The following is a 69,494-nucleotide window of genomic DNA, read 5'->3' as shown; positions in this document are numbered from 1 at the left end:
GATCCTCTAAAATTTGAATTTCACTTTAGAGAATAAAGTGTGATCTTTCTACCTTTGAATAGTTTCTCTTTCATATTTAATCTTGGTCTCATATATGAAATAAATGGTGAGAGATCACTTTACTCTCTAAAGTGAAATTCAAATTTTAGAAAATTCAAATTCAAAAATTACAATGTTAAAGTATATCACTCATCCTGCTTCTATATCTAAATTTTTTTGGCCTATTTATCAATCTAATTTAATGTTTCAAATTTTATGGTGTATCAAATAAACTCAAAAGATTTGGACTGATTTTACACAGACATTTTTCTTTTTATCTTATCTTTCGATTTTCATATAATAAAATCTAATAGTTTATACAAATAGTATTTTTTTATTAGTACCACTATTTTTTAGAACAATAAATTATATTAGTACTAAATAATTTTTACAAAATCTTAACTGCACCTATAAAAATACCCATATATTTAAAGAATAATACTATACATTTAAATTTTTTTGTTAATCAAATCTAACTAAATTAGTCTAATATCAATAAAAATCAATTATGAATAACATTATTTTAAATATTATTTAACTTAGTTTAATTTAGTTAAATTTATTTCATAAAAAATTTAAATAAATAACATTATTCATATTTAAATATAAAATCTCAACAAATCCAAAACAAAAGAAAAAAATAACTAAATATCTATAAAATAAATTGTCCATATATTTAAATATAGAATCCTAACAAATCCTAAATTAAAAGAAAAAAAAAAAAAGATAACTATCATAAAATAGAAAAGAAGTTACAAAGGTGATTGGCTCCATTCAGGGTTCGAAAATTCTTCACTCCAATTTCTTATTTTTGAGGAAATGGCTGCGGCTTGTAAGCGATTGGCTCAATTTTCGGGCTTTGGGTTCTCAAAATCGTTCACTTTCAACTCAAGCCTCAGATCATTTCCCCGGATGGCGAAATCAAATGGTCGGCGATTCTATGATGCATCCACTATTGTAATTTAAGTTTACCTTCTTACCATTTTTTATTCTCTGTTTTCATGGTTTTTTGTTCACTTGTGTGTTTTCTAACTAATTGCAAATGTGCACTTTTAAGCTCGTTAATGAGTGTTAATGAATGGTTTGTTTTTGTCATTGGTTACGCTTTTGCTTTCTAGACTAGCAGACTTGAAGAGCAAGGAGTGTCCACAAAGCAGGCTCAGGCAATATCTGCCGGTATAACTGAAGTTTTGGAAAAAGTACAAGAATCATTAATGGAGAGGGTGAGGTCTTTTGATGTTTATATTATTCGTTTGTGAACTTTACCACTCTCTTGGAATCTAAAATACTAGTTTCGTGTACTAACATAAGTTTTTTTTTTTTTCTTTTTTCTTTTTATCCCTTAAAAGACTGAAATGCTTCAAGAGTCCAACGAGTCGAAATTCAAAACTGAAGTGCAGAGGTCACAGGTATATTACATACTAATGTAGTTGATTTAAATAGGAATACTAATTGCAAAGCATCTGTTTTTAGCTTTTGTTCTGGACAACAATAGTACATTCTAATACAATGACATGATGTTGAAATTTCAGGCTAACATCTTAGTTTTTTGTATTTTCAAATGTAACTACTTTCTAACGTTACTTTTACCCTGTTTGATATCGGGATAACGGAAGAAAACATTGAGAGGGAATTATGCTAACTGTTTAATATTTAATATATGTCATTCTGTAAATTGCTTTTCTCTAGAATTTAAAATATGGTCTGTTGACTACATATTGGGATGGAATTTTTAAAAACTCCAATAAATCTTGTAATCAAACGAGAGCCAAATATTTTTGATAGAAATTGATGTTTCTGTTTTTTGTTGTGTGGTACTGTGTCTTCTGATACAGTGATACCGATTGTAATCATTCTCAATGTTCATCTCATTTAAATAACGACTGTAATAATCATGGGGCATGTCTCATATTCTCATTTAATCATGAGATGAGAGATTTGATTATATTGATATAGATTTATGTCTTTGCATCTTAAAGTAGATACATGAATTTAGGAAACATGAGTAATTCAAATGGCTACTGTTATTGAAACAACTTTTGTGGTGAAAAATTTGTATGTAAAATTGTATAAAGGGCAGCTCTTAACTATGGAAACTAGTTTGATTCCTCATATTTTTCTTTACACTTAATTTCTTGTCTGCTCTTGTAATTTTTTCCTCAATTTCTAGTTACACTGAGGTTGTTAATTTGCACTTGCTTTGTGCTGTTATATGATGGAAAATTTATAACGTAGATGCAGTTGCAACGTGAGATTGAGAAACTAAGGAATGACATGGAAAAGAATAACAGTGAATTGAGGTCCATTTAAATTTAACTGACAGTTGACCCACTAGTTTCTTTTGTAATTTTATCCTCTTTAAAGTGCAAACTTTCTGCATGTGAATTCTGATGCAGGTTGGCGAGGTTGGCGATACATAGAGCTGAGATTGCTTTCAAAGCTCAGATATTAACAACAGAACGTGTTATTAGAGCATATTGCCTAGGAACTATTTTTACGTGTGCCGTTGCTTTTCTCAGCTTTTCTTAGCCGAAAATAATTAGTCGTTGTAGTATAGTAGTTAGTTGAGGAGCAGGAGGTAGAAGCTCTCATTATACAAAAATGATTTAGATGACAGGTTTTTTTTGCCCTGTTTTTGAAGGGCATGAAGGATTGATGACCTTACTTGCATGTTCATTTGTGGTAGTTGAACCTCGTACGCTATTCAAACTTCAAGCTCTTTTAATTTCATTATCTACTAGTCGAATACCGTGCATTTGCCCGGAATCATATACTCTATTTCAATAAATAAGTTAAAAAAAATCTTTAATATTCACATCTAATAATGTCAAATTGAAATGTATTGGACATTGAACCTTGATAAGTTTTTTTCCTTGTATAATATCGATTGATAATAATATGAACACAATTAGTTTTAATATCACTTAATAGAAAACAGAATAATTACAAACATAAATTATGTTGCTTAAAGTAATTCTATTTTTTTTTTTTATTATCGTTTGCAAATGGAGGTTTGTTTTGATTTATGTTTAGTAATTTGTATTTAAAATAGATTATAGTAAACTAAATATTGTTTGAATTACATTATTCAAAATCACTTTTAGATAAAAAATTATAGAAAATAACATGAATTTAAATAATTATTTTATGTTATCTTATAATTTTATTTTAAATATTTAAATAAATTTTAATATTTTTTTAGTACTTTCAATACTCTTTAGTACAAAATAAAAAAAATATTCCATAAAAAAATAACAATAAAATATTAAAAAACAGAAGTTTTATAAAAAATAATATGCATAAGAGAGTATTAGAAAAAAATATTATAAAAAAAACAATAAATATATAAATAATGGACATAATTGGTACACAGAACATAAATTTCATGAAAACGTGAAAAGCTAAACGAAAAGCTAGAATTTGTAACTTTTGCTAAACGTGGGTTGAAGATAGAAATCACATCTGCGTTTAGAGGATAAAAACGTTGCCAAAAACATGAAGATGAAGCGTTCAAGAAACTCAAACGCGCTTCTCTCTTCTCCAACACAAATCCAAATACACCCATAATTGTTATAATATCATAAATATATAGGTATTTTAAAAATTTTATTTTTGTTAGGTTTGTCCAAACAAAATACCCTTTTACAGAATTTTCAATCAAATAGAAAAAGTCAAGTCAATCTCAATTTTGATAGAATCAAGTAGTTCACAAGTGAGTGTTAATTTTTCATCCTTAGATGCCAGAGAACATAAAAAAACATCAAATCTAAATCAAACACGACAGGCATGAAGCAATAAGAAAAAATAGTAAAAATAGAAAGTAATAATTATGAATTACCCTAGCATTATAGAAAATTGTGCATATAATGTCTTCCAGAATAAAATAATGAAACAACAAAGGTAATAAAAAGTAAAATGCTAAACTGATTTTTTTTGTGAGAACACCCTTACTGGATATTATTATGAACTTTCATAAAGTGTACACAAAAGTATTGACAAAGTTTGATAAATGTAACTAGGGGTGTGCATGGGTCGGGTGAAACCGGATTTAATGTGACTCAGACCCGACCCGAAATATATACTGGGCCTATTTATTAGACCCGAATCCAACCCTAGACCCGATGAAACCTATACACTTTCGGGCCACAATTATACCGGGTGAAAATCGGGCCGTTAACATTACATTACTTTGATATCTTCTTATAAGCTAGCATGTGAAAATATCCAAATTTCCAAAACTCCAACCATTATTTGACATGGTAAAATTCACTTAGAAAAATATAACAAGAATCAACTCTTCTCTAAAATTAAAGCATAACCATAATCAATACTAATGTTGTCTAATAACACCAAATATTTAAATCAATACAAATAACACAAGATTATGCATTAGTCTAAAATCTTATGCATTTTAAACATAAAACATTAACTTATAGTCTTATAATAACTAATAACACAAAATATTAAGGTTTACAATACTTAAATTCCACATAAGAATAGTCATCATCCATCACTAATAACAAAAAATATTAATTGTGTATGATGACCGGGCCACCAGACCGATTTCGGGTGACCCGAGCCATGGCCCGGACCCGACCCGAAATAATGACATGGTCCATTTTTTAGACCCTTACCCGGCCCTAGACCCGGTGAAATCACACCAAATTAGCTCCTAAAGTGTTCGGAGCTGGACTGGGTCTTCGGGCCGGATCGGGCCATGCACACTCCTAAATGCAACATGTAGCAAGATTTAAATATAATATACTATCAAGTATTTCACAAAAACCTTCAAAATAATCAACACTACAAGATATAATTCTTTGTCTTCTCTCATCTATATACAAAAAAGACATTTGAATAAAAGACAACATGTTATAGCACATCCTTGAATAAAAAGGTTAAATGTCGGATGTAAAGGAAGATATGATATTTTATATACAGAATAATGAATTTGATCATTTCATAATATAAAGGAAAAAATGACAATGCTTGCCATCCAGTTAAAAAGAAAAAATAAAAATAAAACAATAAGGATTAAGTGTCACATCAATAAGGAGGTACATCTTGGTTGTATCCACAAAAACCACGTTCTCTTACTCTGCCCCTTCACCCCTAGCATTTTCCATGTTGCGATTCCAGCCTCCATCCTCATAATCGGCTGCAATAAAACTAATACCTGAAAGAAAATGTAACAACCATACCAAATATGTTCATAGAATAAACATTCTGTCAACCTGTTAAATACACATACCCTTCCTAACAGTTTTTTTAAAGGAAAAATTCTTACATGTTTCCCTACCAACTCTTAATGTAATTAATTGGTTGTGGACAAGTTACATAAAAGGATATTGAAACATGCAAAAGTTATCTAGATGTACTTATGAGTACCTGAAAATCCCAGATTCTATGCAAATAGTACCTGAAAACCCCAGATTCTATGCATATAGCCATCACTTTCTCAAGTGTTATACATAACATCGAAGGCATTAGCTATAGATTGAAAATAAAAAACTGAGATAAGAAAAATATAATGGTCTAAGTAACTAAGTTAAAGGATTCGGTCATTACAATTAACAAATGATTTATCTAAGAGACACCAAAACCTACAAAGCTATAATTATAAACATAACATGGAATACAAAAATGAATGCAAGAACATGATACATACCTCTGGTCCTTCCTCTTCCTAATCCACCACGACCTTGAATTCGGCCATTTGGTGAACTCTCTGCAGAACATAAAGGTCATATAGATGGCCAGAAGGACATTTATTTTTTGAGAACACCAATTATCATATGAACCTACCTCCATAATCAAAATCACTTGATGCCTTCACTTAGTCAACTGGTAATGGTGATCAATACCTAAAATGACACAACAAACTAAAGATCATACACAGGTCATCATCATCATCGTCGGAGTTCGAGGCAACTACAGGTCTCTCCTTGCACGTTGGGGCTTCATGAGCTGCTACCTTTCCAAGATTTGTCTCTGACGACGGGCAGCTTTTTGCTCGTGCCTATTCTGGTCTCCTGTGTTATAAACGAGCATGTTACAAATTCTACTCACAAAATAGGGACAACATGAGAAAATTCAATTAAAAATATAGGCAAGGCAGGTTCCAAGATGAACATATACACCACTATGTCAATATCCACCCACATACAATGACATTTCAACATCCAACAAAACTAACATGACACCCAAAAAATATTCCGCCCGCAACCCCAACAAAATTGGTATTTAATCTGAGTACATAAGTTATGAAGTCAACGTATCTCCACAACAAGATGCACTCACCTCTTGCTGTGGCGTTGTATGGTTATCAGGTTCTTTTGTTTCAACGGACCTAGGTGGCAGTTTTTCTGATGACTTACGGTACCTGCTTTTAACAGATCCATCCTTACTTTCTTGTGTACATCCATTGATAAATGCATATAACGCCCTTACTATGTTGGACATACAATTACACTTACGTTAACCGTACAAAACATCCAAAAGAAATAGGGGCATGCATCCAGTTTTGCAATTGCAAATGAACAATTCAAATATGCATATAACCTAACCACCTATAACTTCAATGCTGTAAATAATTTAAATTCTAACAAATACATTACCTTGTGTGCCGCTCTAGTCTTGCGTTCCCTCTTTCGGCTTTATTTTTTGGATGTTGATTCCTCATTCACTTTTGCCCTATCTCCGATGCAACCCTATTAGGGAAAGGTCAATTGTGTTTAGAAAGTAAAAATATAAATTCCCGCAGTGGAACATTATTCCTTTTTTAAAAAATTACTCAATGGTTAAGTGGATTAGCATATAACAGCGAATAAATCATCCGAGTTAGTACATCGGCAAGGACATTAGCAGCCTTTGTAAACCCCGCAAAATTAGCAAATAATTAACAAAAAATTAAATTTTAATAAGAAAAATTAAAAATATAAATTTAATATTAAAATAGGATAAAGCTCCTCAAAACGAGAATTTCGACACTAATCTCAAAGAATTTGGCCCAAGATTAGGCCGAACTAGCCGAACTGGACCCGAACCGGGCCCGTGGGCCCAACTAGCTCATTAAATAAAGTGAGCTTAAGCACAATCCTCACCATTTCAGCTGCTCCACCATGAAGAACACCAGGGAAGGTGAGGAAGGGTTTTAAAACCCTTGAATTTACTTCAATCTCATATAACTTCTCGCTCCGAGCTCTGATTGACGAACAGTTTGTGACCATGCGTTCACTGTGACGAGCTCTACAAAATTCAAGGAATAATTTGGTAGGTAAATCACTATTTTCTTCTCAGCCATCTTCCCCCAATTTTGAAAATTTATGAGCAATTAGGTTAAAAATTGTTCAATTTTGGTGTTTAGGATCAAATTAACTTGGTGGACTTGCTGGGTCTTGTCCTAATTTTCCGTTAGTAAGGTGAGAATCCTATAACTCTAGTTAATTCATTAATTTGGTATTTTGGGTATTGAATTTTGGGAATATGCTTGTGATAATTATGTTAGGTGCATGTAAATATGTAATATGAGACAATTGGAGATGTTGGAAGCTTAATTGGAAGCTTGGTGAGAGTTTTAGTTGCTGGATTCTTTTGGTGGGTGAGGCTTACAACTTTGCCTTGTGGGTTACCTTGGATAAATACGCGAAAATCAGCCAAGGTGTGGTTTAGGTTTCGCGCATTTAATATGTAAGGCTCTGTGAATACTTAGGCTAGGGAACTATAAGATAAGTTGAAATGGTTAAATGCATTAAATGATTAGTTTTGTGATGTTGATGGATATATTGATGATTGGGCTTGTGTTGGAATTAATGGATATGAGATGTTGGAATTAATGAGAATGAGCTATTGGTGTTAATGAATATGTGTTATTGGAATTTATAATGGTGAGTCGATGATGTTGTTGGTATATGTTAATAAAATTTTGTGGTTATGGCTTGTTGATTGGTTAATGATGACTTATGGGTTGTTATTAATGAATTGAGGAAGTAAGTTAATGAATTTTAAAGTTGTAGCTTGTGGTTGGAATGGTGGATTTTGGAAATTATTGTATGAGTTTTATGGGTTGGTATGAGCATTAATGTGTTAGTAATTGGTGTTAATGAAAAAGGGACTTGTTATGTTGCAAATGTGCAGATTTTCTGGGTAATGGTATGTTGAATTATGTGAGAGTGAATTTTGAAAAGAAAATGAGGTTTGAAGTTTTTTTGAAAAACTTGGTTTCCGACCGAACTTCGGCAGTTCATAACTGGAGCTTTAAATTTTGGTTGGAATTGGAAATTGTTCCAACTTAAAGATGGTTTTGAAAGCTTTTGAACGATATAAATTTTGTGAAAAACGAAATTTTGTAGCAAAAGTTATGAACGTCGGAAGTTTAGGTATGAGTTATGTGATTATGCAGGAGGATATAGGGCATTATACAGCTTTCTGGACGAATTATATTTTTTTATTAACGTACGTTCACGCATACGCGTGGCCCACGCGTACGCGTGGCATGGAACTTTAAACAGCGCATGCGCGAGTAGCCCATGCGTGCACGACCACGCGTACGCATGGTAATGGAATGCGCACGCGTGCCCCCTTTTCATACTACCACGCATACGCGTGTCCCACGCGCACGCATTGCCCTTGCTTCCTGCAAAATTGGATTTTTGTGTTTTGAAACCAGATTCTCACTTCTAAACCTCTATTTTCATCCTTTTATACATAAGGTATAGTACTAAGTCTAGTAGCTAGTTGAAGCTAGGAAAATAAGGTAACTTGGGAATGAAGAAAGGGAAAAACATGAGGAGTTATAAGAGAAAGAGGTGGATATTAAATGAAGTTATGATGCCATGGCTATGATAAATGATTATATAATGATTATGAATGTTAAACGGCTTATGAATTAATGATATCTGAGATACGAGTTTTCCTGGGTAACAGAGCCGTGGCTTGCCACCACGTGTTCCAGGTTGAAACTCGATACTCTGTTGACCATACGTCGTAAGGGCGACCGGGCACGTATAAATTTCCGGGTATGGATATCCCCCATTGAGTGATATATGAATGAATGATTAAATGATGAATAAATGTGAAATCTATGCATAGACTGTAAATCATGTTGCTTGTATGCGAAGTTTGTATTCGTAGGTTTTGATGAATGACAAACCAACAAACGACATGAAAGACAAACCAACAAACAACTTGAATGAACAAGCATGTTGAAAGATCAACCAACATTCAACGTTGAGGAATGAAGAGTTGAAAGCAACACAACAACAACAAGAAACTCAAGTCCACAACATTTGAAGACAAGTATAGTGTCTTAGGACTTAGGTAACTTCTTGTTAAGAACCAATTGCTAAATCTCTCAACACACACTCACAAAATGTTTTGATGCACATCTTGCAATTCGATGCTAGCCAAATGGTTTAAAAACTTGTTTTCAAAGATACAAAAGCATAGGAATTGACTCCAACAAGTTTGAGATCAATCCTAAGCATTTTGAAGTGATTTTAAGCCATTCTTTAAGGTTTGCATCGATGCACACTCATCTTGCATCGATGCAAAGCATGCAACGACTTGTTGCATCGATGCAAAGATGTTTGCATCGATGCAACCTAGCTGAAAATTCAAATTTCAGCTTCAAAGACACATTTGCATCGATGCAAAGTGTTATGCATCGATGCAAATGATTCAAAAACATAAAAAACGGCTAGTTTTAACAAAACGGCTCCATCCCATTAACTCCCAAACGTTTCTTAGGTTTGGGAAGTCTATAAATAGATGGATTAAAGCCTTATTTCACAGACTTGAGTATTTGCAAACTATCTTGTTCATATTCTTTCATTCTACACATTTTTTAAGGTGTTATAATACACAATTTGAGAGAGCAATATCAATTGGTTCAATAGTGCTAAACTTGTAATCATACACTCTTCTAGAGAGTACTCATTTCATCTCAACAATTCTTTGAGAATTGTTTTCTTGTAACACTTTGTAAATTGGAGTGTGATCTCCAAGGTTGAGTCAAGAGTTATAAACACTATAGTCGGTGAGGATACCAAAGAAGTATACTAAGTACTCAAGGCAAATCTTAGAGAAGGAGTCTCTAAGTGGAGTGGGTTAGTATACGAGTGGTGATCATATACCGTGAGGTGTTAGAAACTAAGGACTCGGATTGTAAAAGGTTTTGCGCGAGCACCTTGAAGCTTGGCAATAGTGGAACTTCTCAATAGCGATTGAGAAAGAAAGTGGACGTAGGACAAGGATTGTGCCGAACCACTCTAAATAGCGTTTGCATCTCTCCAAACTCATCTCTTCTATATTATTGTCTTTTACCTTTGAGCAAATAAATTGTGATCGAAAAGTAGCTTCGTAAGTACTTAAGGAATAGCTTAAGTCCGATTGGTGAAAAGCTTGATCAATTTATTTGAGTTGGTGTCTATTGGAAAGTAAAAGCTCCTTATAAATGCTTAGCAATTGAGTTAAGCTCTTGGAAAAATACTAGTACAATAACACTTTTATATATTGTCTTTAACTTTCGCAAAAAGATTCATTGTTGTTGCAATACTCAATTCACCCCCCCTCTTGAGTAATTGTGCATAGGTTCTACAAGTGGCATCAGAGCTTAACCCTTTGAAAGACTTAACCGTTTAAGGGAAAAGATCATGGCAAGCACAAGCTTTAACAACAACAACACTAGTGAAGGTAACTCAACCGCTAGACCTCCTCTTTTTAGCGGAACAAATTACTCTTATTGGAAAAATAAGATGAGAATTTGGATCCGTTCTCAAGATGTGAGAATTTGGAAAGTGATTGAGAATGGAAATCACATTCCAACAAAGACAACAAGCGCTAAAGAAGGAGAAGTCTCCGTCTTAAAGCAAGTACCGAAAGGAGAAGATGAATATAGTGACGATGATTGGAAGAAAGTGGCAATGAATGATAAAGCCATCAACTTCATTCATTGTGCACTTAACGAGCATGATTATATGAAGATCTCTACATGTGAAACCGCTAAAGAGATTTGGGATAAACTCCAAATCACTTACGAAGGAACCGACCACGTTAAAAAATCAAAGGTATTCATGTTGGTTCATGAATGGGAGAACGAGGATGAATCCGACTCCGATGACGACGAGGTTGCAAATCTTTGCTTAATGGCAAGCGAAGAAAAGGTTAGTGATGACAACTTCACTTCTTTTAATTTACAAGATGAATGTGATGCCTTACTTGAGGTATACACAAAACTTACCCAAGATTATTCTCTCCTAAAGAAAAAGAATATGGATCTTTTAAAACAAAATGAGATGTTGAAAAACGAGAATATCAATCTTGGAAAAGATAAGGGTAGCACAAGTAGTGATCCATACAAATCTTGTAAAATGCATGAAAATGAAATTACAAATCTTAAGAACACTTTAGCTAAGTTCAATGAATCTTCAAAGAACTTAGATAAAATGTTGAAAAACCAAAAGCATGTTCATAATAAGGAAGGTTTAGGTTTTGAAAAAGGAAAATTTAAAAATGCTAAAACTCCTATTAGGCAACCGCAAGCCCAAAAGGCAAGCATGCCTAAAAGGAATGAAGCCTTTAAACATCCTCCTCAACATGCTTCATTTAGAAATTATAATCACAATGCATATAGATCAAAAGATGTTGCATTTAGGAAACAACCTAGACAACCATTTAGAAACATGCATAGGATGCATAATCCAAATGTCATATGTCATTATTGCAATAAAGTAGGTCATATAGCACCCGTATGCTTTACTAGAATTAAACATATAAACTTTCGTAGTCAAGATACGAGATGGGCACCTTATGGGCATTATGCTCATACTAACCATCAAGGACCCAAATTCACTTGGGTACCTAAATCCCAATTTTAATTGTTTTGTAGGTACGTGTTGGAGCTAAGGATACAAATTGGTATGTTGATAGTGGATGCTCCAAACACATGACCGGCGATGAATCAAAGTTCACCGCAATAGAGCCTACAAACGGAGGAAACGTGATCTATGGAGACAACAACACCGGCAAAGTAATCGGCGTTGGAAAAGTTGGTAAAAATTCTTCTACCTCCATAGATAATGTTATACTTGTCAAAGGTCTCAAACATAATCTCATTAGTGTTAGCCAACTTTGTGACAAAGGAAACTTAGTTACCTTTGACTCAAAATGTTGTTTGATAAAAAGGCAAGACACTAATGAAATTGTGCTAATTGGACACCGTGTTGACAATGTATACATGATTAATATAGATGAAGTTTCCTCAAATGATGTGAAATGCCTTGTTAGTAAAAATGATGAAACTTGGTTATGGCATCGTAGAGTAGCTCATGCTAACATGGACCATCTTAGCAAGTTGGTCTCTAAAGAGTTAGTAATTGGCTTACCAAAGCTACGTTTTGAAAAAGACATCCTTTGCGACGCATGTCAAAAGGGAAAACAAGTAAAGGCCTCTTTTAAATCTAAAAACATTGTTTCGACAACAAGGCCATTACAACTTTTGCACATGGATTTATTTGGTCCTTCCAGGACTATGAGCTTCGGTGGCAATTACTATGCTTTAGTTATTGTTGATGATTACTCTCGATTTACATGGACCTTGTTTCTAGCAAACAAGAGTGATGCATTTCGAGCATTCAAAAGATTAGCCAAAGTTATTCAAAATGAAAAGAATTTGCATATATCATCTATTAGAAGTGATCATGGTGGAGAATTTGAAAACAATCTTTTTGAAACTTTTTGTGAAGAAAATGACATTGAGCATAATTTTTCCTCTCCTAGAACACCACAACAAAATGGTGTGGTTGAAAGGAAAAATCGTCATTTAGAAGAAATGGCGAGAACTATGCTCAATGAGGCTAATATTCCTAAGTACTTTTGGGCGGATGCGGTTAGTACCGCGTGTTATGTTATGAATAGGATTATCATTCGACCTATTCTTAAGAAAACACCGTACGAATTGTACAAAGGAAGAAAGCCAAATATTTCCCACCTTCACGTCTTTGGCTGTAAATGCTTTATTCTAAATAATGGAAAAGATAACTTAGGCAAATTTGATGCTAAGGCTGATGAAGGAATCTTCTTAGGCTACTCTTTAACTAGCAAAGCTTTTAGAGTATATAATAAACGCATCATGACTATGGAAGAAAGTATTCATGTCGCTTTTGATGAAACTAACCGTTGTTATGCTAGAAACGATTTTGATGAAAATGTAGAAAACTTTGATTCACTAAATTTGAATGGTGAAGACAAAGAAAAAGATTTAAATAAAGCCTCTACAACAAAGGATAATGTTCAAGTTGAAGAAATTGCACCATCACAAGTACAAATAAATGCACTTCCAAAGGACTGGCGTACTTCAAAGGATCATCCTCTAGACAACGTCATTGGTAATGTTTCGAAAGGGGTAACAACTCGATCCTCTTTTAGAAATTTATTTACATATAGTGCTTTTGTTTCTCAAATTGAACCATCTACCATTGAGTCCGCAATTGATGATGAACATTGGGTTATGGCAATGCAAGAGGAGCTTAACCAATTCAAACGAAATGACGTTTGGGAATTGGTGCCTAAACCAAGTAATCAAACAATTGTCGGAACAAAATGGGTTTTTAGAAATAAACTCGATGAAAATGGTACAATTGTTAGAAACAAAGCTAGATTAGTAGCTAAAGGTTATAATCAAGAGGAAGGCATTGATTATGACGAAACTTATGCTCCCGTAGCTAGATTAGAAGCTATTAGGATGTTACTTGCTTTTGCATCCTCTTATAACTTCAAACTTTATCAAATGGATGTTAAGAGTGCCTTTCTTAATGGTTTCATTCAAGAAGAAGTATATGTTGAACAACCTCCCGGTTTTGAGGATTATGAAAATCCTAATCATGTTTTTAAACTCAAGAAAGCTCTTTATGGTCTTAAACAAGCTCCAAGAGCTTGGTATGAACGTTTGAGCAAGTTTTTAATAGAAAAGGGTTTTAGAAGAGGGAAGGTTGATACAACTTTATTTATCATGATTGAAAACAAAAATATCCTTTTGGTACAAGTTTACGTCGATGACATAATATTTGGTTCAACTAACGAATCACTTTGCAAGTTTTTCTCAAACCTCATGCAAAGTGAATTTGAAATGTCCATGATGGGCGAACTCAACTTCTTCCTTGGTCTTCAAATCAAACAAGGAAAAGAAGGAACTTTCGTTGGCCAAACCAAATATTGCAAGGAATTGCTCAAAAGATTTGGAATGGACAATGCTAAGGCAATGGACACACCAATGAGCACTACTTGCTACCTTGACAAAGATGAACAAGGTAAAAACATAGATGTAAAGAAGTATAGAGGCGTGATAGGATCATTGCTTTATCTAACGGCAAGTAGGCCAGATATCATGTTTAGTGTATGCATGTGTGCGAGATACCAAACTAATCCTAAGGAATCTCACTTAAGTGCGGTGAAAAGGATTATGAAGTATCTCCTAGGAACATTAAATGTTGGATTGTGGTATCCGAAAGGATCCACTTGTGATTTGATTGGTTATTCCGATTCCGATTTTGCCGGTTCCAAATTGGATAGGAAAAGCACTAGCGGCACTTGTCACTTGCTAGGAAACTCTCTTGTTTCATGGCATAGCAAGAAACAAGTAAGTGTAGTCTTATCTACCGCCGAAGCCGAGTATGTAGCCGCCGGTAGTTGTTGCGCCCAAATTTTATGGATGAAACAACAACTTGTGGACTATGGACTCATGCTTGATCACATTCCTATCAAATGTGATAATACTAGTGCAATAAATTTAACCAAGAATCCGGTTCAACATTCAAGAACCAAGCATATTGAGATTAGACATCACTTCATAAGAGACCATGTTGAAAAGGGTGATGTGGTTATTGAATTTGTCGAAACTAGTAAACAACTAGCGGACATCTTCACTAAACCTTTATGTAAAGAAAGTTTTTTTAACATCCGAAATGAACTTGGTATCTTGGATTCTAATCTAATATGATTTGTTTGAATTCATTGCATTGATATTACTATTTTTGTATCTCTTACTAACTTAAGCATTGGAGATATCCAATTAGCCATTGTTTTGTAGGTTTATGAGTTGATCTTGAGGTAGATTGAAAAATTTGAAGATTATAAACAATGGAGGATCAACAAATTGAAGTTTATAATGGTTTAATTGATATTTCCTTCATAATTTTGTTTAATGATTAATGCTTGTATGCTTATTTGGTGAATAACTCAAAATAGGCTTGGTACCCCTATTTTAAGTTAATGTGCATGCTTTAATATATTTCACTTCTTTAGGGGGAATTATGCATGCTTGTTTTATATATAAAAAGAGGAAATCAAATTCTTTTTGAAAGGGGGAAATATCTATTTTCATTGTTTTATGCATGCTTCTATGACACATTTCAAAATCCTTTCTTTTTGATAATGTCAAAAGGGGGAAGAGAAGTTTGAGGATATTTGAAATTTTAAACTTTTGAAAAAGAAGAAGTTTAAGGATTTGAAAAGAAGAAATAAGTTTGCGAAACAATGTTTTCAAAAAGACTTCCGCTAAGCAAAAACTTTGATATCTAAATTGTTTTCTTTGATAAACGCCCTTTAAGGGAACAAATGCACATATTTAGGGGGAACTCCTGCAAAATTTTTGAAAGAAGTCTTCTCCAAAGTTTTCTAAAAAAACAAAGTGCATTATTGTTGCTTTCAAAATCATTTATAAATGCATATCCTCAAAATTGGTTTGTCATTATCAAAAAGGGGGAAATTGTAAATCATGTTGCTTGTATGCGAAGTTTGTATTCGTAGGTTTTGATGAATGACAAACCAACAAACGACATGAAAGACAAACCAACAAACAACTTGAATGAACAAGCATGTTGAAAGATCAACCAACATTCAACGTTGAGGAATGAAGAGTTGAAAGCAACACAACAACAACAAGAAACTCAAGTCCACAACATTTGAAGACAAGTATAGTGTCTTAGGACTTAGGTAACTTCTTGTTAAGAACCAATTGCTAAATCTCTCAACACACACTCACAAAATGTTTTGATGCACATCTTGCAATTCGATGCTAGCCAAATGGTTTAAAAACTTGTTTTCAAAGATACAAAAGCATAGGAATTGACTCCAACAAGTTTGAGATCAATCCTAAGCATTTTGAAGTGATTTTAAGCCATTCTTTAAGGTTTGCATCGATGCACACTCATCTTGCATCGATGCAAAGCATGCAACGACTTGTTGCATCGATGCAAAGATGTTTGCATCGATGCAACCTAGCTGAAAATTCAAATTTCAGCTTCAAAGACACATTTGCATCGATGCAAAGTGTTATGCATCGATGCAAATGATTCAAAAACATAAAAAACGGCTAGTTTTAACAAAACGGCTCCATCCCATTAACTCCCAAACGTTTCTTAGGTTTGGGAAGTCTATAAATAGATGGATTAAAGCCTTATTTCACAGACTTGAGTATTTGCAAACTATCTTGTTCATATTCTTTCATTCTACACATTTTTTAAGGTGTTATAATACACAATTTGAGAGAGCAATATCAATTGGTTCAATAGTGCTAAACTTGTAATCATACACTCTTCTAGAGAGTACTCATTTCATCTCAACAATTCTTTGAGAATTGTTTTCTTGTAACACTTTGTAAATTGGAGTGTGATCTCCAAGGTTGAGTCAAGAGTTATAAACACTATAGTCGGTGAGGATACCAAAGAAGTATACTAAGTACTCAAGGCAAATCTTAGAGAAGGAGTCTCTAAGTGGAGTGGGTTAGTATACGAGTGGTGATCATATACCGTGAGGTGTTAGAAACTAAGGACTCGGATTGTAAAAGGTTTTGCGCGAGCACCTTGAAGCTTGGCAATAGTGGAACTTCTCAATAGCGATTGAGAAAGAAAGTGGACGTAGGACAAGGATTGTGCCGAACCACTCTAAATAGCGTTTGCATCTCTCCAAACTCATCTCTTCTATATTATTGTCTTTTACCTTTGAGCAAATAAATTGTGATCGAAAAGTAGCTTCGTAAGTACTTAAGGAATAGCTTAAGTCCAATTGGTGAAAAGCTTGATCAATTTATTTGAGTTGGTGTCTATTGGAAAGTAAAAGCTCCTTATAAATGCTTAGCAATTGAGTTAAGCTCTTGGAAAAATACTAGTACAATAACACTTTTATATATTGTCTTTAACTTTCGCAAAAAGATTCATTGTTGTTGCAATACTCAATTCACCCCCCCTCTTGAGTAATTGTGCATAGGTTCTACATAGACTCATAGGGATGCGCGACGAGGGACAGTCTAAGGTTTTCAGACTTGTCGGGTTGGCTGGATAACCGATAGATGAGCCTCATCAGCCATAAGACAGGCATACATCATGTGTATTTGTTTGTTTTGTCTGCTATGCATTACTTGGGATTGCCTAACTGAATATTTATCATGCTACTTGCACTATCTGTTTTCTACTTGTGCGTGAAATTGCTTGGTTGCTTGTCTCTGCTGAAACATGGGTGATGGAGGAGCGGAGGAAGGATGGTTTTGGTTAGGTGTTAATGTCAGGTTCAAAGTAATTAAGTTTAGGATACTTAGATCGCCTACCCTTTTTTATGGCTTCTGCTTAGAGTTTACGTATTACAACTGTATGTTGGAGTTCTAGGATTGCCTCTGGCATTCCCAGGACCTTATATATTATATGCGTGGCACCTTTACTATGCTGAGAACCTCCGGTTCTCACCCCATACTGTGTTGCTATTTTCAGATGCAGGTCGAGCGGCTCCTCGCTAAGCGTCTGGATTCCTGAAGCGGAGTAGTTCTGGGCTATTTTGATTGCCAGTTTGTATATATATATGTGTACTTAGCTTGCTCTCCAAGAAACTTGACTATTTTGTTCCTCATAGAGGTTACAGGAGAGTTAGGAAACTTATTTCTGTATTTTTGGGTTTTCGGGATACTTATATATATCCACTGTATTCTTGTCTCTCTTTTATTCTTTCGCTTATTCATATCTTTAACATTTAGGTTTATTAGCACGCAAGTAATTCTATTTCCTGAGCGTTACACTTTTCATTTTGCGATTTTGCTTTACACATTTTTCAAGGCTCCTAGTATATGATATTTTTCCACTATTATATGTAAATATTTTATGATTAGAGGTCCGTAACACCACACTACCTATGTTCTACGACTTAAGCGTAAAACTCTGTGTAGTAGGGTGTTACAGCCTTCTTGTCAAGTTCTGCAAAAGTCCATGCAGTAACCCATGGCTCTGGTTCTCAACAGCAATCGAGTGGCCCATGCTGCAATCGCTGAAAGTATAATAGTTGGATGGCAAGGTTGAAAGGTTATGTGGTGCAACATAAAAGCAAGTAGGTAAAATAAGCAACTAAACTTTAAAAGATACCATCAGGGTGAACATGCAGCCACCACAAGTTTCATGCTTCTTAGATTTGAATTTTTCTACTGCTCGCCCTAACCACTTGAATGTCTTATGTACCCAATTGAATCTGCTGGGATCAGAGACATCGAGAATAGGAGGTATGTGCCACGGCGAAATGGTCTGTTGACTCACGGCATAGGAACATCTTGAGGACCACCAAGATGAAGTGCCTTTTAAAATTTGCCCGTTCTGCTTCGGTGTCCATGGGACAGGCATATACAAAGTCGCGCAACTAGGTGGTTGTTTTTTCTTAAACTGTTCTTTGATTGCCAAATGCGCAAGATTCTTCTTGTTTAATTCGGGTATGGCAAAACCTAGAACTTTGGATTCAGCAAAATGTGTACAATAAATGTTACGTAAAGAAAAAGGAAACTAACAAAGCTATATATGACAAAAACTAAAAAGGAAACAGCAATAGCTTACCACCATCGCGTATCCGTAATGCTCTCCCAATTAACTCAGAATTAATGCGGATGTTACTGACATCCACTATAAGGGTATTTGTGTCCACGTCATATGCCTTCACTAGTTGTATTATCATTATACTCTCCTTCACTGCCCATTTTGGAATCCTCTTCACGAATCCGAACCCAATTGTATCGATCTCCGCTAGCTTCGCGATGACATTAATGTTTTCCAAGTGGGTGATCATCCCGTTGATATAGCATGGAGAACAGCACGTCTCTACTAATTTCTATCAACAAAAAAGAATACAAGTTATAAGCAACTAGAATAAAGACTGCTTAACAATGAAACGTATATTACCTTTTTCCCCATCTGAATGGTACTCAGCAAATCAAACTCAGACCACGTTCGTGCCTGTAATGAACCAGTAAATCATCATTCTTGCCACTTACTACACGTTATTATTTGAATAGAATTAGAAACCTAACTAACCACCCCAAGAGCTCCACACACACGGCATCATGGCACTAAAATGAGTACACGATAATGAAGGATTCATTGTCAAATAAGCAGAATAACCGATGTGGTGCTGTGTTAACAAAACCAACTATCAATCACACCAAAAACAAGTCAACCAATCAGAGAATCAACCACTAGACCAAACAAGCAAACAACTAGACACCAAGTGAAATAATCATCCGACTAAGTAAGCACTCCTGGTCGAACATCCGCAGTGTGAGTGTAGCATACAAACAATGTGAAGACGTGTATTACCAGCATACTACAATTTTACTTGTGATTAAAAATACAAACGAATAAGACCTACCGAATTCCAGAACCATAGACCTAAAATTTTTTCTGCCATTATAGTTAGTCTTCCATAGTATTCAGAACCTAGATAATATGTCACGAGTTACTTCACCACAAAATTTCGTCTCAGATTTGTATCAAATTGTCTTACAAAAGCAAACATCCTTAATGGATATCATTTCACATTAAATCAAATTAAATACAAATACATAAACTAAAAACTGCTAAAATATTGTAAATCAACTCAAACAAATTTCATACCTAAAATAAAATCAAAACATACACTTTGACATTTTCTTGAAATATATTTTGAAAAAAAATAATATTTATTTTATCATGGATTAATATTAATTAATTTTTTATTAAGAATGATCATCTGATCTTAATATATCTTATTCAAATTAAAACATCCATGGTCAAGCAAGTAACAAAATAAGCTAGTAATCATGTGTAGAAAATGTATATTACACTATTAAATGTGATTAAAAATGTAACAAATAACCCCAATCCAGTTCAAAAATTTTATATACAGAAAGATTTTGTAACATTAGAATTTAGCTTGCAGATTATTCCAAAAGTGGACATACCAAACAACTTAAACAATATTTATAAAAAATCAAACATACGCCACGGTAAAACTGAAATAGTTTTCACATGTGACACAAAGGTTGGTTACCTAATTGAAGCAAAAATTAGGTCCCAAGACTCAAACAAATTTTATATTCTCTTTAATAATTACAACCATCCATTCACATAGTGAAGTATCATCCCTTTTAAATTGCATAAACAACTCATACTTCAAGAAAACAAAATTAATCAAAACAACGTTCTTGAAACTAATTCGTGACTTCCAAATACCCGGGGACAGAACATATCCGAATTCAGTCAATAAGCACAAGCAGCACAACGGTTCAAAAGAAACAATCAACTAAACAATTTCGTGAACATCTAATCAGTAAAAACACAGATAGCCTTTCACTGACCTGAGAAGGCATCGAACAGGGAGACGGAACGCCAGCAGGACTAGGCCTTCAGCGGGGATGCGGGCGGCGCGGGAGACACGGACGGCCCTTGCGGCGACGAAGGACGCGGGCAGCGATGGGTAACGTCGCCGGTGCGGGGAACGCGGGCGGGGATGGGGTGTCTCCTACACGTCGACGGCCGCTCGGTTGCTGCACGACAGAGGCTCCACAGATGATGGCAGCAGCAGAGAGGCTAGACGGATAGAACCTGTAAACGAGAAGGCCTTTGGTTCGGACGGTTGTTCACTTTGCCGGAGGAGCGCTAGCGTTGAGTGCTCTCCTTAGCGAATGCATGTTCAATTTTGGGGTAGGGGAAACGGTTTTGATTGCTAGGTCAAAAAGGAAGTAGCTGATTAGGATTGGTAAAAATAGAAATAGTTAAAATTGAAATTTGAAAAAAAATTAAGCTGTAGTGTCTTTTAGTTAAAATGGACTATTTCCAAAGTCTATTGTTCATATGTTGATTAAATAAGTCATTAGTTATCTAGCATTACTCGTTTAATAAACATATCCATCGGTATAATGAGATGTGAGAATAAACCAATATTAGTTTTATAATGAGTAAACATCATCTTATATCTTTTATGTATATTTCCAAGCCTTGCAAAATGCAGGCCTTGGGTCACATTCTAGTTTTAAGATAACTTGTGCCTTTAATTTCTTACCTATAGTATCTAGAACTTAATTAGCGATGCCAATAATGACATATGGCAATGTCCCGGTGGTACCATATAAGTAACACCAAAAATATTAATATTATGTGTAAAGAAAATAATATATGTAAAAAAAATCACATATTTTAATATATATTTTATAAACAACTAATTTATAATACAAAAAGTCATAATGGCCAATAATTTTAATTAAATTTAATCATTATTCAATTAGTAGGTATCATTTTTTTTCAAATGTCTCACGTGTGTACTATGAAATTTTAATTTTATTACTCATTCTTTTTTAAATGCTCGTTATTTGCTGGTCTAAAATTTAAAAAAATACTCTACTGTATAAACAATGAAAAATTTAAATAATGTGAATAACAGACTAAAAATTTGGCCCAATGAAATTAAAAAAAATACTCTATCTAAATGATCCAATCAAAAAATCCTATTTAATTCAAAAATTTTAACTATCTATTATACTCCAATTTACTAAAGCAAGCTTCTTCCCCAAATCCTCTACAGTTGCTGCTGTTGTTTGGTCACAACCATCCTTATTATCGCCGCCGCGATCCTCCTCACTGTCGCTGGTTCATCAACAAAGACCCTCACCGACGTCGCTCTCCTCCAGACCAGAAACAAACGGCGCCACTGGACTCCTCGTCGCTGTCGCTGCTTGACTTGCCAGACACTGTCACCGACGTCGCTCATCCCTAGTAAAATTACTATCCACTTAAGGATAAAAATAATTATTCGCATACATAGGAAATTGAACATCCACCATATTTTAATCATATATATATAACTAAACCCAATCCAATCAAATAACTATCCACATAAGAATTAAAATAATCATCCACATACCTACTAAAATGACCATCCTGAACTGGCCATTAAAGTAGCTTCACTGAAAGGTCGTGGTAAAAACGATGCAATGACTAACATTGCTACTGCTCCTTCAACGGTTCGACAACTACTGACAGCGGCCACTGCTGAGAATAATGGTAGGCAGTTTCCTTCCGTGATGGTGAAAGATCGGTGCACCTCGACGGTTACGTGCCTCTTGAGCTATTGGAGGAGCAATGACAAAAAGTGCACATGGTTTGAGAAGATCATTATTTTTGGGTGAAATGAGAGAAGAGAGATCCAAATGAGAGTGTGTGGATGCGAGTACGTCAATGTTAAGCGACAAAGTAAATAATGGAGTTAGGTCTCTATCTTCTTAGTTATTATATTTTTATTAACTATCGAGTAATGAGCAATTAAGCATTGATCTGAGGACTGTGAGGGAAATAAAAAAATAAGGGAGTAAAAGAACGAGGGAGTGAGTGCTGAGTAGGGAAGGCACATTGGACTGAGCGTCAGAGGAGAAGGCGCGTTTGACTGACCAACAGAAGTAGAGGAATGTCAGATTGAGCAACGGAGGGGAGGACCGAGAATGACAATGTGAATGAAAGAACGGAAGAGGGTTGAGATAGAATGAAAATGTAATATGACGGTATATTAAGAGGAGATTATGTTGTCTAATCCTAATAATTTAAATTTAAAAATTAATTATTCTAATAAATTGAGAATCTAATTTTAATAATTAATTTAACTTTTATTTTTAAAATCATTGTTTAAGTTATTCAACATTTACGTTATTTACTCATACCTGTTCATAAAAAATTGAGAAAATACTCAGAGTGGTCCCTGAACTTGCACTCGATACTCAAAGTGGTCCTTAATCTTGCACTGGCCTCAATATTATCCCCGAATTTGACACAAGTGTTTCACGGCCGTCCCTGGAGCATTTTCCGGGGAATATTCCTTAACGGCGCGCTGACGTGTATGAGAGGGGCCACGTTGGATAGGTAACGGTTATTTGATGTGGCAGTTATCTTTTTTTAACTCAATTTAGTCCCTGAAATCATTTATAACCCTAATCCTCAATTTATCACGAGAAACCAGACTGTTTCCTCTTCTCTGCTCTGCTTCGTCTTCCCCGGCACCGTTGAGCTTGAGTTGAGTGGAGTGGGTCATGATGGGTGGAGGCAGCAACTATGTAAGTAGCTCCAGTAACCGACGTTCAGAGAGAAGCTGTGGGAGGAGAACCACCAGACGCAGTCAGGAACGAGTTCCAGATAGGTGTGGGTGTGGTAGCCGACCCGTCCTGAAGTGGTCAATAACAGAGGCGAATCCAGGGAATTGCGATCGGCGCCTTTTCAGCCATCCAAAGCGGGATTTTCGTCAGTTGCTCGGCCGCTAACAGTGGTCCTGAATACGGCACTTTGTCAAATGAAGCTCCATGGATTCTCACCGTTGGTGCAAGCACCATTGACAGAAAAATAGCAGCACTAGCAAAGCTTGGAAACGGTGCAAAATATCAAGGAGAAACTTTGTTCCAGCCCAGTAACTTTTCGTCAGAGCTATTGCCACTTGTGTATCCTGGTTTAAATGGAAACAATGAATCTGCTTTCTGCACACCCGGATCCTTAGACAATTTTGATGTCAAAGGAAAGGTTGTGGTTTGCGATTTAGGTAAGATTTCAAGTGTTCTCAAAGGACAAGAAGTTCTGAGAGCCGGTGGTGCCGCCGTGATTCTGACCAGCCCAGAAATCGTTGGCTACAGCACCCCCACCACTGCTTACCCTCTCCCTGCAGTGCAAGTAGGCTTTGGCGCAAGTTTCGCCATCAAATCTTACATAAACTCATCAAGCACAGCACAAGCAACGATCTTGTTTGAAGGAACAATAATTGGTGATTCACTTGCACCAGAAGTTGTTTTCTTCTCTTCAAGGGGTCCAAGCCAAGAAAGCCCTGGAATCTTGAAACCAGACATAATTGGACCCGGGGTGAATATTCTAGCAGCATGGGGTGTCTCCGTAGACAACAAAGTACCATCGTACAATGTTGTCTCCGGCACTTCAATGTCATGCCCTCACCTCAGCGGCATTGCGGCTTTACTCAAAAGCGCGCATCCTGATTGGTCTCCGGCAGCTATTAAATCAGCTATCATGACCACTGCGGATACAAAGAACCTCGGAGGCCTACCCATTGTGGATCAAAGGCATTTGAACGCTGACATTTTTGCAACCGGTGCAGGACATATTAACCCTAATAGAGCAAATGATCCTGGTCTTGTTTATGATATCCACCCTGATGATTACATTCCTTATCTCTGTGGATTGAGTTACACGGACAGAGAGATTGGAATTCTTGTTCAAAGGAAAGTGGTGTGTGCCAATGTTAAGGTCATAGCAGAAGCACAACTCAACTACCCTTCATTTTCTATTATATTGGGGACTACTTCACAATACTACACTAGAACGTTGACCAATGTTGGACCAGCAAATTCAACCTATAGTGTGGATATTGATGTGCCTTTTGGTTTGGGTGTGAGCGTAAACCCTTCTCAGATAAGGTTCAGTGAGTTGAATCAGAAGGTTACATATTCGGTGGAGTTTATTCCACAAGTGAGAGAAAATAGAGGAAACCATAGCTTTGCTCAAGGTGCTCTCACATGGATATCTCAGAAACACACTGTTAGGACCCCCATTTCTGTTATTTTCAAGTGATTACATTTATACATGGAGTTAGCAGAGGGTGATGCTCGAAAAATAAAGGGAATGTAGTGTCTGCACAAGTTTCAAGGGATAATGCTCTTGCCCGCGGAATGCCTGTTATGCAACTTCTTTCTTTTTATTTTTTAAACGGAATTGATTTATTTCGTTCACAATAGCTTTTGCTCAAGACGTTCGACCTTACAATTCAAATAGTTCAAGTGTTATTGTCTCATTCTTCAACTTGACCATGTTTTTACTTTCATTAATACCATATATGTATCATTAAAACACTTCATGAAAATGTGCTATTAAAAAGTCTTTAAAAAGTAAGAGTAATTATCAATAAGATACAGAATTTTGGTGATGTTTTTCCCTAAGAAACACAATAGAAATATAAAACAGGTGATGTTTTTACTTAAACCAAAATTTAAATGAGATGTTATATTAATGACTGCACCCTCCACTCAAACTACTTAAATTTCAAATACACTAAAAATACCTTAAGGTATTGATCCAAATTACCAAATTGTATCCTCTATCCTTAATTCTCAAAAAAGAAAACAAAAATAAATAATAAAAATACAAAATATTAATACAAATCTTTTCTAATAATAATAAGAGAAAAGGACAAATAGGTTCCTCACCTTTTGCTCTGCGGACATTTTCGTCCCTGAGCATTTGAAAATACTTTTAAATCCCCGACCTTCACAAATTTTGGACTGATGAGTCCCTCCGTCAAATTGTCTCCGTCAGACCCATCGGAAAAGTCTGACGTGGCTCTGTGCGGATGACGTGGCATGACTGGTTGACACCTGGACTACTAAATAGAAAGCTACATTCAAAAATTGGACAATTAAGTCACTGCACCACTAAACTACGTCGTTTTGCTTTGATCCCTAATCTTTAAATTGATTGCGTTTCTTTTTGGAGGCCAATGGTGAGGAGCTCAACCTGCATCAACCATGGCTATCAACCATGGCTGCTAATGGAGAATCATCAACGTCGAGAAGAAGCCGCAGCCGCAGGGAGTAAGAGAAGAAAAATGCCAAAAATGCAGGATAGTTCGTCAATGAATTTTCATGCAGCTAGTGGTAGATGCACAATTAATTGACTACCATAATTTTTCCTCTAAGTAATGGACAAACCTGCCATGCTTTTGCAACAAAGATCTACGAACAAACTGAGTTGGATGAGCAGTTAGGACCAAATCTACAGTCTGATTCTTCAAGGCATCAAAGACTTCTTGAGGGGTCTTGTTCATTTGATTCACAAGCCTCTTGAAGGTCTCTTCTAAATCTGACTCAGTGATGGCAGAGTTCTCATCCACAAAATCGCCTTTCTTCAACAGCTTAATCCTTCTTCGGTAGGCGATTTGAACTTCTTCTGCCAAGTTAGCCAAATTAAGCATGTGAGAAAATGATTTGGCCACAACAATAGAGTCCCCAGCATCAAGACCAGTCAACAATCAACATGTTCCCAAGTTCCTCCAATTTGTGAGGATCATTCTCCCCTTCGTTCTCTGCTGACAACTCATAGCAGTTTTGAACCTAGGATACATAAAAAATTACTCAGACCAATGAGATACAAATTCTTTGTAAGCAGTGAAACAGAAACAAATAAGCAACAAAAACACAAAAAATAAAACCAGAATTAACTCTAGAAGGCCCATAAGCAAGTGGAATTTATCTTATTTTAGTAAAGCATGAATCTATATTTCACTAACAACACAACTTTTCATCTCAGAACACAAAGAATCAAAATTTGACAAATGTCAATGTTCCAAGACAGAAAAAAGAAAAAAAAATCACAGCGTTGAGCTAAATCAAGAAAATTTTACATCAATCACAACTGAACACAAAACTAAACTTAACAAAGCTAGAATCTTTTAATGACCCAAAAAAAAAACAGAAAAACTAAAATTCATAAGAAACACCTAAATCAAAGAGATAAAATCAATCCAACTCAAGTCAGATCAGTTAGAAATTTATTTGAATGCAGATATTGGTGAACAATAAACCACAAGAAAAACTAAAAGGGTAATGACATAAATTCCTAAAAAAGTTGTCTTAAACATTCCTCTAAACACTAAAAGAACAATTCAAAAGTAACCAGTCTCACCTCATTGAATTTAAAACAAATCCTCAAATAAAAATAAGAAAATAAAAAAAAATTAGGAAAAGAGGTGCTAGGAAATTACGGTTTCTTCTCTTACTCCCCTGCGACTTCTTCTCGACGTTGATGATTCTCCATTAGCAGCCATGGTTGATGCAGGTTGAGCTCCTCACCACTGGCCTCCAGAAAAAAACGCAATCAATTTAAGGATTAGAGATCAAAGCAAAACGACGTAGTTTAGTGGTGCAGGGACTTAATTGTCCAATTCTTGAATGTAGCTTTCCATTCAGCAGTCCAGGTGTCAACCAGTCATGCCACGTCATCCGCACGGAACCACGTCAGACTTTTCCGATGGGTCTGATGGAGGCAATTTGACGGAGGGACTTATCCGTCTAAGATTTGTGAAGGTCGGGGATTTAAAAGTATTTTCAAATGCTCAGGGACGAAAATGTCCGCAGAGCAAAAGGTCAGGGACCTATTTGTCCTTTTCTCTAATAATAATAAACCAAATAAACTTGGTACCAAATGAATCTTAATTCTCAAATCTCAATACATCAATAAGCTACATTGTGTGGATAAGGCATCAATCAAGACTTCTAAAATCAATCAAGTTATCATTGTTGATAAGCAAAACTCTCCAATTCAGAAATACATCCATTAAACACCCAAAATTGAATGTTAAGATTGCCAAGCTTAATTAAATGCAAGCCAGCATTAATACTGAGATTAACTTTAGAACCTGGCATAAATTAGTGTTGCAATTACATGCATGGAGACTCCTAGCCCTAGTAAAGATCTTTATTCGTTTACTCTATGCAATACTAATATATATGACACTAAAAGAGTAACAAGAACTTTGAAATGCCGCCAATAATTAATCCACCGTATGATTGTAGCATGCTTCAAATTTTCAATTGAAGATGACAGATATAGGGATGCTAACTGAGTACTCTCCAGACAGAGACACCCACTTAATAGAGCCCTGAACAAAAGTGTTATTCCCTCTGAGACTTTCATCTTCAGGGATGAACTCAACCAGATATGTAAGCTTCTCTTTCACCTCTTGGAATGTTAATGTGGCAGGGCTTATGCTCATTTCAACAGCCAAAGGCGCTTCAACTTCCACAACATAAGTCGAATTTGCAGGCCCAACATTTGTCACTGTCCTTGTGTAGGACTGTGAAGTATTCCCCATTTCAATAGAGAATGAGGGATAGTTGAGTTGTGCTTCCTCGATGATTTTTACCTCAGAGCATCTCACTTTCTGTTGCAAGATAGTACCAACTTGTTTGTCTGTGTAACCCAAACCACATAGATAAGGAATGTAATCGTTTGGTTCAATATCATAGATGAGTCCTGGATCATTTGCTTGGAGAGGGTTGACATGTCCAGAGCCAGTTGCAAATACATCAGCTGGTTCAAGCCATTGGTCCAATATAGGTTCACCTTCAAGGTTTGCTTTGTGAGCAGTGGTCATTATTGCTGATTTTATGGCAGCTGGGGACCAGTCTGGGTGAGAGTTCTTCAACAAAGCAGCAATGCCACTGAGATGAGGGCAAGACATTGAAGTACCTGAAACAAGTTAAATGTTATTCATACAACAATGTTAATAGAGCAATATTTGTTTCCTCCTTCAAACAAGTATATGTCTCTTAATGTCTTTGTAGTACTCTGTACTAATTTGCGCGTATCAATTCACAATTAATCTGTATATTAAAACACTATAAGTATATTTTTTACATAAAATATTTTACATATGACATACTGCGTACTCGTAACAAGACGGAATATATGGAATGTAAGTTCAGTCTGAGAAGAGAAAACTCCAATATAGAGGTGAAGATTGGAGAAAACATCCTACGAAAAGTTAAAAGTTTTAAGTATCTTGGGTGCATCATATAGGATAATGGAGAGATTGAACAGGATGTAAATCATAGGATCCAAGCAGGTTGGTCAAAATGGCGGAGTGCATCTGGTTTTATATGCGACAAAAAAGTGCCTTTAAAACTTAAAGGTAAATTCTATCGCACCGCTATAAGACCGGCTATGCTATATGGTACGGAGTGTTGGGCGGCTAAAGGGGAGCACGAACATAAGCTGAGTGTGGCAGAGATGAAGATGTTGAGATGAATGAGTGGTCATACGCGATTGGATAAAATAAGGAATGAAGATATAAGGGAGAGAGTTGGAGTAGCACCCATTGTGGAAAAGATGGTTGAATCGCGTCTCAGGTGGTTTGACATGTGAGAAGAAGACCGATAGAACATCCAGTCAGGAAGGTGGATGAGATGGAAGATAGACAAAGGGCGAAAGGCAGAGGAAGACCTAAGAAGACTATCCATGAGGTGGTCAAACGAGATCTACATGTAAACGGTCTCTCTTTAGACATGATACATGACAGAGCACAATGGCGTCGTTTGATTCATGTAGCCGACCCCACTTAGTGGGACAAGGCTTTGTTGTTGTTGTTGTTTGTATACTGCGTACCCGCTCATATATCAGAACTTATTGCGTGCCATGTAACTGTGACAGGCCTATAAAAATGTTATATGGTAAAGTGTACCTGAAATCATGTTCATTGGTGGAAAAGCGTGGTCCAAAGAAACAGGCCATGCAGCAAGAATGTTCAATCCTGGTCCAATTATGTCTGGTTTCAGAATCCCTGGACTTACATTGTTCGGACCTCTGGAGGAAAAGGAAGCAACAACTGGGGCAACTGGATCTCCGATGATAGTTCCTCTAAACAAGACTGTTGCTGTTGGTGCTGAGGTTGAATTTATATATTCCTTGATTTCTAATCCAGCTTGGTAACTCACATGTGCTGCAGGAAGAACATGAGGGTCAGCAAGGGTAGTATAACCTCTAATCTCACTGTTCATGAGGATCATGGCAGCACCACCAGCCTTCTTAACTTCTTGTCCCTTGTCTATTCTTGCAATATCTCCACCTATCTCACACAATACTACCTTACCCTGAACATCCACACTCTCCAATGATCCTGGAGCACAGAATGCACAAGATTCATTTCCATTTTCTCCTGCATACACAAGTGGCAATAGCATTGGTGCAAAGTCCTTGGGTTGGAATGCTGATTCCCCATGAAATTCTTTTCCATTGCCAAGTTTGGCTGATGCACTTATTTTTCTGTCAATGGAGCTAGCACCAACGGTGAGAATCCATGGAGCCTCATTGGACAATGTACTATAGCCAGGACCTTCATTCCCAGCTGAACAACTAACAAAAATGCCATTGCGAATGGCTGCAAAGGCGCCCAATGCAATTGAATCTTCAAAGAATTCAAAAGGGGGTCCTCCAAGAGAGAGGGAAAGTATGTCCACGCCATCTTCAATGGCAGCGTCCATACCAGCTATGATTGCACTTTCATAGCAACCATCAAGTTGGCAAACTTTGTAAATTGCTAAATGGGCAAAGGGTGCCATGCCAGAAGCTGTACCGTTAGCATTGCCAAAGATACTTGCACCCTGCACAAACCTCCCTGCGGCCGTGCTGGCCGTGTGAGTGCCGTGGCCAACATCATCGAAAGGAAGATCCCTGCTTGAGTTTTTGACAAAGCTTCTTGCCCCAATGAGCTTGTTGTTACAAGTCCTCTGCTTTGTAAACTCGCAATGGCCCTTCCATTTTGCCGGTGGAGAAGGCATTCCTTCACCAGAAAATGATGGATGTGAAGGGTTTATTCCTGTGTCCAACACTCCAACTATGATGCCTTTGCCATAGTTGGAGCCTCTCCACAATGGGAATCCAGTTTGCAATCCCATGAAGCCTGGACTATGAGTTGTGTGTAAAGAAAGGATCCTTTCGGCCCGAATCGACACAACCTCCTCCCTCCGTTGCATGCTTTTTGCTTCTTCTGCTGTCAGTTTCGCAGCAAATCCAGACACCACGTTTCGGTATGAGAAAACAAGGCGCTGCTGGTTCTGAGTCTTGGCACTATCTGGTAGAAGTGAGTTGTACCATCCATGCAAGTCGTCATATTGAAGAGAATCCTCACCCTGAGGCTTTTGGACGTAAACAATGTAAGTAGTCAATAGATTGCTTTCATTTTCAACTACCATTTCCATAGCTTCTTGTGCTGAAGTTGCACAGAAAGTTAGAATGAATACAAAAGCAAGAAGCAATGTAAGTTCCATGCTGTTGGACGGTTTTCCATGCTTGGCTTCAGTCATGTTTGCACTTTTGATCAAGTAGCAAAGGTGCTAGTTTCTTAGATTGCCATCAACTAGCACCTCGTGTGTTTATAGAATGTAGTGTGGAGTGAAGACAAATATGGGATATGGATGTTAACGATGCCATAGCTTTCATGTTAGGGAATGTTTGAAGATTGAACGCCGTTCTTGACGGGAAGTACAACCAGCAAGAGCTAGCTGGTAAGCTATTATCAATGTAAGACATTTGAAAATAGATTTCAGCCTTAGTCCTCATCGCCAATGATCTAGGAATTGCAGATAATAATAATAATAATAATAATAATAATAATAATAATAATAATAATAATAATAATAATATGAAATGTTGATTTAAGTCCTTTAACATCTTTTCTAGCCATTTCGAGTATCGAAAGCAACTAACAGAAAGTATCAATCACATTTATATGTAATCCAGTGATCTCAATATCTACTATAACAGTTAACAGAGAATATAACAAACCAGAGCATGAGGTTTGTATTCTAAAATCTCATAACATGTTTGAAGTTTCAATATCGCCTGAATCCCAAAAATCTCATAGCACGTTTAAAGCATTTGAGTTTCTTCCACTCGCTAAACCAAAATAAGCATCTTTTTTATAGACAATTATCCAGAAATTATTCAGATTAGAAAAGTACATACATAGAGTGAAAGTTATTGCCAATCTAATTCTACATTCTGTACAAACAGCTCAACAGGACTCAATTAAGCCCTGTGAGTTACTCACTTAATAAGAGGTACAATACTACATCTTAATTCTAGATAAATTACAATTAAATTTTGTTTCACGAGTTCTTATGGAATAGGGCCACCCTAAGAATGACAACTCCACAAGTCCAGGATGCAAAACGTCTCCATGTTGGAGCAGTTATATCCAACGCAAAGATTACTGATTGCGCCTTTGAGAGCTGGTCCTGTCTCTATCAAACTCGTCTAAATTGCTAAAAAAATAAAAAAAAAATAAAAAAAACCACTAAGGAATCACATAATTGACTTTCGGTTTGAAAAAAACAATTGGTATGAGATGAAACTTTTTTACCTATCATCACCATGCGAATTACTTCTCAATGATTCCGTCTGTTTGAAAGATGGTTGAGCTGCCTGTAAGAACTTAAATGGTTTAGTTATGGATTCATGTGATAGAGACATGAAAATAGTGAAATAATAATGATATGCATACTGACACTGAGGCACAATTGTTTCCTGCATCTGCTATGGATCTCCAAGTATTCTTCATAGGACTGTGTTAAAAGTACATAAATCAGGAGACAATCTGAATCATAATAATTTATTTCATTCTAATATATAGATTAGGGGGCTGCATTGTTGATGCATGCAAACACCTAGAAACTTGAGGAGAGGGGGAGTACAACACGCAGGAAATGACAATTCCTCTACACATCTGTTGACAAAAGAGACTGTTGGGAGGTATATAGATTAGGGGCTATATTTTTAACAAGAGTCTCTTCCAAGTTAACGCCACATGAGCCATAATATTCCTGTTCTTTCATAAATAATAGCAAAAGAATCCTCAATCCTTGTGTTGGAGCTTATTAATGATTAATTGGGTATCCATTATAGCAACTCTGCTAGCATGACTAAGATGTATATAGTTAGATCATTTATTTACCATAGTTAGATCATTCATTTTATATCTTTACTCTAGTTAGTACAGCTGTACAATTAGTTAGAATAACAATTTTGTTAGTCACTTGTATATAAGACCATTCTTTGTATAGTACAGGGAGTGATTTTGCCACACTAAGGGAAAATCTTCAGCTCTATCTTCCATATTCTCTCCTCTCCTTATTCTTCTTTCTTCTCTTTTACCATTTTTCTTTCTTCCTTTGCACATTCTCACCAGCTCACTAGCTCAGATGCCAAGTTTCAACACATTGTGGTTTTCAGTTTGTCAAATTGTAAAATTCATAGCAATTCATCATATTCATAAGGACAACCAAAACAACAACTTGCAAGTGAAAAAAGACAAACAAAACAATTGACATGATAAAGGAGGAAAATTTCACATACCATGTCAAGAAAATCATCCTCTGTTAAGGAACTAAAACGAGCATGTTTAGTCCCTGACACTTTTGATGACACAGTGGTGGTAGGCAATCTTTTGGTGATTGTTGTCCCACTGAATCTATTGCTTGCTGAATGAAATTGACTTAACTCAGCTTGATTTTGGTAAAGCATGGAAGAGTATGGCAGGGACATTGACCATGATAAATGGAGTGGATGGAAGTTATAGTCTTCACCTCCCACAAAACCCCCTGATGTCTTTGAATGATGCCCTTTCCAATATAAATCATCTGTGGATGAACTGCAAATTCATAAACCAGTAAGTAGAAGCCTTCTTCTAGTGTAGTTAACAGCACATTATCTTTCACCTCTAACAAGCCGTACCTCATCAGCAGGCCATCCACCTCGTTTTTACCGTCAAGGAGTTCACAAAGAGCAAGACCAATATCTGGTGATAACTCCTGCAAAGGGTACTTGATGAGAGACTCATAAAGTCATGCAATATGAGCACAATTCTGCAAGATCCACGAGAGAATAATAATCACCAACCTGGCAATCTCTACTAATTTTGACAGGTTTGTAGTCATTCAAGGGATTCTTCAGATGAAGAGTCTTATGAAAGGGAAGGTCATTTAAACGCAGCCATTTGACATTAAAACTGCGACCCCAAGGATTACCCTTACCACTACCCTCATTCCAAACATTATCTCTCCTCCACCCAATGGAGGAAGTCATTTGTGCATATCCTTGGAAGCAGCCACTCATGTTGACACTAAATATAAGGATTACACTATCTGAATTCTGCAAAAACATGCAAAGAATCATCAAGAGAATTCAATTTAACTTATAGTGATTTCTTATTATATTATTTGCTGCACTAATGCCAATAAGAAGTTACTTCTAATAAATAAACTTGAGCCAAGACAAGCAGGGATCTTACATGAAAAGCTTCTTCCAAAATGGGTTCGTTCATGACTTGAGTAGCCCAAATTCCTTTCTCAACTGATAAACGGATGTTTTGATGATTTAAACTCTTAATGATAAAATATTTTGTATTATATATGCTTTCCACTCCAGTTCCAGTTGTCATACTCATACCTATTTGACAATGAGAAAGTCCAGCTTTACCACCCCTAATTATATTAATGTATTCAATACACTAACTTGAGTTCTCTAATAAAAGATTTACAGACAAATCACAAAACAGAAGCAAAAAGAAATTACTGCCATAATGAAAAGAAACAAAGATCATAGGAAAACTGCATAAATGCTCATGCTTGTATGCATATATAGAGGGTACGAAACTGTATTTATGATTTTTTTTTAGTCTCTAATATCATTCTTTAGTATTGAAGTCAGTGATTCTAGAATACACTTAGTGTAAAGTTTGGTAGCTATTTGCTTTCACTAATAAGAAAGTCTAAAGAGTCAGCACTTTTATTAAAATCTGGCCAGCACTCCAGTAAAAAAATAAATAATCTCACGCCATTAGATGTAATCTCACACTGTTAAAAATATTAATAATGATTAATTGATAGCTACAAATCACAAAACCTGCTGGCCCCTAACACTCCTCTTGACTAAAAAATTGTAACTTTATCCTTTTTTGGGTCCATCAGTTTGTCCTATATAGACTGTCTGTAATCTTAAATACATAATTTAATCCCCTTCATTCAATCCCTTAAAGATAATCCAAACAACATCTAACATAAAGGCTATTTAATTTAGAAGATATGTAGGTGAGAATAGAACATATGTCGACTACCTGGGTCATCTGAATTTCCAATGTCATGCTTCCATTCAGTGAGCGAAGAATCAACTACGGATGCATTTTCCTTTGCACTATCAGAAGACATATCCTAATTGACCTGTCATGAAAGTGTGAATGTTTAATTAGACCAAACACTAAAAAGGGGAGAGAAGAACTGAGAAGGGAAACAAACAACTATGCTGAAAACATAGATAGCTACACCATTCTACACAAACAGCTATATCTCTAAAACATAAACGAACTGAGCAACTTGGTTTCAAAAAGTAAGGCCGGTAAAGTAAAATACGGTACTAATTATAAAATTTGAAGGAAAGATGAAGAGGCTATCAATGTTGTTATCGAGAAATTGTAGATGAGGTTGGAAGAGAGAGAAAGAGAGAGGCTCACAATAAGGGAAAAGGAAGGAAGTGGGATTGGGAGGTGGGAACCCTAGCAGTGCTGTGGCGTTATCAGCTCCGGATTCTGCTTCTTCTTCTTCTTCTTCTTCCACCTTCGGCTGCGGCTAATGGCTAATAAGTAATAACAAGTGAGAAGTGACAAGTGAAGTGAAGTGAAGTGAAGTGTTGTGTTTTGCTGCTGCTACTCACGCCTTTCTCTCTCACCCAAGCTATTTCATTCATAAAATCTTAGCTTCTTTGCTTTTTTTTCTTTATTATTATTATTATTATTATTATTATTATTATTATTATTATTATTATTATTATTATTATTAATTCTTTTTTAAAATTTCAGTTGTCATGTTGTTCTTGCACAATGCTACTAAAATTCAACTTCATTCTCTTCTTTTTTTTTTCCTGCGCAGTGTTGTTTTTGTTTGAAATGACACATAAATAGTTTCTAATTTTCTAGGCTGTGTTCTAGATTTCTAATAGTGTGACAAGCATAAATTAGTTTTTGGTTCTTCTGTAATACATTTTTTTGCTTGTTTTAGTTTAGTTTATTTGTTTTTATTTTGGTCTTAAAAATTGAATTTTTGTTCATACGATTATTATGTATTTTTAATTATATATATATATTTTTTATTTGATTTTTTTAATAAAAAATTTCATATATTTTGTGTAACGAAAACATACACTAATTTTAGTCTTAAAAATTGAGTTTTTGTTCATATGATTAGTTATTTCTTTAAATTAGCAATTGATTTAAATAATATATTCAAGTTATTGCATTCGAATAAATAAGTTTGACAATTTATTCTTGATAACCAACCTCCAAAGAATATTTTGGTAAAAAAAATTACCATGTAAATAAAAATAACATTTTTTTACATATACGTTAATTATTATATTACTCTATACTTTTCATTTACATTTGAGTATTTTACAGTATAGTTGAAGACCTGAAGCCTATAGTCATTTATGAATTATGAATTTATATTTTTTGGACGGATAGTCTTTTATGAATATATGCTGTTCCTGCCGTCACCCATTTTTGTCCGGATTTGTGATTGAAACCTTTAATAGTTAATTAGAAAGCCCAGCCCAAGGATAAAATCTTAAATGGGCCAGACTTAGATTTGGAAAAGACCCAAGCTACCTAATTGGTGGGCCATCCGGGTTGCCAGCTACTTCTACGACCATCATAAAAAAAAGTTTCGTACACCAAAAAAAAAAAAAAACATCTATTTAATTTTGCACGAAGACTTTGGTCAAGTTGTCATCTTCTATACCTTGCATTAGGTACACCCGGATTCGAAATTTGCTAAGACCAAATAGTTGATGAAACTTTTAAATATTGGGTGTCTGAATGAATTTGTAATGCCTAAGACTAGAGCTGTCTAATTGATCTGAAAAAAAATCCACGAATTTTCCAATCTCCAAACCTACCACGACATTCTCCACTTTGCCACCGTCGGATACGGAGGAGATCATGGTGCTAAGGTCGCGTTTGGCTCTGACGATTGGAGACGTGGCTCGGGAAGAGTCGTGACAACGTGTTGCGGGGGCGCCGCCGAACTAGAGTATGCCACTGTCGCCTTTTCTTTCATCCACTTGTGTGTGTATTAAATAGTTTGATTGCTGCTGCTGCAAGAAAAATGTTGTTGTTGAAAATGTGAAGTGTAGTTATGATGAGCCATGGCAGCTCAAATCAATGTGTTTGAAGCTGCAAATTTTTTTTATTGTTTTTACTGCTCTATGATTTATCTACTCTTGAAAAGATGCTTTTGAGGTCTTGTAAATGAGCTTTAATATTATTATATTTAAATGATGTCTTACTAATGTCAATGGTTTGGAAAAGAATTTGGTGATTGAATTGAATTGAATTGATGATGTTAATGGTGATTGAAAGAAGAAGAAGAATTGGGTTGTGTTACTGGTTAGTGTATGAAGAATGAGGAGTGGACGATGAAAGTGGAGGAAGAAAAGGAGAGTGGTCGAGTGGAAGAGAAGGACAAGATTGGAAAAACAAATTTGGATTCCTTAATAAATTATTACAAACATTTGAAATAAAAAAAGCATACTTCACCAGAAAAAGAAAAAACAAAAAAAAAACTGCAAGAAGCCAAGAATATACCTACCAAATTGGTTTGGATTATGACGTACCACAGCTTGTATCAATCAAATCCGAAAACATAAATACATCAATACTCTTCCTTGCTAGAGGAAATGGCAACAAAAGACAGAGAGAGAAATGAGAATCCAAAATAGCCAACCAACTTAAACTAGTAAAATAGAGGCCTCATGGATAGCCTATTATTATAGACAAACTTCAAAAACTCGGTATTGGTACACATGATGATGATGCTTAATAATTATCATTATCTGATAACGATCATCAGTTAGGGACACCTTCCTGAGTCTTTCTGAATAATTTGTGCTGAATATGCTGAGCAAAAGTGCGAGGAGGAAATAGTGCTGGCTCTGCATCCGTGACAAGCTCCGGCAGGGGCTTCAGTATGATCTTCTCCTTAGGGGGTTCACAGAAAACAGCCCAAGATATCCGAACCTTTTCCTTGTTGACCAAACCCCTGTGGAGAATGCTCTTGTACTTACCATTGCTGAGGATCTCAATGGTGTCACCAATGTGCATGAGGATGGAATCCGGGACACACTTTGCTGTGATCCATTTGCCCTCATAGTAGAGCTGAAGACCGGGTACCATGTTGTGGAGGAGGAAAGTGAGTGAACTAACATCTGTGTGAGCTTCAACTCCAAGTGCAAGTTCTGGCTGGGGACAAATAGGGTAGTAATTGATCTTTAACTGAAGTAGAAGCTCTTCCATCCCTCCAACTTCCTTCTCCAGCCTCCCTTCTTCTAGCCCCAGACAAAGAGACAGAGCCCCAAGAATCTTGGTCGCTAGTCCTCTCAGTTGCCTTGCATACTCGCTTGTAACCTCACTGCAAAAACACATACATGTATACATATTTATTTAATGACACATGGTTCCATTACTCATCAAACCAAAGATGCAAACTACTCACGTATAATCACAAGGTTTCTTGGGCCAGATTGACAAGTCACGCTTATCCTCTGGGAAAACAAGGTGGAAGAAGTAGTCTTCCCACTCAAGCTGTCCACTTGCATTGTTAGCAAGCTTGCTTCCATACCCTTGAATCTTGCCAGATTCCTGGTCGTTGGCATACTTCTCCTTCTCCTCTATCGGCAGCGAGAAGAAGGTCTCCCCGGCCTTCTTCAAGCGGTCGATGAGGTCTTGGGGGATGCCATGGTTGACAAGGTGCATCACACCCCATTCCTGCGCCGCCTTCTTGAGAGTCTCATGGCACTTGGCTCTCACAACCTCATCCGGAGAATCGATTTCCTTGAGGTCAATGGTCGGAACTTGAGGGCCTTCCTTCTTCTCTTCCTCAAATACGTCACCTATGTTGGTCAACTCTTCTTGTGGCCTCACATACTCTTTGGGAATGGATTGTATCCCACTGCTTGCTAAGCTTTCAACTCTTGAAGCCACCCTAGTTGCCATTGTACCCTATATGTATCTAGGTAGGTGCTAATAATCGTTTGTTCTTCTATGAGTTTGTCCGCAATGAATCTTGTCTATATATACACACCCCGCCCTTTCATTCAGTTTTCTCAAGGCAATTGCAACAAATGTGATGTGTATGTGACTCTATAGTTTAAGAAGTGTGTGGGACATATTATAATATTATTATATGATGTGATTATGATAGTTATCACGTGAACTTCTCAACCGGCCACTCAACATTCAACATTCAAACATTAAAGGTTGGGTGGCAGCTAAAGCATGATCATCATTGCACAAAACCTTGCCTAACCTTCCCATCTGTCTCTTCGCCAAGATTCTTCTTTTACCAACAAGAAAAATTATCTGGGTTATTAAAGGTTACAAACCAAATATACAATTTAAAGAAGCAAACAAATTGGGGATGGAAAAGGAACGGTTGATACGGTAAGAGGCGTGCCACCAAAACCCTCAGCCACATGCTCCGCTGCCCATTGATACTGTAATATTGTTGTAGACTTGTAGCTAATTCATGATAGTCCAGGAGAAAAAGATTTCAATGGAGAGCAAAAATAAACATACGAAATTAATTTCTAATTAGTTAATATTAGTTAATTTTTTATTATAAAATTATTTTTTAAATTTTTATTTCTTAAAAAAGATTTAAAATTTACTGTCAGAATTTAAAATTTAAAATTTGGAATATAAAATTTAATATTAAAAAATGGTTACTATGAAAAAATTGACTCCAACTCATAATATTGATTCAACATAAAATCAATATGCTGAGAGCTTGAGAATCTAATTCATATTTGTTATCATTGTAAAAAAAATTAATTAAAATAAACGCTTATAAAATTGTGTATGGGATTATATATTTAAATATCCATTAATAAAATTATATTTTTATCAAAGTCAATAATCCTACTGAAGAATCATCAAAAATAGATATAACTCATAAAAATTAATCCTATTGAAGAATCAGTTACTAGTACCAGCTGTAGAGAGTAGAGACTTTTGTGGTTGTATTACTGGAAGAGTGATCAATTTCTCTTAAATTAAATAATAAATTCAAATTCAATATTATAATAATATCATTCATTATAAACTATAGTTATTAGAATCAGATTAAAGTGGTCAATTCAACCAAAAATCTAATAAATTAGAGAATCGATCCGTTTAAATTTACATTAAGATCGGACTTGTAATCACATCGGTCAACAATGGTCAAAATCGTTAAAAATTGGCACTTCTCTTTGAACCACTTGCAAGAACTACATAGATTTACGGATAGACAAGTACTCCACTATACACAAAAGAGACCTCTTTTGTTTTAGAATTAATAGCAAAATGCAATTAGCAAGAATTAAATATGGAATTTTACAATCACATATTTACATTTGTTGTTCCAATTCTGACTCTTGTACAACTATTGTAGAATTATGGGGAGGTCACCATGCTTCAATATTATTTGGGATCAATATTATTGGAGGATCCTGGTTAAGTTAGATTACATTGATCCAACATTATCTTGATATTCGTTTTCCTTTAGTGTTGCTCTAAGAAGTGTTGAATTATAATAATATTTTGATTTTGATTAAATTCTCTCCTTTAATACTTGTTCTTTGTCTTTGATTCATTGTGTATTGATACTGAAAGCCACGGAGGATGCAACTACTGTGGAAGGCCACGTGGGTAACACATTGCTTCAAAACACATCCACGTGGACAGGTCCAAAGGGAATGCTAGATTTTTGTGTGTGGACACATGGTGAACGATGAAGTCCACAAGTCACAAGACATGTCAGAGAAAACATACGGTGAATCAAAACAAAGTTCCAAAGTGATGTCTCACACAGCAGAAGCGAGAAGAGAAGAAAATTGAAGAAATGAAAGGAACCAAGAATAATAAAGTGGTTTCAACTCCCTCCACACGTTTGCTTCATGCCTTATCTTTGAGCTCGCTCTCCCTCAGTCCAAACAAAAACCACCCTCCCAACTTCCCCAAATGCACCTGGTTCCACATAACACTGCCATAAACACTGCAATCTTCTTGTAGTAGTACTATATCCATCACCATGGCTAGCAAGTTATTAGCATTTGCATTGGCACACCCTCGTGCTCCTACCCCAACACCTCTCATTCCGATATCTTCAACTACTTCTTCCTCTTCTGTTAATTTTGGTGCCCACCACCTTGTTCAAGTAAGTGGCCGCCACTTATGTCTCCGCCGCCGACTCTTGATGCTCTCCCCCAAGGCCACTGCCGATCAGCAACAAGGTCTTCTTTTGTTTCATATCTATCTATCTATCTATCTATCTATCATGGTTGGTCTTAACACTGTTGATTATTGTTCCTAATTGTCTCTTTCATTTCAGGCAAGGTTGAAGAAAATGATGGTACTGATGATGGCAAAATCTTACAATATTGTAGCATAGACAAGAAAAAGAGATCAGTTGGAGAAATGGAGCAAGAGTTTCTTCAAGCACTCCAAGTATGAAACACCCCTCTAAAAGTCCTAACAACTCTTTAAAATTTACCCTAAGTCCTATGAAACACCCCTGTTCTTCTGCTTTGTTGAGCAGGCATTCTATTATGAGGGGAAGGCGATTATGTCAAATGAGGAATTTGATAATCTAAAAGAAGAACTCATGTGGGAAGGGAGCAGTGTTGTCATGCTAAGTATGGAACATATCTTTAATTTTCTGACCCCTGATACTGAACTACTGATATAAAAATAGTATGATACATGAATGACTTCCTCTTGACGTGTAGGTTCTGATGAACAAAAATTCTTGGAAGCTTCCATGGCCTATGTTTCTGGAAAACCAATCCTGAGCGACAAGGAGTTTGACCAGTTGAAATTGAGGCTAAAGGTTTGCTACAGCTATATATTTTGTTGATGAAACACTTTGTAGATTATTTTCTGGCAGAGAAATTTGGAAATACAGTTGCAATTTATAGACTAGATGTACATATCCAGTGATTCCACTGTTGTTTTCTAGATGGAAGGGAGCGAGATTGTGGCCGAGGGTCCACGATGCAGTCTTCGTAGTAGAAAGGTACTTATCATTATCATATGCATATGCATATGCATTTTTTTCACATGTCAAATTCTTATTTATTCCTTAGTCCTTACTAGTAACTACAATTGACAGGTTTACAGTGACCTATCTGTTGACTACTTAAAGATGTTTCTGCTCAATGTCCCAGCAACTGTGGTTGCATTAGGATTGTAAGTATAACTCTCTTTCCATGTCCCAGCAACTTAACTTATTGGTCTGCCTTGATTTTTCAAGAATCCATAGTGAATTCACATATTCCATTTGGACTGAAACAAACCAGCTTATAGTTGGCATGGTTAGCATAATTTCCTAGTGCCTCAAATTTTCTTAATTCATGTGTTAGGTTCTTCTTCCTCGATGACCTTACTGGTTTCGAGATCACATATCTTCTAGAGGTATGCTCTTTTATTTCTCCTCCTTCTCCCTTCTCCCATTGCTTGCTGTATGCAGTTTGATTGTTGGTTGTAATAGCATCTGAATTGGTTTTGTAGTAAAATATGAACAAAGCTAAGACAATTGAGACTTTGAGAGTGATTCCTCTTATATGCATACACTGTTAATTGTTGAATGCAGCTTCCAGAGCCGTTTAGTTTCATTTTCACATGGTTTGCCGCTGTTCCCCTCATTGTGTGGTTGGCTCAGTCACTTACAAGTGCTATTATAAAGGATTCCTTGATTCTAAAGGTACAAGAATTTCTGTTACACTGTTTATATTTTGAGGTTATACCATACCATACCATACCATAAACTAAAGTAATTTGTTTTTTGAAGGGTCCCTGTCCTAACTGTGGTACTGAAAATACTTCATTCTTTGGGACTATACTTTCTATTTCAAGTGGCGATTCCACCAACAAAGTCAAATGTGAAAAGTAAGTATAACACTATTTCACTTACTCATTTTATATAATAATATTTGTTTATGATAGATAATTAGTCTGACAATCGAAATTAACATTATGCTCAGCTGTGGTACCGCATTGGTGTATGATTCAACTACAAGATTGATTACATTACCAGAAGGAAGCAGTTCCTAAGTGGAGTACGTGAAGATATATATAAGACACACAAATGGGTAGTGACTAATTTTATCAAGTCAGAAAACAGTGGTGATAAATCACTATTGTAATATGTGCCACCACTATCATACTTGAAAGCTTTAATTATATGAGCTTTGTGTAGCATATATTACCAAGAATTGTTCATACACCACTGGATGAGATAGTGCAATCAGGATCCTTATTCCTTAATTAAGACGGTCGCCGATCAAGTTCAACTCCAAATTCCCCTTCCCCTGTATAAGAATTGTGCCAAACAACCCTTAAAAGAATTATTACATTGACTAATGAGAATTAATTTTCTAATCTCTACCCGGTGGATGAAATACACCAAACAACCCAACGGAACCTGCCCGCACGTTATCTTCTCATAAGAAAATCAGGTTGTAATATAATATATATTCCTCTTTTTTTAATATAACTATGAATTCTGGAAGAGTCATCCTTGCTAACAAAATCGTATAGTTCACTTACTAAATATCAATTAATTCCTAAGGTCAATATTGTGGCGGCGGGAAACAATAGAAGAACGACAATATATTGTGGTGTTGACTTTCGGAAGATTAGAGGCACCATGTTCGTGGAGATCACGAAGGCAAGTTCTTAGTTACTACATACGTGTCCAAAGAATTTGGAACTTTATATATATAAGGAATTGATGTACTTGTCCGTGACCATGGTCGCATTGCATTCCTTTTCTAAGGAACAGTAATATCTGGCACAATTCCAACCTATAATCATGGCCTCCGTTCTTCAATGTCGTGGCTGCTTTCTAATTGCTTTTACATGCATCTTCGCAACATTCATGGGGGAGTCAAAAGTAGCAATGGCAACATTTCGACCAAGTAGCTGGGCTCTTGCACATGCTACCTTTTACGGTGATGAAACAGCTTCTGCCACCATGGGTATATATCTTATCTTAATTAATTATTCCTTAATTACCGTTGCTTATCTTAATTAATTTCACTATGGCTTCGAAGGAGGAGCATGTGGGTACGGGAATTTGTTTCAAAGCGGTTACGGGACGGACACGGCAGCATTGAGCTCAATGTTGTTCAACAACGGGTATGCGTGCGGGACATGTTACCAGATAAAGTGCTACCAATCAAGTGCATGCTATAACAACGTGGCCTTCACAACAGTCACCGCCACCAATCTTTGCCCTCCAAATTGGTCCGAGCCCTCCGATGACGGTGGTTGGTGCAACCCTCCGCGAGCCCATTTTGACCTGTCCAAGCCGGTCTTCATGAAAATTGCCCAGTGGAAGGCCGGCATAGTCCCCATTCTATACCGCAGGTATAATAATAAGCTTATGATTTGATAAATTTGACCAAATTGTCGACTTAATTATTAACTTTACATGAATATAACTGCACATGAATTTTTACCACGTAAAATATTTCTCTTAACTTATTGGTTAACTATTAGAGTGCCATGCCAAAGAAAGGGAGGGCTTCGATTTAGTTTCCAAGGGAATGGATACTGGCTATTGGTGTATGTGATGAACGTGGGAGGCGGAGGAGACATTGCGAGCATGTGGGTGAGAGGAAGCAGAACGGGATGGATTAAGATGAGCCACAACTGGGGGGCTTCGTACCAAGCGTTTGCGACTCTGGCTGGGCAGTCTCTGTCTTTCAGGGTTACTTCTTACACTACTAAAGAGACTATTATTGCATGGAATGTTGCTCCTTCTAATTGGAACTATGGACTCACTTACTCCTCCGCTGCCAATTTCAGATAAATGTATGTAATGTGACTAAATAAGTCTGAATCTGTCGCCACAAGCGCATCGGTTCCCTTGTTTATTAGATGATTTTATGTGAAGATCATATTTAAAAATTCTTAGATGAGATAAGATGTTTGATTGATAATTTTCAAATTTTATCATGATACAGCTGCTTTTTGTTACTTTGCCCTTCTCAGACGTAATCAGTGAGCAATGTCGTCTTTTCCATAAGTGATTGGGTGACATGCTGGAAGTAAGACTACTGAAACAAAAAAGTGCAGTTGTTGCGACTTGTGACTTCTTTATCTTCCTCTCAAAGAAATACATATGCACTATTTTACATCAAGGCTTGTTAATTATATCAGTTCTCTGTTCTCCTGTGATTATTTTCTCGTGTACACAAAAAAAAAAGTTATAAAATATATTAAAATATAAAATACACATAAAAAATAAATTTATATTTATATATATAATATTATTAATACATAATGATTAATTTAATGATTAATTTTTTATATTTATATAATATTTTTGTTATTCTTATATATCTTAAAAATCAAAATAGATGGCTATTTTTTATTTTGTGTTAAAGGCAAACTTTTTTTATTAATTTCTAAAAAAAGAAATAAATGGTCTAATTTAGACAACAACAATAAAAAATGTAAATGCCAAAAGAATACATCAAAAAAGAAAGAGTGAATATCCCATCCTACCCCTGACAATTATCTCGAAAGGACAACGAGGCCTAATCCGGTCCCTGATAATTTTTTTTGGGAATGACCTGTGCTAAAAAAAATAACATTGATTTTTTTTGACACAGAGACCTCGTTATCCTTTCGAAGTAATTGTCAGGGACCAGGTTGGTTTTTTTTATCAGGGACCGGGTTGAAATTTTTTTTTGTCAGGAACCTCGTTGTCTTTCGAGGTAATTGTCAGGGCTGATTTGAGTTTTTCTCAAAAAGGAAACATTAAAATAAGGGATGTAAGAAGAGAGACGGTGAGACTCTGTTCGTTTTTGGAGGAGAACATTGAAGAGTTTAACAACGAGATTTCTCACTACTGCAACAGTTTTTTGTAGCTGCATCTCCTTTTCAAAAACCAGTTAACTGCGACTAAGCCAAATCTTCCATAAGGCTGTTGTAATTGTGGATTTCCTTCGGGGGTTGAATTTTCAATAATAAGGTATAACGTTGTGCTCTTCCACCACTGCTAGAGGTCCGATTCTACAGTAGATAAATTCATTTTCAAATCTTTGGTGGCAGTGGACAATTAATTAAGCAGTGCATGGCTTTATTTTAGGATATTCTTGTATTTAGGACATATAGCTTAGAAATTGGGAGTTCTAGTTTTGAGATGTTGATTCATTGGAAGGCTTCATGGATAGCTTTTTAAATAAAGAGTTTAACTTTTGCCGGAACTTTGATGAACCAAATTGATTTTCAAATTATCTTTTGGGTGAAAATTTCTAGAAGAAATTCTATTTGGGCGTGAAAAAATTTGAATGCAACTGTATAACCAGAATTTACAGAATTAAACCCACTCTTTAATTTATTTAGGCTTCGATTTCTTTTAATGCCGAGTATATTTTGAGTCATAAGAGGCGTTAATAAATGATGAATTCCAGTAACCATTGATCAGAAGTAACTGTGAAACCCATTGAAAATTTTGGTTAAGAGACAATGATTGAGGTCCGTAGATTATATCAGTATTATCACCCCACACTTCTTCAAAGTTAAAAATTAAATCATCCCTGCCTATTTTTCATTTTAGACTTTTTTCCTAAAACCTTTTGCCTTCCAAGATACTTCATCCCCAAGATGGATTGATTTTTGGTTGGGTTTGTATAATGATGAGAAGGAAGAGTACTTGCTTTTGAGTATTTTATAAACTAGAGAGTTGGTTCTAAAATTAGTCTCCAATCTTATTTTTTTTAACATAGCTAAATTAAATGTTTTCAGGTCTTTAAAATCTAATCTTCCTTAGTTTCTATCGTGACATGAGCGCAACTTGGATGAGCTCTGTTTTATGTTGTTTCTAATTTGGACTTGGACCTCTCATTATGTAAGAATCAGTACCTTAGCAAGTGTGCAAAGTGTATATTATGATTACTGATTAGTGAGTGTGCTCATCATGTAATCCATGAGAGAGAGAACACTTTATTATAATATAGAGTGTCCAATTCAATACTCAATACATCTTGTGTTACATTATTTTCTTAATCCCACCAGAATTGCATTACGACAAAATCTAAGAGACCAGCACTTTTATTAAAATTTAGTTAACACTTAATTAGTAAAAAAAAGAGTAATTTCACACTATTAAATAAAATCTCATACCATTAAAAACACTAATAATAACTTATTAATGATTACAAATCACAAAACTTGTTGATCTCCTAACACTCCTCTTATATTATTTTCTTCTGAATATTTTTTATTAGCATATCAAAAAGTTTTAAGCAACTTAAGGGTAAATAGGAATAGTGGTAACAATTGCTTTGATTAGAATCTGTGTTTCACTTATGGATAATATTGGATTTTTTTCATATTTAAAGCTTTTTTTGAGACCTTATCTTCAATATATTTGAATTTGTTTTATTTTGATTTGTTAACAATCACAAAAAGATGAAGATATTTATCTTGAGAATTAACCTATAAAACTTGTAGAAACTAATCTAAAATCATTCGAAAATTCTCGAAAGTATTTTGGTTGAAGAAAATCGACGAGTTATTTAGATTAATAATCTGACTACTAACTCGACTATATTCTTGTAATATATGATTATTTTTTGACCCAACTAATTTACACATTAATTTCAATGTTGGTAAATATTGAATAATTTAATATAATACAAAATATAACAAGTTATATTATTAACTTTTTGAAAATATATTAATTTAAAGTTTTAAACTATATAATGCCTTATTTAAAACCAACATAGATTGAAATTTAATTAAAATTTTTTAAGTGGTGTTGATGATTTGCTAGTTATGCTTATTTGGAACCCAGGTGGATATATACTTAGTTGGAAGTAATACCAAGGTATAGCAGACTCACAAAGAATTTTGATTAATAAATGTATTATTTAGTTCGAAAATCAATTTAAATTTATTAAAGTATAATAAAAGGAACTATATTTATCTATATTTGTCTTTGATGCTTAAATTTGTTGACTTGCATATCCTAAATGCAAGTTCCCCCCACCCTCTAACGGAATATAAATGGCATGAGATGCATTCAAATCCTTCCAAATCATGGAAAAAACGTTGTTCAACGACCCTTAAGATTGAGGAACAAATACAAATAACATCTAGTTAATTAAACTTTCTTAACCTATTCCCCTTTTCTTTTTTAACTATAAATTTAAAAAAATATAAAAATCTTTGATAATTTTTTTGGGGATCAATCATTAATGATAGCGCTATAGTTAAACTAGCTATTTTCTCAATATAAGGCACTTTTGATCAAAAGTAGACATAGTAAAAAATCAAATACACAGTGTATTTATTAGATTATAAATATTTAAAAAAAAAAATGTTAGATGATTACTGATTTATTTTATTGTTACACAAAAGAATACATTATAATATTAGATTGGAGTGGTAAATAAATCGTGGATGGATTGATTAAATTTCGTTCTCCAGCTAAATCTTAGCTAGGTGGGTTTAGCTTCACACTTTGTTGCACGTCAAATATATTTAATTTTTTAATAATTAATTAAAATATTAGTTAGAACTATAAAATGGAACACAATAAAGCTCACAGATTTTCCCGCAATATTGCTTGGATTTTCCCGGGAAAACTGTGAAGAGGAAACAGCTCACAACCCAAACCCCAAAAGGAAGAGGAAGAAGAAGAAGTGGTTCGATTCCACCATCTTCCCTTCCTCAATGGACCATTCGAATACTGTTCCTCCTTCTCCATCTTCTTCTTCTTCTCCTTCTTCTTCTTTTTCCTCTCATCGCGTGGAGCGAATGATAAACTCGAACCACTACAAGTCCCCTTCGAGAACAATCTGCTCCGACAGGTTCATACCGTACAGATCCGCCTCCAAATTCTCCCTATTTGACATTCCCGCCACCGATAATACCTCCACCCCTTACTCCTCCCTCCTCCGCACGGCGCTATTCGGACCCGATGCACCGCTCACGCCCGATAAGACCAGCCACAACATTTTTCGTTACAAGACGGAGACTCGCCAGTCCATGCACTCTCTCTCCCCCTTCATCCACAATGACGACGTAGTTTCCACTGTTAATCATACCCCTGTTAAGCCTCCCAGGAAAATTCCCCGTTCACCATACAAGGTCGGTTTTTTATTATTACTTTTGGGGGTTTTGGGAATTCTTGAAAATTGTAATGCTAATGCTGGTGGTTTGTGTGTGTTTGTTGTGGCAGGTTCTGGATGCGCCTGCGTTGCAAGATGATTTTTATTTGAACCTCGTGGATTGGTCTTCGCTCAATGTTTTGGCTGTTGGTCTTGGTAACTGCGTTTATTTGTGGAATGCTTGTAGCAGCAAGGTGAATTGACTTCTACCTCATTATTCAAAGCTTTTTACTTTTTCTGTTTTCTAAAATGTAAATCTTCCATTGTCATAAGTATTTCACCTTTTGGATATGATATGGCTCATGGGAGATGCTCAACTTCAGAACTTTATCTACTTTTTATCTAGCTGGTGTTCTAATGGCAAGTTGAAATTTTTGTTGTTGTTGTTTTCATTTTTTGTTTCATCATGTGTTTATAATGTTGCAGGTAACTAAATTGTGTGACTTGGGGAATGATGATTGCGTTTGTTCTGTTGGTTGGGCTCAGCGCGGTACACTCCTTGCTGTTGGAACTAATAGTGGTCAAGTTCAGGTAACAAAATTGCATCAACTACAATCACAGTTATACGTTCTTTTTCCTTCAACCTAGGCTTCCTGTGTCTTATGGATATTCGAAGCAATTTGAGGGCAAGTTATTTGTGTGGAAAGGTTATCTGAGTTTCTTACTTATCCCCTTGGCAATTAGTGGCTCAAATTTCTATTTAGGTTATAGATAACATGTGATAAAATTTTGCAAAGAGCATCTAATATAAAAACAGAGTGTATTTAGTACTGTAATGCATGATGAATGTTGGCTCCCGTTGCAAATAGTATAGCTGTGAGCTGTGGGATACGGACTTTCCGCACCACAATTACAGTTATAAGGTATCAGTTATTTTCTTGTACTTTAATATAACGCGACAAAATATCGTCATTAATTATTAAGGGTATCATTTTTGTGAAGAGTCTCTTTTTGTTATTGCTTTGAACTTTCTTAAAATCTATTTTGTTTGAAATGAATTTTGTTAAGCACTCCTAATGCGAGGAAGAAAGAAAAATGGCAAAAACCAGACAGCATTGCTAGACGTCAATGATATTTATGGTGTATTTTGTTTTGATCATTGAAAAAAGAAATTTAAGTAAAATAATATGAGCTTGCTAGAGGGGATCAGAAACCATGGAAGAGCTGTCAGACATCTATAGATGAACTAAGCCTTGTAAAGGAGCTTAATTCTGTAATCTTAGCTTTAAAAAGAAAACGAGTACAAAACCGTAAGCATCCAACAGTTTTGGCTGAGTTAAGAAGAATTGAATAAAAATGATGTATTTGTCATTAAAAAGTATGATACAATGGTAAATGATTGTACATATAGCCGATGCTGCTATTCATGCAATAAGATTTTGTAACTTGGTCATTATTAATACCTAGTGCAATTAAAACTAAATATTGTAGAGGAGAACCCACTCTTAAAACTAGCATGCTTACCTGAGCCTTATTCTGTTCTCTGCATTCCGTTATGCAAATGTGTGTTTTTAATGTTGCTAACCACTCATGAATTGACCAATGGCTCTAATTATTCTCCATGTAGATTTGGGATGCATCTCAATGCAAGATGATAAGAACTATGGAAGGTCATCGTTTACGAGTTGGGGCCTTGGCCTGGAGTTCATCTCTTTTATCTTCTGGTGGCAAGGATAAAAATATTTATCAAAGAGATATACGTGCACAAGATGATTTTGTCAGTAAACTGTCCGGGCACAAGTCAGAGGTGAGTCCTGTTTTCATTTTCAAACCAATCGACTACCTATTGTATATGGAATTCAGCCTGACTTCTTTTTTTTGTTCTCCCCCCTTTTTTGGGGTTTCAAAGGTTTGTGGACTGAAGTGGTCTTATGATAACCGTGAGTTAGCATCTGGAGGAAATGATAACAGAGTATGTACTTGCAAGCTTCATCAACTTTCTAGCTCTGTGTTACTCCTTTGATTTTCATGCACTGGTACACTAGTAATTTCCTTTATATGTTTGCAGTTGCTTGTTTGGAATCAACACTCAACTCAACCCGTCCTGAAGTACTGTGAACACACGGCAGCTGTTAAAGCAATAGCGTGGTCTCCTCATGTTCACGGACTCCTTGCATCTGGAGGAGGAACTGCAGATCGATGTATTCGTTTCTGGAATACAACCACAAACTCACACTTAAGCTGTATGGACACTGGAAGTCAGGTCAAGTACTTGTCCAGAATCACTTTCATAATATCTAGTTGACTTCGTTTTAAATTTTTTTCATCTACTGCATGGCTGATTATTGGGTGGAAGTACTATGAAAAATACATGTCTCATGTTGAAGGGTATTTCTGGAAACTCAAACTATGAATGGATCACAAGTTACCAAATCAAACCCAACTCTATGGAAAGTGAAATTAATTAATCATCAATAGAATTGAAGACTGAATGATTAATCATCAATGAAATGTTAATAGAGGGCTCGATCATCAATTGTGTAACATGGTGACATTCATAGCATCAACTTTCATATACCAAGCGAAGGATAAAGACGATTCTTACCCCTCCCTTTCTTTTATTCTTTTCTGTAACAAACATAATAATGTTTGACTTTACATATGTCAGGTTTGCAATCTTGCCTGGTCTAAGAATGTTAATGAACTGGTAAGCACACATGGCTACTCCCAGAACCAGATAATAGTTTGGAGATACCCCACCATGTCTAAGGTACAAGAACCTGCTATGATATAACAGAATTATCTTCATTTCTTTCTAACAAAAGAAAACTAATTCAAACATATTTTGCCTTTTTTGTTTGGTCCTTGTTATTCAGCTCGCAACTCTTACAGGCCATACTTATAGAGTTCTGTATCTTGCCATCTCTCCAGATGGGCAGGTATTTCAGTTGTCTTTGCACCTATTGCTCTCTCTACGTAATGAGTAGCTTGTAGCTTACTACGAAAATGAATTTCTATTTTCTTAAATGCACAAATTTTTTGGTTGTGATGACTTTGACGTACTGTTACAGACTATTGTCACTGGTGCTGGAGATGAAACACTTAGGTTTTGGAACGTATTCCCTTCCTTAAAATCACAGGTAAATCATTCATTGAAAGATATAGAACAATGCTTCTCTTATTTGCTTGATTGACCATTTGCTTGAAGATTCAAGCTCCTTCATGCTTGGTTAGTTTGTATGGTGTCATGTTCTCATCATTATTCCCTCAAAAAGTCAATATGGTGATACATCAAATTAACCATAACAGCTGCAGGCTGCAGCATGATTCGGTTTCCTTCTTTTTCTCGCTCTTATGGAATTTTATTTTATTTCTAGATTAGGATTTCAAATTGCTCTGCATTCTTGGTGGAAATGGCTAATGGAACGTTCATTAGTCTCATGTTTATTGCTACTGCTATGAAATGGGTTATGCATAGAGATTGATCTTGAAGTGACAATAGCCTTCTGATTAACTTCGTTGTTCTACTAGATTGATATATTTTTGTGGCTATTGATGCAGAATACTGAGAGTGAAATTGGAGCATTATCTTTTGGGAGAACAATTATTAGGTGACTCCACTCATATTTCTGACTTGATTCATACTCTGGATTACTGTGCCGAAAGAAATTTCAGTGGGAACAGCATGGTGGAAATTTTTGCTAAAATACCGAGTCATCACCATGGTTTTATCTACCAACTGGGGAAGCTCTTCAGGGAGCTATGAAGTTGCAACAAGATTGCTAGTGGTGGAAAATCCATGCCATCGATGCCAAGTCTCGAGCACCTTAGATTTATTTGTACATGTTAAGGGAGGTATAACCAATTTTGTTTCTCCTTCTATGGTTATGTTTTATTCTAATCTATGATGGTGCTTGAGTTTGCTTTTCCCTGTCTTGCAGCTATCTTTGCCATGTAATGAAACTAACTGCCTTTGTATATATATAATAATAATAAGGTTGCTACTCCAATGAAGATTTCATGATTGTCATCATGTGAAGATATTTTATTTTGACCATTGGATGATAAGTTGTAAGGCTTGATTTTTATTTAAAGTAAAAGTGTTACTTTTATTTAAAATGTTGCTAAACAAATTAGTCACACTTTTTAAACAAAGATCATTATGAGAAGATGTTTTTAGCATCTTCATTGGAGTAGTTGCCTAATAATAATATGAATCATGGTATCTAGGAAGAATTCGGGTATGCTTACAAAACAAACTGGGGGCCGATTTTTCTTGACCCTTGATGAAATAGTCATTATTTTGATCTCTTGTCTTATAATTAATAGAATTGAAAAAAAAAATGATGCTATAGTGCAAGTGCTGAAGGTAGATATTATATCTTATTCTTATATGTTGGAAAAAAATTATTTGAACTCTCTTTAATTTTGTTTGTTCTTTGAAGATAGACATTATATCTTTTTTTTTTGTGAGAATAGACATTATATCGTAGACTCAGAAAAAGATCTTAGCTAGTTAGTGAAGGCAAGTTCTGGAAGGAACTGGCATGAGCCCGACTTTTAAATGTTGTGGTCCAACACGCCACTTAATGCGATCCAATCACTGTATATGGACATTAGACCCAGCGGACCACACATAACACACCTAATATGTGTCTGAATATTGATTCGTAAATGAGATGCATTTATCATGTGTATTCTGTCCTTGCACTCTTCTCTTTATTGGATTATATATACACTACATGCCACACATAACCCTAAAATTACCTGCTTTATTTGAACTTCAATTTGTTTTTCTAATCAATTGAGCTAATTGTTTTTTAATAAGTTATAGGATAAACTTTATTGTCATTCTTCACTAAAACTTGAGATCATTGTATTATTTTCTTCTTGATTTTTCTGTTTACAAAAGGAGCTATAGAGGAATGCAAGTATCAGATAAAAGGAATGGAATCAGATTTTGTGCGTGTCCTTTTTAATTTTGGTCTTACCACAAGTTTTTTCTTTTAGGTTGAATTTAGCACGCAGTTGTACTGTGCTATTGGCTCTGTCGGCAATTTTCCTAGGCACCACAAACCGAATGCAACGAACAAACTTTGTATATATATATATAGAAAAAACTTGAAAATCGTCTCCAGGAGCCCAATAGAAGAGCAGAGCCAGACAATACCAATACCAAACGTCCAAACCTGATAATGTCTCGTTCTCTTGTAAGCCTCGGCCAGAACTCATAATGCAAGAAGAAACCGAACAAACGATAAAATAACAAATATATGAAAAGTTGAAAACCAACTGGTAATTGGAATATGGTAAATTAAGATACTAACAACCACTGCTATACATACATATAAAAGTCGATAACATAATCCCTACTAAATCACGCATCAATAATAAATAATAATTCATATTATACATACATGAACCTTTATGACACAAATTCCATCCATCCACAATTGTAAAAAGAAAAAGAAAAGAAAGTAACATAAAAAATCATAAATAAATTTTGGCTTTGTACATTAATCCAAGTGGGTTTAATCTTTTTAATTCTTTTCCTAAACAAGTATAGAGGGGAAAGATAGATGAATAATTAGCAACCATCAATCCCCACGAATATGACTTAAGTTTTTGTATATTACAAGTTGTGGGATTGTTGGGTCCCATTCTCAGCACGATAATCATAAGGTTGATATTGGTGACCGAGATTGGGAACCTCTTGAGGCCACGGGATTGAGCTGAGCGTCAAAGGTGGAAAGCAACACTCACAGTCTTGTTGGCATGGCTGTGGTATTGCCACCCCCTCATCTTGACGGTGGTGGTCCTCCTCCCCCTTGGAAGGGGACCCAATTGATGGTGCGGATGCCTCCTTCAGTGGACCCCAACACTGCACCTTGTTGAACTCCGGAATGTTTGAATGGAAATATACCCAAACCAAAGCGTCTTGTAGCTCCGGGTAGCTGTTGAATAAATTGCCATCCCCGTGAACAAATGCCTTCAACACCTATTTCCCACACGCAACAACATATTGCAATTACCAAATTCAGATGTGATATTTGATTGACTAGTAACTAGTAGGCAATTTAGGTATTATTTGCCAACAAGCCATCCTATTTTGGGTGTAGACTCAAACATACACCCAATCCAAGAGTGAATGAGTGCCGTGTCTACCCAAATTAGAAATTACAATGATATTTATGCTAGTAAACAATTATTATTTTTGAGTTGCTTACCACTGGAAGCTCTTTGCAGAAGATGAAGTATCTTAGCCTAGCAAACATATCCAAGAGAAAATGACCTCCACTAATGTGGCAGTGAACGTGGAGGGACATCTTTCCCTTCACCTTCTTCCACTGTGCCACCACTTCATCCCTTTGCAATTTGTTGTACCACCCCTGCAGCTGCAATCCAATCCAATTTCCACACATGCTTATTTCCCTTATAACTGACTTCTTACAACCACTTTAATACTCAACAAATCAGAAGATTCAGCTTCTAATATATTAGTACTATTCTTCTACCTGGTTTCAAAATTCCTTGCTTTTTTTTTTTTTTTTGGTCGAGTGATGGAACATAATAAGCAAACAGGGTAAAATCTTCCCAACAAAGAAACACCTATTTAGGGTAATTAAGGATTTTCATGGAATCAATAAATATGCAATACTATACTATATGTGGCAAAATTTCTGCCTATATCTATTTATGTTCATACATATATGGCATCCCATTTCCAATCCCAGAATTCAAGACTACTAAATAATGAATGGATTCGTGGATAAATTTACGATGGAAGGAGAAGTACCTGGGAATTATTGATGGTCTGAGAGATAGCGAGAGTGAGTTTGGCAGTGACATCGCTGTGGGTTAGGGTATATGTCCTTGGAAGGTTCCCCGGATGTTTATCTTCCTCCACTCCCAAGAACAATACCTTGAGCTTCGAAGCCTCGAAGATCGCTGGCCCGAACAACCTTGCAACCTGATAATCAATCATCATTCCATCCATCACAATCCACAACAACAAAACAACAACTTGATAATTCCAGAAATATTAAAAGATAAAAAGAAGGAAGGAAGGAAGAGACATACTGGCACAAGAGCTTGGTTGTTCTTGCTGAATCTCCTCCTGTGAGGAAAAATCGAGATCCGATGGGGTGAAATAGAAGGGGAAAGCTTGGAAGGGAGCACAGGAACTGTGGCAGTTAGAGTACCCATGTTCCCCCTACCTAACTGGCACCAATCTTCTTGGACTCCAAAAAATACGCAAATGAGAAACGATACACTACTACTACTTTAGTATACACTCTTGGTCTTGGACCAACGAGTCACTAGAAGTAGGTAGAGGTAGGTAGGTAGGGCTTTGTCTATGGCTGCGACTGCGATTTAGCTTTTTCTTTTCTCTTCTCTTCTCTTCTCTTTTTAGCTTATGCTTTTCCTATTCCCATTGCTCTTGGAAACGTAAAGTAGGAAACTTGAAATTGGAACTGTATCAAGATGCGTGTAGTGTGGTTTAATTTGTGAGACTTTAGGGGCAATGCTAACTGTTGCTTCAACTCGTGGTAGGCTACTGATAGTGATACGCATCGTAAATATGGTTTTGGATTGATTCGGTGGTAGTGCTGTCTCCGCATCAACTAAACACGTTTCTTTGCCACCACAACACACGTGTTCTTCTTCCCTCTCTTCCCCCGATATACATCCTTACTTCTAACTTGGGCAGGCCTAATCACCATTCAAGCATATTTTCTTTGTTTACGACATACAGCCCAATAGTACATAGGAATGATCCGCGACACGATAAGCCCAGTAGCCCAATAACTTGTAATGAGAATGAAAGTTGTAGCAACCCATGACCCCAAGAAAAAAAAAAAAAGACTTGTAGCAACCCACACGGTACTTAAGAGTTAAGACACAAAATCTCATTTACAAAATATATATTTTTTGTATACCAAAAAAGAAAAATTGTTTTTTCCGCAATATTTATTTTTCTATTTATCTCGCAATATGTGTTCTACTTCTACAAGTTATAATTAGTAAAATATGTTTCGAATTAATTTGTAAAACATACGATATTTTGATTAAATATTTACTCATACTAATTTTAATTCAAGAGACTAAATTGGTCTCCTGTAAATAAATTATAAATGGATAAAATGAAGAGAATTAGAGGAAAGAAACGGGAAAACAAGGCTTGGCAAAAAAATAAACGGGGAAAACATTGACAATCACGTCGAGCACGGAGAGAGAAGCTTTATATTATGTGTATATATATTTTGTCATCACAAATGCGCAATTGGCGTAATTTTCCGTTTACTTACTTCCTCTTTCTGGTTTTGTTTCTTTGTGGATACACAATAACATAACATAATAGCAAAAAGGCCATACATCCTCGTTCTTATTCGTATTCGCAGACTTTCACTTGTTCTCTTCCCTTCGCATCGCATCGCATCGTATCAAATCAAATGGCATCGTCATCGCCTTCTTCCCCTTCTTCCCCTTCTGTCCCTACCGACCAACACACCGATCAGCAGGACCAACAACAGCCGCCGCCGCCTCCGCCGCACCCTCAGCCGCAGCAGGAGCAAGTGAAAGAGTGCACACACAGAACAAAGACGATCCAGTTTCTTGGACGCACAACGCCAATCATCCTCCAAAATGACAATGGCCCCTGCCCTCTCCTCGCTATCTGTCAGTCCCCCCTCCCCTCTCTCTTAGGGTTTCCACTTCCTTATTTCTTAAGAAATTTAATTCCTCTTATTTTAATCGGCACAGGGATCAGCTCAATTATGTTGTTTCTTTATTGTCTTTATCTTATTCCATAATCATTGACATTATCATTCAAGGACCAGTCTCATATTTCGTTGCTTCATGCATCAACTTCGTAATTTTGGATTCTGTTATTAACATTGATGGTTCTTTACCATAATATCAATTATGTTATGGCAAATTAGGAAATAACTCCAGCCATTTGGGATTTACCGTCAAGATGCCCTTTGTGTTTATATAACTGGCTAGAGATATAAGTATGTGCTGCCTAGCTGCGCAAGCAATGATTAGCAGAGTTGGTTCATAATATGTACCCCTTAGGTCTCTAGCCTTTCACGTTTTATCTTCGTTCTTCCCTTGTTGCTGCATTAATGTACATGTTCTGTTCCATAAATATTAGATTGAGAGTACAGCAAAGACCATGGTCTAGAAACGAAATATATTATTTGGGCTAATCTCCTTTTCCATATTTTTATTATTAGAGAAATACTATGTTAGTTTAGCAAGAAATACTGTCTTTGAAACTATTCTCGAATCTTTGATACACTATGCCTTAACTGCTTGCTCTGCCCATGTATCTTAACAGAATTGCCATTTTGAACTTTCCATTTGACCAATTTCCTTATTATCTTCAGAAATCTTCCATCGAAATTCTTCTCTTTCAGGTTACAGACACTTATAACTACCACAAGTGAAATTGAAGAAAATAAAATAATTATAAATGATTAAAAGCTTATCCCTGATGTAAGATATGTTCTCTGACCCCTTTATGTGTAGCCTTGTAGTTGTCATGTCATTGTACAAAAGTTGAAGTCTATTCTCTTCATGTTACCCTTTGCCTTATATATTTATCCTTTTGTTTGTACTACGGTGCTTCCTGGAGACACTAAGATTTGCAATAATCTGAATCTCTCTTAGATGATATTGCAAACACCATGCACAATGCTTTGCAGTTTAGAGGGGGCTACTTGCTATATTTACGTTACATTTCTTGTTTGAAGATATCATATTTATTGCTTATTGTTTTATATTTTATTACTGCAGGTAATGTTCTTCTGCTAAGAAACAACATAAATTTGAGTCCAGATATTTCTGAAGTCTCACAGGAGAAATTGTTGTCATTGGTTGCAGAGCGATTAATTGATTCCAATAGTAATGTGAATGTAAGAGCTTCTTTCGTTTATTTTTGGTGGAATTGGCTATGTTCTTGTAACTTGAGTTGACAATGTTTTTTATTTTTGGCTCTACTCTTTGTAACCTGAGTTGACAACTTTTTAAATTGTTATCTTATAGAACAAAGACGCAGGGTATGTCGAAAACCAACAACAAAACATCGCTGATGCAATTGATTTGCTCCCTAGGCTTGCTACGGGCATTGATGTGAATATAAAATTTAGGAGGTTGGCTATGGTTTTCTCATTGGCAATTGTGTTGCATTCATAATAAATTAATAGTTCTAACAAAAGATTGCATATTAATTGCAGAATAGATGATTTTGAGTTCACCCCAGAGTGTGCCATATTTGATCTGCTGGACATCCCTCTGTATCATGGCTGGATAGTTGATCCTCAGGTATTTTGTTCACCTTCAAACCTTCATACTCATTCCACCATGATGATATTGTTGTGCTTTTTGGTTTAAATGCATCTATGAAATCTTTTTATTAACACCATCAATTAGTGACATGGAAGTGAATATTTACATTGGTAAGCATTTTTGAAGTAGGGTTTATATATCAGATTGCAAAATGACATAGTTCCCTAAAAGTTGAAACTACTATGGTGTGGCATTTTTGTGCCATATCTTAAATTGATCTAGCCCTCATCATTGTTGGCTAGTTGTTAGGAAAGTATGAGACATGAGTTCCACATCAGAAGTATGGGATTCTAGTAGGGGATTCATATGGCTTTGGGGTATTCGACCATGATCAAGAGTTGTTTATGGTAAATGTTAAAATGTGGATGTTCTTTCTTGAATTTGCATCTTAATACTTATCAAAATGTTGGCTTTTTGTGTCTCATTAAGCATGCAAGGTTTATTTCTTACTATTACGACCTTTCTTTTTCCCTTGTAAATCTTGATGTGCTTGTTGACCAGGATTCTGATACTGCAAATGCAATAGGATTGAAATCCTATAATGCTCTTATGGGAGAACTTGTTTCTCTTGAAACATTAAACATGGAAGTTCAACATAAAACTAATCCAGAAGAAGATGGTGTCGATTTTGTTGCTGCAACAACTGCTGCTCTTGGAGTTCCTTCTCCCAGTTTATCAAAAACCAGATCTTTTGACGATCCTCCCAATTCTGTTTCTGATCAGTTACCAAGAAAAGGCGACATTGAAGAAGAGGCAGAATTGTTAAGAGCTTTGAAGCTGTCTGAGGCTGATTCTAAAGTTTCAACAAGCGATCCTGTTGTAGGTCATATAAATGAAGAACCAATTTCTGTCAGTATGGATGAGAATATAGTTTTGGATTGTGGAGATAAGTTAGAAAAGAGCACTGGTGCTGTAAACAGCAACTTCCATGAGCTAGAACCTTCCATATCTGATGGTTTCTCTGCTGCTGGCAAGGACAGAAATGAACAAACATCTTCTATGTCAACTCAGGTAGAAACAGCTAACTCATCTTTAAAGCCAGATACCATTAATGAACTTCATCAGTCAGCTTCAGCGGGAGCTAAAGAGTCTTTTGCCCAGAATGATGTGATTGAGAAGAACAGTGTTGATGTGTTGGTTCAAAATGAGAATGCAGCTGTTATTTCTTCTGAAAAGTATTCCGGAGGGGGTGTAGAAGTTCATGACGAATCCACTTTTAAGACTATGGGTCATGAAGTTGCAGATGAATCTCAAGAACCTGATGCAACAGGATTATCATATGTATCCTCTAACCATATGGATACAGATTCGTCTAGTGTCAGATATAATCAAACTGATGCTTCTGAAGTATTGACTTCAAGTGTTGATGGGAGTGAACCCATATATGAAGGAGAGGAATGTGTATTGGATACAAGAACTGGAAATTTTGAGGATCATGAACCTGTATATGAAGGTGAGGTGGTTCTTGCGGAACAGGCTGACAAAAGCACGTTGCTTGCGCCTGATGTAAGAGCTAAGGATGAAATTACTCCACAACAAGGTTTTTTTTTAATCAGAATATCACTTTAAGATAATTTGTATTATTATCTTTAGTAAGAGTTTTTTCTTTTCTTTTTTCCCCCCTTAATTTATACCCCTTTAATGATCAGGAGAACTGATCAAGAGTTTCATGAGGAATACTGCCAGCCAATTGACATTTTATGGGTATGATGACCCCCTCTTGTTGGTTTAAATAATGTAATCCATATTTTTCTCCTCATTGATTATTGAGGACTTTTTCTTTTTAGAATTTACAGATGATAAATTATAATAAATGCTTTTGCAGCCTTTTCTGTTTACAAGATGGTCTCAAAGAACGGGAATTATGTGTTTTTTTCCGAAACAATCATTTCAGCACCATGTTTAAGGTCAGTAAAAAGGCTTGTTTTCCTTTTCCTGACTTAAAGTAGCACACCCATCATTGATAAGGGGTGGTGGGAATTGTTGATTCTCTTTCTTGCTTAGTCTTACTTTACAGTCCTGAAGTTTTCACTAATATTCACAGTTTGAAGGTGAGCTGTATCTTCTAGCTACAGACCAAGGTTACATAAATCAACCTGATCTGGTGTGGGAAAAATTGAACGAGGTAAAACACTATTTATTAATGAATGATCTTTACTCACCCAGGTTACTGTATAATTTTTTAATGATTTTTCCCCCTTCATTCTATGCTGATATTGATGAGAACTGTGTATTGTGTTCATATGTATTCTGAACTTCTTGGTACTGAAAGATCAGTCCAAGTCATATAGGTGCTGTTGTCTTGGATGTGTATTATTCAATTGGAATGACTTTATATGTCTTCTTACGTATAGTTCCTTTTCTATTGTGATGAACTGATGTCTGATGTTGAGGATGTATTTCTTGCTTTTTCTTCACTATTATGAACAAGTAACAGTAAGGTCATTATTAAATTACGGTAATTAAGATGGTGTTGTACTTTTTTTTCAGGTCAATGGTGATACCATATTTATGACCAGCAACTTTAAGGAATTCAAGGTAGAAAGCCATGAAAATAACACTTGGGATGAGAGTAATGTCATGACCAGCACTGCTGTATGTATATTATTTCAAAAGTTATTTTTCATATGTAGAGGAGATATATCAAAAAATCATTCTACACTGTTGAATAACTTTTCTGTATCGGAAGTTTTTTTTTTTGGTCTCTTTTTTTTTTTTGTAAAAATCATTTTTGGATTGAAAGCTCCTCTTATAGATCATGTCTATAACATTTAAGTTAACCGAATAGTTCAACACATTTTCTATATGCATTAACATAAATTTGAAATAAGAACTTCTTGTTGACATTCTTATTGATGTACTTATCTTTTTAAAATAAGTGTTGACGTAAATGATCAAGATTATAAATAGTTATCCTTCAATGGTTGAATTGATAAAAGTAAATATTATGAATTAATTGTATACACTATTTGTTCAAAAATAGTTTAGGCAAATATTTGAATTATATATTTATCACATCATCAAACGAGTCTAACAATCTACTATCTCAGTTTTCTCACAATAGTGGAAATATCATTGGATGATAGTGTAAATTTTTTTTATACCATCAGTATCAAAATTAATCTTATATATGAAGCTATTCAATGGTATGAATTATAAAAGATATAAAATCTAATCTTGTGAACCGAATTCCCATTGATATAAAGACAACTGCTCATATTTCAGGACTATCTTGCCAGTATAGATAGTGCTGCACAGGCGGGCTTGGATATCAAGTAATTTTCTGAACTTACCATTTGCACCATACTTTTAAATTGCTCTCCCTTCCCCTTTCCTTTTTAAATCCAGTTGTAATTTCAATTAAAATTATTCAATATGATATGGTTAATTTTGATCTTACCTGTAATTGTGTGACAGTTCTGATCTGCAATTAGCAATAGCCTTGCAACAACAGGAGTTTGAGCAGCAGCCTCCACGTCATAATACTCAACAATCATCAGTCACTGGTGGCTCCAGACTGATCACAGGTCCACAGGTAAATATTATTTTGCAATTATTTCTGCGATTAATTTATGGTATTATTGTCAACCGATCATTATCTGAAATGATTTGGATATATACATCCCTGGTATCTGTTGCCTTCGTACCTCGTACGTGCAATTGGGTTGATTGATCATTATGAATTTCAATGGAGATCTTAAATCGATGACAAATGTCCGGATGGTTAATAGGAACATGCATTGATTTGATGACCAGCTCTCTATATAATTGAAATTTAAAAATGGAAGCTTTTGCAAACTTTCTACTAAATGTTATTCACAGGTGGCAAGAAACACGGGGAGGCATCCATCGTCTTCTGGATCTACAACACCCAAAGCAGATGGAAAAGCCAAAGATAAATGTACAGTGATGTGAATTACATAAGCAGGAGTTAATTTTTTGAAGATTTCACTTTGAAATGCGTGCCCTTGATTCCATGTATCTCATTACAACAACTTTATGCCTGGTGTCATGTATGTGATATTAGGTTATGTTTCTAATGTAAATATTGGTAGTATATAGTGTTTACGACCACAGAGGTAGGTCTTGTCTTGTGTATCTTGGAATCCCAACCCTTAACCTCCCTCCACACTCTATATTAGTTTCTCTACTCTAACCATCCCAACCAAAGTTGCGGTCCCCATTTTATGCTGATTGATTTTGCAGCGCAGCTCAGAGACTGAGTAGGGAGTAAAAGCCTAGCCCAGCTAATTCTCTTTTTGCCTTTTTAACTTTTAACCTTGCTCTCTCCCTCCTTCGCAAATAATTCATGTAAAGCTACAGAATTTGATATAGATTTTGTTGTCGGCTTGATTGTTAGATATCCATGTTGGATGCGGTGGACTTTGGTACAAAATTTCCTAGGGAACAAAAGATAGATAAAAATTTTTCTCTTAAGTGATTTTTTTATACACCTTTTTGTGGGATGAATCTTTTTTAGCACCCTTGATGTGCTTGTGATGAAAAAGCTTAATAGTAATTAAACATTCTGTTTGTGATAGGACTAGGTTTTGTGGCAGAATAGCAAGTGCCAACAGACTTAGCATGCAATACGATTCTTTGAAGGTGTCAAATGTAGCCTAGTGCAGTAGTACGTGCCTTTCTCGTCAAATAAATCTAGAATGTGATAGTAGCTTTCGGTGCTGGTGTTTGTGGGACTCGGGTGTTGTTGAATTTGTCGAATGCCGTATGTCTCCTTCTGTAATTACAATTACAATTTACATCGTCGAGACTCTTTCATATTTGACGTTTCATTTTGTGTTATATATGTTTCCAGAGGTGCTAAGTGGTGGTAATTCACTAATTCACTAGAAATGATATACGAATTGTTATTTTTTACTTTATTACATAAACGAAATATTACAAGATAGTACTGATTGAATAATTTAAATTAGATTATTATTTATTATATGAAAAATTATATTGGCGGCATTAAATAAGTATTGACTGCATGATCATGTTACTCATTATAGCAGGATAAGGTTTACAATATCATCAATAATATCATTAAAGAGTATAGTTTTGTTGACAAAAACTGAAAATGATAGAAGTGTTGTTTGTTGTGGTGAAGTGAAAGTGATAGGTGAGATCACTGGTCATTGATTTGTACATTGGCAGTTGAGTTTTTGGTTTTATTTATTGTATTTTTTTTCTTCTTAGCAATGCAATTCATTTATTTTATGGTACTATAGTATTTGAATTTAATTAAGGTTTGATTTAATAGTTGGGGGACCACTTATATTGATCGTGTTGGTAATATTGTGGACGCAAGAAATAAATAATGATAGAAGAGGACAGTACTACAGCTGTGATGGTGACGCAGGTCCAGCTGTTACCTCCATAGAAGACCACCACCACTTTTTTCTTGGACACTATGTTCTCTCGTTCTTCTCATTCTCATTTTCTTCTCCCTTCCATTATGCTTTTGCTCTCTTCCCAGCTCCATCACTTTTACTTTTAGACAAGATTTACCATATACTACTAATACAACATTTTAGTTGGGCTTTTTTACACGGACGAAGAAGAAAGGCCACCTATTAAGATTTTTTTTTTAGAATGAGTAACATTATTAAAATAGGAGTAATGTTATTATAATGTAAATTCATGCAAAATATAATATAAAAAAAATTATGTAATTTTAAATAACTAGTAGATGATGGACATACTAATTTACAATGATCAATTAAAAATGGTAGAGGGTGAATATGCTATTTAATTGATTATTGTAATTAGTATTTTCACTTTTTTTATAAGATTTTAGAAACAAAAAAGAATACTAAAAAATAAAAATACAAATCAAATATTAAAAAGTAAGATATTGTCTTTTATTTTCACTTCTTTTTTTTATTAAAATTTTAAAAATAAAAATAAAATAATAAAAATCCAAACACTTTCATAATTTATCCTAAAGATAAATACTAAATTAATATCCGAAAAATTTTAGAGGTCACAAAATGATATCGACTTTTGTTATTAATAAAGTGATTTCTGAAAGATTTTAAAATTTGACAAACGTGTTTTTGAATTCGTCGGAGCACATCTTTGACGAACACGAATGCTGACATGACCACCGTGTTTTGATGACCTGACAAACTTCCAACCCTAATCAGTAATCCCTCCCTCCCCACTCCTCCTCCCCAACCGATTCTTTTGCTCTCGCACTCTCTTACTTTCTCCAGCAATAGTGATGGCGTTTCTAATGACGAAGATGGTGGGTCGGTTCTCTGACGAAGATGGCGGGTTGGTTATCTAAAGAGGCAATCGGCGATTCCACCATATGGTTCCTTCCTCTTTTGGCATTTCCCTCCCTCTCTTATTCCACTATAGTTCCTGCAATAATACCCGACCCACACATGTTTATTAGAGTGCTCACGGCTATTCTTTTTCTCTGAGCTTCTCAATCACGTTGGGGGAGGGGAGGGATTAGGATTAGGGAGATAGCAAAATATGGTGGGCCACGTCAGTATTATATTTGACGGAAATGTGCTCCGGATAATATGGGGCACGCTTATCAAATTTTAAAATTTTTTAGAAATTATTTTATTAATAACAAAAATTAAATATTATTTTAGTAGCGCTAAAATCTTTTGAATATTAATTTAATATTTACCTCTTTATCCCATATATACTGTGAAAGGGAATAAGAGGCTTGCAAGCAAAAAGAAGGATTACAATATTTCTAAAAATTTTCAGGGCTAGAATAATTTGATAAAGGTTTTCGGGGGTTACATATGTCTTAACGGTTAACGGCTATTATATATCACTCAAATCATGGGTTTGTCAATCCCTTGCTATTTCATGCCCCAACTCTTGCTTCTTAAATCTTAATCCCATGATTGAATAGCAAAGAGAGTTAAGCTTTATTTTTTCAATTATTGAGTTGCTTTATTTGTACATTAAGTTGTGTCCCTAGATATATTTTTATTCTTTAATATAAAATCAACATTTCTAGTCCTGTTTTTTGAAGTGTGTAATTTCATAGCAAGACATGAACATGAATTGTTACATGCAAACGGAAAAGTGAAAAACTGGGGAAAAAGATCACGTGGGATATAGATAGATATAGTGCTGGACCTACCATGCTCCAAAGTTAGGGTCAGGTCAGGTTTCCATTCATAACAAGGCTCTGATTTCTTGCTGCCATTAATTTTCTTTTTCTCAAGCTGCTGATACTGATATATATAGTGTGCAAACGAGTCACTTTTCATCGAAATTTCAACGATATGCATCAAGTGTATTATCCTTTCTCACATTAATGAATATACAACATCGATCAATTTTCGATTGTGGAGACCTATGATTCTTATGGCAGATATTGTAACCAATAGGAGTAATTGGTTTTTTAGTTGTTGGTTGTTATTTCTTTGGGATCTTGGTATCTCTCTGAGTTTTGTTGTACTATACTATTATTGTAATAACTTTTAATATTTTTCTACTTTTATTTGAACTTAATATTAAATTTATTTAAAAATAAACTGTTTTCTTCTCCTTTTTATTTGTGTTTTTTAAAATTCTATATTATTCACAATAAAATCTTAAAAGATAGATATTTTTAGTAAAAAATAAAAAATTAATACTGACACTTAAAATTAGAAGAAAAAAAGCAGATTTTTTTTCCAGCTTCGTACTTAGATATTTTTTATCAGTTGATTTAACGTGAAATGGAATAACATAAGTGGACAAATAAAAGATGTTGCTTGAAGGCTTTTTATTCGTGAAATTGTTGGATAAAATGCTTGCTTCCTTGTTTTCAACGCAACACGTACTCTTCAAACAAAAGTAATCAAGAACAGAGCGGAAAGAATATTCATTTCAGATTTTTATGAATTTTTTTGCCCCCATTCATACCCAGTTGCTTTATGTATTTAATTTTTATTACTTTTTTTTCTTTTTAGGATTCAATCACAGCCCACATGTTACCTGTACCCACCCCACCCAAAGCCGCCTCCATCCGTATCCAGTTTTCCTTTTTATCTTATCTTGTAAGAAAATTTTTAAGTGTTCCAGTGATTTTTAATTGCGAATCTTAATTATAAAAAATTTATATAATTAAAATTGATGATAAAAAATTATTGAAATATTGGTGTATTAGTATACTTAAAATTTTTTTTATCTGGTATACTCTATCTTTAACCAACTAAAATACACTTTTTTCAGAAAAAAAAAAAATTAGATATATACTTAGATTGATTTATGATTATTTTTCTTTTTTATGTTTTGGTTTCTCCCTTCTTATATTAATATTATCTATTTTTTAATGTCTAATCAAAACAACAATAAGATCTGCTTTAGATAAAATATTTAAAAAGATACTTTGATATTTAAATTAAATTTGTGTATTTTATGTGCTAATGAAAATTAGACTTATTTTTTTAATTTTTTTATAATGGTTTTTCTTCTCTTATTGGAATAACAACTTTTTTTTAATGAGATATTATAATTTTGTTTATTACACCCGTTTTATGTATTTTAATATTTATTATTTCAGAATCATTTTCTGATATTGATTTTAGACTATCAATTTAAAATATCAAGATTTATTGAGTTTTGATTCTTTCTTTTCTATTGATCTATTTTCTTGTAATAATTTTTTTAGATATTTTAATATTGTTTTCTTGTGAGTTAAATTTTTTTAATTATTATTATTATTATTATTATTATTATTATTATTATTATTATTATTATTATTATTATTATTATTATTCATGCATATATATGCGGTTAGAGACTTAGAGTTGGACAAATCATATATAAAAGATGGAAAAGTTTAGAGACCAACAATTTTATTAAATTCTGGCCAGCATATAACCAATAAAAAAAAGTGAGTCAGGATGAAATCTTACACCAATCTCATGCCATTAAAATCATCATAGATAACTATTTGATGGCTACAAATCACAAAAGTTGCTCTCCCCTAGCACTCTTCATACAAAATTTCACATCAGAAAAGATTACATATCTTTAGTGGGTGAAGCTGACAAATTTGATTTGGATTTGGGTCACGAATTAATTAAAGCCTTAATTAATCTATAAGATCTCTTTAGTTTCATTTCATAGTTGGTGGTGAGTTTCAGTTTTAACAAACAGATGGTTGCTACGTAAGCAAAGAGCAGTGCAGATTCATTTCCCCTTCTTGCTTTGATTCCAACAATCCAACCTCTCAGTTAATTAATATTTACGGTATATATACACTTCCTATACGAAAAATAATACATATAGGAAAAAGTAGAAAAAGGAATATTAGCATAACAGGTAAAGAGCATGGAAGATGAAAAGTTTAGTTAGCACCATTCCAACAATGAGAAGAAACACTGACAGCTCAACCTTTAGCCGACTTTATACATAACTAACAAGATTAAAACTTAAATAAAGGTTGGTGACAAAAAAGGATATATATCTTTATCTTCTTTTGATTAGTGGAGCACTCCATTTGGTTGAGATTTCCCTATTATATTTCGCTCCATATATAATTTTTGGTTCAACCTACTGGTTGGAATTGCAAGTATATATATTTTCAGGTTGCGTATACTTAAAACATTATTTTCTTATTTTATAAACATTAAATTATACTATATTAACTAAGCTTTGTTTTTCTTTTTGGTACAACTAACGATTGTTGCATTTAGTAGACATTAAGTTGGTCTAGCCATTTGATAATTGAAGTAATGGTCATCTAAGCCTAATTTTTCAGTGCCTACATATTTGTATTTGATTTAAATTAAACCCCTAGTGGGTCTATCTATTGGTAAAGGATTACGGTAATATACATGATATTATATGTGTATTTTTGTTAATATACCCAAAAAGAAAAAGGATTGATATGTTGATTCAGCTACTGAAAGTCATCATATGCTGTATTTTCAGTTGCCGTACTCATGTCTTTATTTGGGTACATCAATATTAATTAATTAATGTCTTTAAAGTAAGTAAATTTATGTAAGTTTTCTCTTTAACATTGTTATAACAACATAGCGGATGACAATGTTGCTATGTTATGATGAATTTAATTTAAGTGAAAATAATATTATTATACATAAGAAT

General features: G+C 35.2%; 9 protein-coding genes and 1 pseudogene across 10 annotated transcripts; 6 read left to right on the top strand and 4 right to left on the bottom strand.

Moving 5' to 3' along the window:
* The first annotated feature begins 815 nt into the window (after positions 1 to 815).
* LOC107642988 (uncharacterized) lies at positions 816 to 2,767 on the top strand. Its single transcript, XM_016346518.3, has 5 exons — positions 816 to 996; positions 1,158 to 1,262; positions 1,389 to 1,448; positions 2,275 to 2,339; positions 2,436 to 2,767. The coding sequence occupies exons 1-5, from the start codon at positions 859 to 861 to the stop codon at positions 2,566 to 2,568; spliced, it is 501 nt and encodes a 166-aa protein (XP_016202004.1). The 5' UTR covers positions 816 to 858; the 3' UTR covers positions 2,569 to 2,767.
* Positions 2,768 to 22,306: 19,539 nt separating this feature from the next.
* Positions 22,307 to 24,929, top strand: LOC148563417 (subtilisin-like protease 1 pseudogene; annotated as a pseudogene).
* A 3,010-nt stretch (positions 24,930 to 27,939) lies between these two features.
* On the bottom strand, positions 27,940 to 31,189 carry LOC107640181 (subtilisin-like protease 3). The gene is made up of 2 exons (XM_016343731.3): positions 29,593 to 31,189; positions 27,940 to 28,601 (listed from the first exon to the last, which is right to left on the bottom strand). Exons 1-2 carry the CDS (start codon positions 31,175 to 31,177, stop codon positions 27,940 to 27,942), a joined length of 2,247 nt encoding a protein of 748 aa, XP_016199217.2. The 5' UTR covers positions 31,178 to 31,189.
* A 617-nt stretch (positions 31,190 to 31,806) lies between these two features.
* LOC107642986 (YTH family protein) lies at positions 31,807 to 35,698 on the bottom strand. The gene is made up of 9 exons (XM_016346512.3): positions 35,416 to 35,698; positions 35,023 to 35,125; positions 34,198 to 34,355; positions 33,807 to 34,058; positions 33,642 to 33,718; positions 33,264 to 33,558; positions 32,417 to 32,473; positions 32,272 to 32,333; positions 31,807 to 32,173 (listed from the first exon to the last, which is right to left on the bottom strand). Exons 2-9 carry the CDS (start codon positions 35,111 to 35,113, stop codon positions 32,119 to 32,121), a joined length of 1,047 nt encoding a protein of 348 aa, XP_016201998.1. The 5' UTR covers positions 35,114 to 35,125; positions 35,416 to 35,698; the 3' UTR covers positions 31,807 to 32,118.
* A 1,841-nt stretch (positions 35,699 to 37,539) lies between these two features.
* On the bottom strand, positions 37,540 to 39,089 carry LDOX (leucoanthocyanidin dioxygenase). Its single transcript, XM_016346511.3, has 2 exons — positions 38,450 to 39,089; positions 37,540 to 38,365 (listed from the first exon to the last, which is right to left on the bottom strand). Exons 1-2 carry the CDS (start codon positions 38,947 to 38,949, stop codon positions 37,804 to 37,806), a joined length of 1,062 nt encoding a protein of 353 aa, XP_016201997.1. The 5' UTR covers positions 38,950 to 39,089; the 3' UTR covers positions 37,540 to 37,803.
* Positions 39,090 to 40,765: 1,676 nt separating this feature from the next.
* LOC107642982 (PGR5-like protein 1B, chloroplastic) lies at positions 40,766 to 43,280 on the top strand. The gene is made up of 10 exons (XM_016346508.3): positions 40,766 to 41,228; positions 41,327 to 41,442; positions 41,534 to 41,630; positions 41,724 to 41,824; positions 41,954 to 42,010; positions 42,107 to 42,183; positions 42,357 to 42,408; positions 42,587 to 42,697; positions 42,785 to 42,882; positions 42,978 to 43,280. The coding sequence occupies exons 1-10, from the start codon at positions 41,027 to 41,029 to the stop codon at positions 43,045 to 43,047; spliced, it is 981 nt and encodes a 326-aa protein (XP_016201994.1). The 5' UTR covers positions 40,766 to 41,026; the 3' UTR covers positions 43,048 to 43,280.
* A 32-nt stretch (positions 43,281 to 43,312) lies between these two features.
* On the top strand, positions 43,313 to 44,979 carry LOC107642983 (expansin-A7-like). Of its 2 annotated transcripts, XM_088488609.1 has the most exons (5): positions 43,313 to 43,451; positions 43,565 to 43,663; positions 43,778 to 43,973; positions 44,049 to 44,364; positions 44,497 to 44,979. In XM_088488609.1, the coding sequence occupies exons 3-5, from the start codon at positions 43,808 to 43,810 to the stop codon at positions 44,807 to 44,809; spliced, it is 795 nt and encodes a 264-aa protein (XP_088344735.1). In that variant the 5' UTR covers positions 43,313 to 43,451; positions 43,565 to 43,663; positions 43,778 to 43,807; the 3' UTR covers positions 44,810 to 44,979. The 2 variants fall into 2 exon arrangements, with proteins under 2 accessions (XP_088344735.1, XP_020978738.1); XM_021123079.2 differs by lacking the exon at positions 43,313 to 43,451 and having other exon boundaries at positions 43,524 to 43,663.
* A 3,583-nt stretch (positions 44,980 to 48,562) lies between these two features.
* Positions 48,563 to 53,071, top strand: LOC107642981 (B-type cell cycle switch protein ccs52A). Its single transcript, XM_016346507.3, has 10 exons — positions 48,563 to 49,101; positions 49,193 to 49,315; positions 49,548 to 49,652; positions 50,689 to 50,868; positions 50,971 to 51,033; positions 51,130 to 51,324; positions 51,730 to 51,831; positions 51,938 to 52,000; positions 52,133 to 52,201; positions 52,623 to 53,071. The coding sequence occupies exons 1-10, from the start codon at positions 48,685 to 48,687 to the stop codon at positions 52,674 to 52,676; spliced, it is 1,371 nt and encodes a 456-aa protein (XP_016201993.1). The 5' UTR covers positions 48,563 to 48,684; the 3' UTR covers positions 52,677 to 53,071.
* Positions 53,072 to 54,424: 1,353 nt separating this feature from the next.
* On the bottom strand, positions 54,425 to 56,717 carry LOC107642980 (protein STAY-GREEN, chloroplastic). Its single transcript, XM_016346506.3, has 4 exons — positions 56,142 to 56,717; positions 55,858 to 56,031; positions 55,289 to 55,456; positions 54,425 to 55,059 (listed from the first exon to the last, which is right to left on the bottom strand). Exons 1-4 carry the CDS (start codon positions 56,265 to 56,267, stop codon positions 54,694 to 54,696), a joined length of 834 nt encoding a protein of 277 aa, XP_016201992.1. The 5' UTR covers positions 56,268 to 56,717; the 3' UTR covers positions 54,425 to 54,693.
* A 503-nt stretch (positions 56,718 to 57,220) lies between these two features.
* On the top strand, positions 57,221 to 63,512 carry LOC107642979 (FAM63A-like protein (DUF544)). Its single transcript, XM_016346505.3, has 12 exons — positions 57,221 to 57,740; positions 58,863 to 58,981; positions 59,112 to 59,218; positions 59,303 to 59,390; positions 59,916 to 60,954; positions 61,064 to 61,118; positions 61,240 to 61,321; positions 61,459 to 61,539; positions 61,905 to 62,009; positions 62,640 to 62,689; positions 62,832 to 62,949; positions 63,237 to 63,512. Exons 1-12 carry the CDS (start codon positions 57,515 to 57,517, stop codon positions 63,327 to 63,329), a joined length of 2,163 nt encoding a protein of 720 aa, XP_016201991.1. The 5' UTR covers positions 57,221 to 57,514; the 3' UTR covers positions 63,330 to 63,512.
* Positions 63,513 to 69,494: the final 5,982 nt, after the last annotated feature.

Source organism: Arachis ipaensis, chromosome B5 (assembly GCF_059453495.1).
Source record: "Arachis ipaensis isolate K30076 ecotype BB chromosome B5, ASM5945349v1, whole genome shotgun sequence".
Taxonomy (NCBI): domain Eukaryota; kingdom Viridiplantae; phylum Streptophyta; class Magnoliopsida; order Fabales; family Fabaceae; genus Arachis; species Arachis ipaensis.
Note: the sequence above shows the minus strand (reverse complement) of the source record. Positions and strands in the feature narration are given on the sequence as shown.

Excerpts from the sequence above, each read along its gene's own strand:
- LOC107642980 (XM_016346506.3), bottom strand. The coding sequence starts at position 56,267 with ATGGGTACTCTAACTGCCACAGTTCCTGTGCTCCCTTCCAAGCTTTCC. Across the intron at positions 56,032-56,141 it reads ACAACCAAGCTCTTGTGCCA|GTTGCAAGGTTGTTCGGGCC; the intron begins GTATGTCTCTTC and ends ATTGATTATCAG. Across the intron at positions 55,060-55,288 it reads TCTGCAAAGAGCTTCCAGTG|GTGTTGAAGGCATTTGTTCA; the intron begins GTAAGCAACTCA and ends TGTGGGAAATAG.
- LDOX (XM_016346511.3), bottom strand. The coding sequence starts at position 38,949 with ATGGCAACTAGGGTGGCTTCAAGAGTTGAAAGCTTAGCAAGCAGTGGG. Across the intron at positions 38,366-38,449 it reads AAGAAACCTTGTGATTATAC|TGAGGTTACAAGCGAGTATG; the intron begins GTGAGTAGTTTG and ends GTGTTTTTGCAG.
- LOC107642979 (XM_016346505.3), top strand. The coding sequence starts at position 57,515 with ATGGCATCGTCATCGCCTTCTTCCCCTTCTTCCCCTTCTGTCCCTACC. Across the intron at positions 59,391-59,915 it reads GCTGGATAGTTGATCCTCAG|GATTCTGATACTGCAAATGC; the intron begins GTATTTTGTTCA and ends CTTGTTGACCAG. Across the intron at positions 62,690-62,831 it reads CAGGCGGGCTTGGATATCAA|TTCTGATCTGCAATTAGCAA; the intron begins GTAATTTTCTGA and ends ATTGTGTGACAG.
- LOC107642983 (XM_088488609.1), top strand. The coding sequence starts at position 43,808 with ATGGCCTCCGTTCTTCAATGTCGTGGCTGCTTTCTAATTGCTTTTACA. Across the intron at positions 43,974-44,048 it reads AACAGCTTCTGCCACCATGG|GAGGAGCATGTGGGTACGGG; the intron begins GTATATATCTTA and ends ATGGCTTCGAAG. Across the intron at positions 44,365-44,496 it reads GTCCCCATTCTATACCGCAG|AGTGCCATGCCAAAGAAAGG; the intron begins GTATAATAATAA and ends GTTAACTATTAG.
- LOC107642986 (XM_016346512.3), bottom strand. The coding sequence starts at position 35,113 with ATGTCTTCTGATAGTGCAAAGGAAAATGCATCCGTAGTTGATTCTTCG. Across the intron at positions 33,559-33,641 it reads GTGGATGGCCTGCTGATGAG|TTCATCCACAGATGATTTAT; the intron begins GTACGGCTTGTT and ends ATGAATTTGCAG. Across the intron at positions 32,474-33,263 it reads AGGATGATTTTCTTGACATG|TCCTATGAAGAATACTTGGA; the intron begins GTATGTGAAATT and ends CTTTTAACACAG.
- LOC107640181 (XM_016343731.3), bottom strand. The coding sequence starts at position 31,177 with ATGGAACTTACATTGCTTCTTGCTTTTGTATTCATTCTAACTTTCTGT. Across the intron at positions 28,602-29,592 it reads ACCAATGAACATGATTTCAG|GTACTTCAATGTCTTGCCCT; the intron begins GTACACTTTACC and ends AACTTGTTTCAG.
- LOC107642982 (XM_016346508.3), top strand. The coding sequence starts at position 41,027 with ATGGCTAGCAAGTTATTAGCATTTGCATTGGCACACCCTCGTGCTCCT. Across the intron at positions 42,409-42,586 it reads AGATCACATATCTTCTAGAG|CTTCCAGAGCCGTTTAGTTT; the intron begins GTATGCTCTTTT and ends TGTTGAATGCAG. Across the intron at positions 42,698-42,784 it reads AGGATTCCTTGATTCTAAAG|GGTCCCTGTCCTAACTGTGG; the intron begins GTACAAGAATTT and ends TGTTTTTTGAAG.
- LOC107642981 (XM_016346507.3), top strand. The coding sequence starts at position 48,685 with ATGGACCATTCGAATACTGTTCCTCCTTCTCCATCTTCTTCTTCTTCT. Across the intron at positions 49,316-49,547 it reads GGAATGCTTGTAGCAGCAAG|GTAACTAAATTGTGTGACTT; the intron begins GTGAATTGACTT and ends ATAATGTTGCAG. Across the intron at positions 52,202-52,622 it reads TCCCTTCCTTAAAATCACAG|AATACTGAGAGTGAAATTGG; the intron begins GTAAATCATTCA and ends CTATTGATGCAG.
- LOC107642988 (XM_016346518.3), top strand. The coding sequence starts at position 859 with ATGGCTGCGGCTTGTAAGCGATTGGCTCAATTTTCGGGCTTTGGGTTC. Across the intron at positions 997-1,157 it reads TCTATGATGCATCCACTATT|ACTAGCAGACTTGAAGAGCA; the intron begins GTAATTTAAGTT and ends TTTGCTTTCTAG. Across the intron at positions 2,340-2,435 it reads AAGAATAACAGTGAATTGAG|GTTGGCGAGGTTGGCGATAC; the intron begins GTCCATTTAAAT and ends ATTCTGATGCAG.